The sequence below is a fragment of the Canis lupus genome, chromosome 1, assembly GCF_048164855.1.
Source record: "Canis lupus baileyi chromosome 1, mCanLup2.hap1, whole genome shotgun sequence".
NCBI lineage: Eukaryota > Metazoa > Chordata > Mammalia > Carnivora > Canidae > Canis > Canis lupus.
This window is the reverse complement of record NC_132838.1, coordinates 85,184,207-85,256,295: the sequence shown is the minus strand read 5'-3', so window position 1 is coordinate 85,256,295 and position 72,089 is coordinate 85,184,207. Positions and strand designations below refer to the sequence as shown.

The 72,089-nt window shown below is 35.5% G+C and overlaps 1 long non-coding RNA gene and 1 pseudogene across 2 annotated transcripts; both read left to right on the top strand.

Annotated features, from left to right (window-relative positions):
• Positions 1 to 24,076: 24,076 nt before the first annotated feature.
• LOC140609097 (U4 spliceosomal RNA) lies at positions 24,077 to 24,143 on the top strand (annotated as a pseudogene).
• Positions 24,144 to 24,631: 488 nt separating this feature from the next.
• LOC140621055 (uncharacterized) lies at positions 24,632 to 41,861 on the top strand. Of its 2 annotated transcripts, none has more exons than XR_012020780.1 (4): positions 24,632 to 24,823; positions 27,004 to 27,136; positions 38,078 to 38,188; positions 41,618 to 41,861. It is a non-coding gene; the product is annotated as an uncharacterized lncRNA (long non-coding RNA). The 2 variants fall into 2 exon arrangements; XR_012020796.1 differs by having other exon boundaries at positions 27,004 to 27,157.
• Positions 41,862 to 72,089: the final 30,228 nt, after the last annotated feature.

Below are 72,089 nucleotides of genomic sequence, written 5' to 3'. Positions count from 1 at the left end.
TGGATAGAGAGTGTTATAGTTCTCTGAGTCAGGGAACATTATATGTAAAAAAGTATAAAATAAAATAAACTCCTCACTTATCTGCCAGACTCATTTTCTCTCATTCTTTTAAATGGCAAATGGCAAATCGGATCACACCTGGCTTTGAAAACATTAAACTCAATATTAATCTAATTTCATTCTTCTAATTGTTCTTATAAGAAATTAAATCAATCTACTGGAAAACAGTGGAAAGCATTTAGTACATCACATTCACATGAAAGGGTAGCAGGCAAGGAGTCTCTCATGGGTCCACGTGTGAGCAAGCCCACAGCCCCATCAGCGGCTTACTGGTTTGATGTGATCTAAATGTAAAATATCCAGAAGATGATACCAGAGTTTCGTTGTTAAGTACAGGATTCTTAGTCAGAACTGACCACTTAGAGACAGACTTACGTCTTGAGCTCTGCATGCCAGGAGTGAAAAGCAAGAGGCAAGGTTTAAGTTAAGATGTCAGCCTTGTGGGGATCCCTGGGTGGCACAGCGGCTTGGTGCCTGCCTTTGGCCCAGGGCGCGATCCTGGAGACCCGGGATCGAATCCCACGTAGGGCTCTCGGTGCATGGAGCCTGCTTCTCCCTCTGCCTGTGTCTCTGCCTCTCTCTCTCTCTGTGTGTGACTATCATAAATAATTAAAAATTATTAAAAAAAAAGATGTCAGGCTTGTTAAGGCAGTTCAAACCTCTCAGATGATTGTGGTTTTCAAAGATGTCTTTTGCATCTAGGGAACCCGTACCTGTGTTCACCACAAAATGAATTACCCAAGTGATCCATCCCCACTCTGCCATTTTTAAAACTCTGAAACTAAAAAAAATAAAAAAATAAAAAAATAAAACTCTGAAACTAGTTTGGAGAACAGATTTTATTACCAAATTCAAAGGCAAGGGCATCTTTTAAAATTAACTATCAATGTTAAAGATTTGGTAAAAGGGCACTATATTTTTGTAATTGAAAAATAGCTGCAATTTTGATATCAAATCACTTTTATTGTAAAGAACATGATTATAATAATTATTTGAAGTTGCTTTCTGATTTCCAAAGAAAAATGGATAATATGAACAAAAGTGAGAGAAAAGAACTAGATGGTGATGACTATGTTGATAATGACAATGAACCCTAAAAAAGAGTCTACTAAGTGCCACCATAACACTGCACATGGATTAGCTCATTAATCTTCCTAAGAATCCTTTTTTTTTTTTTTTTTTTTTTTTAAAGATGCCCGATATTTTTTTTTTTATTTATGATAATCACAGAGAGAGAGAGAGAGAGAGGCAGAGACACAGGCAGAGGGAGAAGCAGGCTCCATGCACCGGGAGCCGGACGTGGGATTCGATCCCGGGTCTCCAGAATCGCGCCCTGGGCCAAAGGCAGGCGCCAAACCGCTGCGCCACCCAGGGATCCCTTTCCTAAGAATCCTTAAGGACAGATGCTATTTTTGTCATTGTACATGTGATGGGGAAACTGAGGCACCGAAACATTCAGCAGTTTATGCAGGTGAGCAAAATCTTAAGCCTTAATAGTCTTAGATCAGAATCTGTCACGTGCTCCCACTATCATCCTTTTTACTGGTAACTTTATTTTAGAATCAAAACTCCTCCAGTGTTATTACATGTTAGAAATTTTGCATGGAAATGAGGAGAGGGACAAAACATTCTCTTCCCTGATGTATCCTACTGTGAAAACCCTAGAACAAAGTAAATAGGAAACACTATACTAATACAAGTTTCAGGTGGATTTTCTCCCCTCTAGTAAAAAGCTCCTCTATAATTCACAACGCGGCAGGGATTCTAGTGGAATTCAGAACAGATATATTTAAATACAATAATTGAAAATATAGAGTTGACTTTTTATTTCTGTGGTGCACTATACACTTGACCTGAAATGCAAAAGCATGCTGGGAGGAAGAATTTGCAAATGACTTTTCCTCGGGGGGGGGGGGGGGGGGGGGGGAGAAAAAAAAGAAAAGAAAAGAAAAGAGAAAAGAAAAGAGAAAAGAAAAAAGAAAGAAAAGAAGAAAAGAAAAGAAAAAAGAAAAGAAAAGAAAAGAAAAGAAAAGAAAAGAAAAAAAAAGAAAAGAAAAAAGAAAAAGAGAAAGAGGAAGGAAGGAGAGGAAAGAAAGGAAAGGAAAGGGAAGGGAAGGGAAGGGAAGGGAAGGGAAGGGAAGGGAAGGGAAGGGAAGGGAATGCAAATTGTTGTGGGATCCTAAATCTAACATACAATTCCTAATGGTGGCTTTGGGCTGTTCTCTCTCTTTTTTTTTTTTTTTTTTTTTAAATGGGCTGTTCTTTACACTGCTCACCTGAGCTCATTAATTAGCATTTCAGTATTGTTTGTTTGTTTGTTTGTTCTTGTTCCTGGGGAAAAAAAGATGCAATGTTGTGTAGCGGGGAAGCCTTGCTTCTTAGTGTAAGACAGGATGGGTAATTCAATTCCATCACTTAGCAGCAGTGTGACTTGAATTCAAGTTATAGTAACTTTTCCATTGTTTACTGGTCTTGTATGTAAAATGGGGATTTAAATTGTGACTACATTTAAGCTGTTTTGAAGATTAAATTATATTTGAGAGTATAACTTATTAGTTATTATATATAGAATATTATACTGTATAATATAATCAAAATATCATATAAAATACATAATATAAATATTAAATATATACATACATATATATTACATATATGTATGTATGTATGTATGTATGTATGTATCAAGCTCTTAAAACAGAGCCTGACACAGGATAATGTTCAGGAGATCCTCACGATTACTATTGTCACTTGACCTGAATGTAATATTTTGGTATGGTCCTCAAATAAGAATCCAGGATGCTATTTATTCACCAATAAATGGTAACTTTGGGAGATAGTAAACACGTACCCTTCAGATTCCTAGACTTTTAAAAACCACATTTTCAGCATAATAAAAACAATGGAGAGTAACTTAAATTTAAATATTTCATTTTCTAATTAAAAATTGCTCGCGGGTTATATTGACTGCAAACAGGGTAAAGAGAGACGGTTTTCCAGACAGCAGCCTGCAGGCTATGACTGAGTGGGTGCCTGTGATCCCAGGCTGTGCAGTAGAGCTCTGACTGCTTTGTGTCAAAGCAAAAGAGTAATTGACATGCTAGGAAACACAGGCTGAAAAATGACCTTGATTCTCACTTTGTCCCTGACTCAGCAGGATAGTTGATTCTGCTATCCTTTACCTGGCTGAATGAAGACCATAAAACACTACTTTAAAACAAATCAATAACATCCTCATGGGAATATGCTGAGCAAATATCTCATATATGTATATTACTCTTTTTTAGTGTTTTTATTTCATGATTGATATGAACACATATAAACGTAATTGTTCAGTAGTCATTTGCATCATTCTAAATAAAATGATATATATACATATATTTTTTTAAACCCCATAAACTCAAAAGTTGGGGCACCTGGGTGGCTCAGTTAGTTAAGTATCTTCCTTTGGCTCAGATCGTGATCCCAGGGTCCTGGGATCAAGCCTCACATTGTGCTCTCTTCTCATTGGGGAGCCTGATTTTCCCCTCTGCCTGCCACTCTACCTACTTGTGCTCCTCTCTCTCTGTCAAATAAATAAATAAAATCTTAAAAAAATAATGCTGCGAAACATACATATTTTAAAAAACCTCAAAAGTCATTGTTTTTTTTTTTTTTTAAAGATTTTATTTATTTATTCATGATAGTCACACAGAGAGAGAGAGAGGCAGAGACACAGGCAGAGGGAGAAGCAGGCTCCATGCACCGGGAGCCCGATGTGGGATTCGATCCCGGGTCTCCAGGATCAGCCCCGGGCCAAAGGCAGGCGCCAAACCGCTGCGCCACCCAGGGATCCCTCAAAAGTCATTGTTAATATGCCCTATTCCATCTAAACAAAGATATGATCTTGTTTTAGATGGTTTTAGTTTGCATACATAATTTAATAATGTGTGTGTGTGTGTGTGTGGTTTTTAATTTCTTTTTCTCACCAAAATCTAGTATTTCATGACATTTTTCTCATTGCATTATATGCCATGGAACAGAATTCTTAGAGGTAACATTATAATGGAGTTTTTCTACAGTGAGATTTACAGACCTGGAAACTCATTATCTTAAGGCTTTTCTTCACAATAGCACATTAGCCAACCAAATTTGGCATACCTCTTTATATATTCTGACCTTGTTGGCATCATCTTATATTTTCGTGGTCACCGGGTGCTGCTGCTGAAGTCTGCAGCTGATAAATTATGGTTGGAGTTACTGCTTGGGCAGGATCTTTGTTAACATATAAAATGGAGGTAGAAAGCTTATTTTAGCATTAGTAGATACCTTGTCAGGTGGTATGAAACACTATCATTGTCAATGCGTATCAGGCAAACTAAAATAAGCTGAAAATAATCATACTCTAAAGGTAATCAGTAAATTTGAGAGTCAAAGCAGTTTAAATTTTTCAGTTAAATTTTTGTCATGAAAAATAAATGAATAGATTTTTGTCATGGCACCGATTACCTCCTTAACTCTAGTAAGTTTTTATTTTTGCATGCATAGCCAAAAAGCATGGGGCATTAAAATAATAAATGTAATATTTTTCATGAATCTTAGCAGCTAACCCTTAAAAGAGCACTCGCATGGGTAGTGAGTAGGCATAGATTGCTAGCATTCATGGACACTTCACACATCATTTTGACCATGAGAAACACATTTAAGAGGGAGAGGGCTCAGATCTAAGTGGCACATCAGCGTGAGATAAGCCCTACTACATGGAAAAGTAGGGGGCTGTGGCAAACAGGAGAGTTCATGCCTTTCTCAAGGGGCAACATCTAGCTAGTTAATTGTCACCGTACAGAAATGCCAGCTCAGTATGGTCAACACATTCAATTTCTGATAAAAGGAAATTAGATTCTGTGTGAAATGACTTATATCTTAAAAATTAGCAGTTAATTAAAAAGCGAAACATTGTGAGTGCTGAACAAAGCAAACAAGATGAAGTTATTTACAGCCATGATAAAGCTTATAGGTTGCCAGTTATGCAGCCTGTTTAGAATAACATGTTACCATTACAAATGAGGTGACTGACGCCCCGAAAAATTCAGTAACTTGCCCAAAGTAATGAAATCACATCATGATAACGCAGGCTATCCCAAATTACTATCTTCTGCTCATGTGACTTAATTATATTTAACTTATCATTCCACGATAAATTCGTAACAAGATTATAGTCAATGTGAAGTAATTCTGTGTGTGCGTGTGTCACATACCAGTGTGTCAGTGAAGTATCCTCATATACATTGTGCTGCGTTCTTACACATTATCTCATTTAATTCTTCCCATGAGCATCTCTGTACTAGGAAGGGAACCTGGAAACCAAGTTCTTGCATATTGTGAAACAAAAATAAATAAAAGTATGGAGTGTGTAGAATTTGAAAAGTTTAAAGCCTAAGTAAGATTTGTTCTTTTTTTAAAAATATTTTTAGTCATTTATTTGAGAGAGAGAGATACTGAGAGTGCACAAGCAGAGGGAGAGGCAGAAGGAGAAGGAGAAGCAGAGTCCCCACTAAGCAGGGAGCCCAACACAGGGTTGGATACAGGGCTCCATCCTGAGACCCCAGGATTATGACGTGAGTCAAAGGCAGATGCTTAGCTGACTGAGCCACCCAGGTGCCCCTAAGGTTTGTTCTAATACGCTGTTTAAATGAAAGGTTGATATTTTCTTTCTTATTTGAAAGCAGAACTTAGTAATGACTAACCTACAGAAAGTTTCTGCTATTTTTCAAACTATTTTTATGCCTGTTATCTAATTTGCTTTGATGACAAAGGGATAACCAAGCTGAGGCAGTTACGAGTGTTTTGAAACTCCATTCATATACTCTTTTTTTATTGGCTTCTCTACTTGTCTCAATCATTTGTGTGCTCTTCTAGTAAATACTTTATACTTATTTTTTCATCACTGAGACAACTCCTCTAGATTTCAGTTAATTTTCTATCCTATATTTTCTTAACTCATAAAATCTTCACTCCACTCTTTCTCTATCAAATTATTTTAAAACTAAAGAGAGGGGGCAAAATAGTGAAAGAAATGTTCTCCAAAATAAAACAACAGTACAGAATGGTTGATAGGATGAAGGCATTAGGCAATATAAAATTATACTGCACTGTTGTCAAAATTACGGAAATGTTGGGATATGTTCATTCTAATCAATCCTGCTATATAATTGCCCTTTGTTTCCTAGAGTATGAATCAAATGTGCACAGAAATACTAGCTTTGCAGTCACAACCTCAGAGCATAGAAGTATATCTCATAATCTACTTTAAAAATCACAAAATTTGCTCTATGGCATCCAGTATACAGATACTATTGATAAACACTCATAGTATTATAACAGAATTAGCCCAAATAATGTTTAGGGTCTTCTCATTATAAAATCATTTGCTATTCATTCTATGTTCAGCCATGTCACATGGTCTTCCGTAAGTGTTCATGTATGTGTAAAGTAAATCACTCTTTTCCTTTCTTTGATATTAACTGAATGCAAAATGCATCTGCCCTAACAATATCCACCAATCCATCTTGTATATTGGCACAAATACCATCCTGTAGCATCTGGAATATTAAGGTAAAGAGTAATTTTACTACCTGAAACCATAGTCTGGTGATTTGGGTGATAGAAAGCCTATGGAAACCCGTATCCCCTTATAATTATGAATCATTTCAATTAGCATGATCTACCCATAAAGATTATTTAAAATTTTCAATCATAAGAACACAGAAGCACAGAATTGAATTATTTTAAGTTAGGGTTCCAGAAACAGGCAGCTAAAGTCAAGGGATTAATAGTCTTTAAATCTCCTTTGGATCTCATGGAAAAACCACCATCACCATTGTTGTGCTACATTCCCTAAAATGCCAAGCTGTAAATAGGCACCTTTGAGCTATTTTTTTTATTATTTTTAAAAATCTCAGCTGGCACTTTGTTAAAGAGCACATTTCTTATACTATTCCTGTCCCAGGAAACTGGTATACCTGTTTTTGCATCTGTTAGAGACTAAGTAAGGACTTCTCATATAAAATCAAAGTGTAGGATACACAGTTGCATGGCTCTCGTTTGCTTTTGCCTGTTCAGGATAATTTCATCCTCCACCTACACTAAATGTTTTTTTTTTTTTTTAAACCTCCCTGAATTTATTTATTTATATATGCATCTCTCTTCTCTTTTTGACAATAAGTTTCATTAAGGTCAGTGACCACATCCTAGCAATAGTTCTACTGCCTACTCAGATTCTGGCATAATAATTGTCTGCAATGCATCCTCAGTGGTTTGAAGACCAAATAGGGTAAAAATATTCTAAAATTTTAAATAATAAGAATAATTAGCAGACTGAGGCTCAGTGTAATTTTAATATTTTAACTAAGATCTAAAGCCTAATGATTTCTGAAATGGATAAACACGGAAGCTTACTTTTTCTCAATGTTACAGGCTTTGTGCATGTTTAGAAGCATTAATTTGTTCTTAGATTTCCAATCTCTATTTTGAAATAAGCTGAAGAGTCTTATACACTTAACCTTGAAACGTAGTTATGTGTATTGCTTTCCAAAGTCAAAGTATAAGGACGTACCATCATTGTTAGAAATAAAGTCAAAAAATTATGCATGACCTTGTGAATGGAACAAGGAAAGTTAGTGAAGATTCAAGAAGATTCCTATTATTTCTGAAGTACATGCTACTATCCACAGGAATCTTTGGGTGACATTTTAGCTAAATTCAGTAAAATAGAAATCTAAGTTTTATATATTACAAAGAAGTATAATTCAAATTTATTTGCAGCAAATTTTCAAAGACAATGAAATAATATCATGGAGTTCGTAGCTCTCTGAATAACTTACTAATTCTATTTCAGAACTTATATTATTAAGAAATCCTCACACATGTGAACAAGGAGATCTGTATCATTGAAGGATAGTACCAGGAATATAATCTTTAATAATAAACAAATTAAATCCTCATCATTAGATAAATGCATAAATAAAATTTAGTACATGTAATATGGAATAGTATACAGCACATACAAGCAGTCAATTCAATCCATGTTAGACATTTCAAGTTGTAACATTGAGTTAAACAATATGTGGAATGATAGTTGAAGGTTGAAGCTATTCATGTAACATAAATATGCAAACACATACAAAAACAATAACATTACTTTGAGTATGCACACATAAATATACATGTAAAATATGCATGTTTATAGTACTTAGAATGGATTGGAAGGGTTTAAATTATGCTTACGGTAAGAATTCTTTGGAAAGAAGGGAGGGGATTTGGATTTAGGGTGGCAATAAAAGGAGATTTAGATATACTCCATCTGTCTATTTTTCTATTTAAAAAGACTAGAAAAGTATACAAATATGACTGTTAATTCATATCACAGGGATATATGTTTCCAATATTTTCCTTTTGTATCTTAATAATTCTGAAAAAAAGTTTTCAGAAATTTTAGTGTTACTATTTCTGTGTAAAGCATTAATATTTTTCTCAGTTACAATTTAGAAAAGGATCATTAACAGTAAAAGAAGCAACCACAGGTTGGTTACATCTTGAGTCTAGAGTCATGAAAACATCTTTGTACCAACCTATGTCCAGACCAACCTTGCTAATGTAATGTTTTGGCTTTATTTAGTAGAGGTGATAGACTTAGATATGGTAATACTTTAATAATTTTCCTACAACTCAATAAATCATTACATATTTATAAAAGATACATTTTGGTGTCAAGAATATTTTTTCTGAATCTCATAACAGACAAGAGACTTGAACTCTTGTTCTAACTATGCTTTTAATCCCTACTCTGGAAAATGGGACCAGTCACGAATAATTTGTAATCAGACCTTTCAACTTGTATGATTCTGCTTTGCTGTAAGACACAATAATGTCCTCAGTAGATCTTATTCCACTCATGTCCATGTCCAGGTTCCCCATACATTTCCCTAGAATTTAGTGGGAAGTGAAAGAATTGAGAACTAATAAATTCTAAGTAAGTATTGTGGACCTAATATTTCATATTCGGTTCTTAAAACATTCCTAAGTGGCAGATACCGTTTTCTCCATTACTGCAATAAAGGACTGGGGTTCATGTAGGTCAAATCATGATTAGAATATAGACACTGTCTAACTCCCAAACCTATTTATTATACAAGAAAACTCATTCAGAACTCACATTAAAATATCCGGTCACTAGAATTCACAGAGTGATTTAAATGTTGTGGTACAGTTGTTATCATCTTATCCCTCACAACATAGCTGCCTAAGAAACAAGGGTGACAAGCTTAAGGATAAGTAGATGTCTGCTAAAGGGGACTTTGAGTTTGTATTAAAAAAAAAAAAGGAGATCTTTATTCAAGTGATTTTGATAGATCCACCTTCACATCTACTCTGTTGAGAATCTGATGTAGAGAAAAAGGTTAGAGGCATGGCTCTTTAAATACATTATCATCTAGTTACTCTGGAAATAGGTAAATGACAAGATGACTGAGCAAATGCTAGGCCTCCCAGTTCACTGAAAGCTGATAGCTATTTTGCATACTTTTGCCCACCATTTGCCCAAGCCAAGGGAGCAATTGATGTCGTAAGTATTGTTTGCTTGGGTACCAAACCACACACATACCTATTCCTCCTGTTGAGTGTAATTGAACCTCATTTGATGGGCAAAGTGGGGAAACAGTTCAGTAAGCCTTCTGGGACTCATCTGTACAATTACCTTCAAAGACAACTTTACATGGAGAAAGGTAGAATTATGGCAAGAGAATTAGGTCAGTTTAAGTAGTTGGGTTTTGGAGCAGGTATTTAAGAAAGCAAAATAAATTAATAATTTAACCATATTAAATTATGGTTTGGGACCGTTTGGGAAGTTTTTAATTTGACATCTACATAAATTTCTTACAAGCATATTGTAAAACCTTTGATGTGATCATTTTAGATCACAGTATAAAAGAGATACCTACGGTTTTCTTTTTAACAATTTGTGTGTTTACCTAAATAAAAAACATTTAATAGATTTAATAGATCTGTTTTCTAATGCTGTTCCCTTGTTAAAACATGTTATGAGTTTTCCAATTCTAAAATGATTTAAGGGTTCTTTTTTAAATTTTATTTTTTCTTGAAAAAAATGGGGTTATTAAAAGTAGCTACTTGCCAGTGACTAACCCAGCATGCAGAACATATTTGTCTTGGCCGGTTCCCAATCCAATTATGTCAGAATTCCTAGGGGTCGAACCCAGGCAATTGGGCTTTACAAATCATACCAGGCACACCCAGTTCTAATGTGCAGCCAATATAGAGAACCATTGATATATTCATCATTTTACTGACCATCTGAAGCTTGCCACCTTGCTAGAGCTTACAATACTGCTATTCTCTCCACGAGTATTTCCAAACAACTGAATATATTATATTGCAAAATAAGGAGAAGATCAACTAAAACTGAGAACATTTAACCATGTCTGTTTCATTGAAGTAAACTTAAGGAAAGGTAAATGGATCTCAAAAAGAGATCCTATTTATTTTTTCTCTCTCTTAATAGATTATTTTAGTAATGAAATATTTTTAACACGTTATTTAGGGAGCTACCATTTTACAGTTGCAATCAAGCAGTGTTTTGTTTTTACTTAAGAAGATATTGCCATGTCCCATTATTTCATATTTGGTTATTAGTAGATGCATTAAACCTACCTTCCAAATGCATGTTTTAAATGACCTATCAGTAGTACAAATGTAGTATCTATTGATCTATTATTTTTCCAAAATGAGTCTCTTCTTATTCTGTAAGAAATAAAGCCAAATAAAATATACTATTACATCTGAACTATTCTTAGTTTATCATTTCCTATTTGTGCAGCATTATCCTATGTACCTTTGACAACTTAAATATTTTTTATAGTATTACAATTATAAAGTTTGTAAACAATTCTTCAAAAGATGGATAAACAACTACTAATCCCAGATGCACATATGTTGTAGGTACATACAAATAATACATATTAGTTCCATTTAGTGGAAATGAAAGAAACAATTGTTGAGGGGTAGACATAGTAGAGTCACAATCCTGAGACAGAGAAAGCATGAGTAGAACATCATCATTATAATACACCAAAACATTATTAGCAAGGCGAAAAGATCCAAATAATTTTTTTGCACACATATTGTTTCTCTGTGATTTCTATTGTTTCTATGATCTTAATTTTTGTATGGTTAAGAATTTTAATTAAGTTTCTTAACCACTATCAAGAATTACACAGATGTCGTTCTGTGTTATATTTGTCTCTTTTCCTTGCTAATGACAGGATTGAAATGTTGTTTTGGTTAAGTCAAATTAAATTGTAAGTTATTTAAAACAGATGACCAAAACTCAGTGTAATGCTTCCCTGTTCTTCTGAGATCTGCCTTAGATGATGCCAAATGTCTAGAGACTTACCAAATGTGTATTATTACTAGTAGTAGTATTATAATATATACACTCATGTTAGCAATATTATAAGAAGCTTCATGCTTTTGTCTACAGAATAAATGATACAATAGAGACCCTGAAATTATTTGTAATTTTCTGAATTCTTTAAATAAAAATGTCTGGCTAAATGCATGAGTTTCATTTAAAAGCTCTTTTTGCTCAAGTACTTTCAATTATGATTTGAGTTTGCTGTACACTCACTGGCAATACATTCAGAGACTGAGATAAGAGATTTGTTAAATTTTGAGAATTATGCTTTATTTTTGCTATCAGATTTCAGTATAGATTTAGATTGCTAAATTTCAGATATATGGGATCTTATGAATGACAAAAGCCATAATTGCCTCTACTTTGTTCAAGGTTTTCTACAATTAGGTGTGTTACCATGTTACAATCATTTTTTCTAACTCTTTTTCAAATTCAAAAAAGTTTCAGGTCACTTCCTAAATATCTGCTTTTGATTTATTTTTCAGAGTTCCTTACCAGCATATTGTTGGAAAACCTTTTTAATCCACAAATGCCTTTTCAATATATCTACATATTATTATTTTAATTGCAGCAAAGCCAATCCACTTTTGAAAGTACATTCTACATAGAGCCACATCCCCATTGGGGATGGATTATGTTAGAGAATCATTTGTGGAATGTAACAAATACGGTTACTGTTGCTTGGCATCCAAGGTCTACAGAACTGACATTGATCCCACAATGATCCCCAATACCATTTTTAGAGACACCTCTTCACCTGCCAATGAATTAAAAAATAAAATTTATCAAGAGACAAAGGCAATATAATTCAGATTCCAAACTCACTAAAGGAGTTGGCCTCTTGCTTTGAAATGCAAGCAAATGTATTAAGTACAATGTGGGTACATCTTTGATGACAACAGTCTAAATGAGGTAGAAGTATATCAGATAATCTATCAATTCCATTTTCTTTCTTAGAGTCTTTTTACTTTATGCTTTAAATTAGATGTTAGCTCTCTAAGCTTGGAAATTTCTTTAAACTCTTTCTGGTGTTAGGTGCCCTCTTGGCTTGGTCCAAGTTCTTACTCCCATTTGCTTTAATGAATAATTTAACAACAACAACAACAACAACAACAACAACAGCAACAAATCAAGACGGTTATGCATGGACCAACAATGAAGTGAGGGATAAACCAATACTTACAGTTAATCCATCTGTTTACCTGAGGTACACAATTACAAAGTATAAGCAAAATAGGAAATAATAGCATCTTCTCATAGGTATATAAAACTGTGATTTATTTGTCTCTGTCTCTACATGAAACTAGTTTGCCTGTTACTGGATCCCATCCTCTCCTGCATGCTCTGGAAGTTTGATACTACAAATACTCCCTCTTGGATTAAATATCATCCCCCTTTGGTTAGATTATGACCCAAATGCCTGGAAGTACTCTATATTTTCTCTCACTAGAAAAAACACACACACACTCTTCCGTGATTCCACATCTTGCTAACCACCAGCTGCTTCTACATTTTGCTGAGCCCCTTTGTAGCAAATCTCCATTTTTAAATTTCTTCCTTTTTTTTTTTTTTTTTTTAAGATTTTACTTATTTATTCTTGAGAGAGGGAGAGGCAGAAACACAGGCAGAGGGAGGAGCAGGCTCCATGCAGGGAGCTCGACGTGGGACTCGATTCAGGGACTCCAGGATCACGCCCTGGGCTGAAGGCAGGCGCTAAACAGCTGAGCTACCCAGGGGTCCTATTTCTTCCTCTTTTGAACTAGCTCCAGCTAGTCACACCAGTATATTAAAGCAACTCTTATTTGACATCCATATTGCTGACTCTAAAGGCTATTTACCTATCCACAATTTACACAAACTCTTAACACAATTGAAAACTCCTTCCTCCTTGACAGATTTTATTTTTCCCTACTTGGATCCTGGGATGCTTTTGTTTTCTTCCTGCCTCCTATATCTTCCTTGAAGTTGACATTGCAGCTTCCTCCACCACTTCTGAACAAAAATGAATGCCAAAGTGTCCCAGCTGAATGAAGTCTTTGCTCTCCAAGTAAATCCTTCCTTTGTAAATTTATGGGTTCTTTGGTTTCCCCTATTATCAGTATGATAATGACTTCCAACCCTGTATCTCTACCCCTAGCCAAACACTCTATTTCCCACAAAAAATAAATTTCTCTAGTCTCTACCTTTTTAGTAAAATATGATTCTATCCGATTAGATGTTCAGGCTATAAACCTACAGTACACATTCTTGATTCTTCTCTTTCCTTCTTGCCCTAAATCCATGAGTAAATCCTGACAGCTCTACCTTGAAAGATTAAGAGAATTCTAAACTTTTCTCAATACCTCTTTGGACTTTGGATTTCAGTCCAAACCTTTGGGCTTCAGTCCAAATCTCAGTTAGATCTTGACCGGATTACTACAAAATTCTCTTCTATCCCTACTTTTCCTACATTTGCCCTATTGTAGTAGCCACAATTATTCTTCAAAAGAAAGCAGATCATTTCACAACCTGCTCACACCCTTTAGTAGTTCTCTACACATTTAGACTGTCAAATTCTTTATGAGTTGGGGATCCCTGGGTGGCGCAGCGGTTTAGTGCCTGCCTTTGGCCCAGGGCGCGATCCTGGAGACCCGGGATCGAATCCCACGTTGGGCTCCCGGTGCATGGAGCCTGCTTCTCCCTCTGCCTGTGTCTCTGCCTCTCTCTCTCTCTCTCTGTGACTATCATAAAAAAAAAAAAAAAAAAAAAAAAAGAAGGCATCCCTTGCTTACCCACTGGCCAGTCTTAGCATTCTCTCTCTTGCTCTTTCATCCCTTAAAGTCATCATTCTTATTTCTACTTCAGGGATTCTAAACTGGCTGTTCCTTCTTTCTGAAGTTTTCTTTGTTCAAATAGTCACACAATGCTCTCCTTTACACTCTATCTTTGCTCAAATGTCCCTTCCACAGGGCAGCCTTTCTGATGATCCTATCTAAAAAATTATTCAATTTGGCCTTCTTTATCCTTTGGTCTTGTTTTATTTTCTCTCTTGAACATACTACCTGAAAGCATGATATTTGTTTGCTTGTTTATTTTTCTGTCTCCTCCAACAGAGTACAAGTTCCATAAAAACAGGATTGTGACCTGTTCATCCATGAATCACCATGGAAACTGATACATAGGTCGAGTTCAGGACAATTTTCTAAATAAATAAATGAATCAATGATAGCATGAATTGTGTGATAATTCATTCACTATTTTTATTGATTAAAAAAATATCAGGATGAAAGAAGAACTATCTTTTTATGCAGACTAGTTTTCAATTCTTTCTGGAAATGCATAGCAAGACTACATATGTCACATTCTTGATCTAGGTGTGGCCCTGTGATTATAAGGGGACACTAGCTATGATATGTACCACTTCCCATCTAACTTCACAGAATGTCCTAATGTACTCTCTATAGTTTTTGCCCTTATGTCAAGATGCCAGGGACCACAGCAAACTTGGAAGCCACATGTTGGAGATGTCAGAATGCATCAGTTTGTGTTTTGGGTTTACTGTGTAGAACAAAGCATACCAGTGACTCTGGACTCCTCTGAACTATTTGCATAAGGGAGAAACAACTTCTATTGTTTTTGACTAATTATTTTTCAATCTAGGTTTACAACAGTTTGACTAACGAAATCAGTATTGTAACTGTCCAACTTCTGCCTGAAGAGATAAATTCCAGACACAGTATTCCTAGATGTCGGATGAAGAAGGTAACTATGGTTGCAACATAGAGTGTGAATATTATTATGTATCCCTGTGTTTGCAAATCTGAGCCTTCTGCTAAGCCTCATATGTTCAAAGCTAGAGCTGTTTCAACTGAGTCATTTGCTCCAGGCATAGGAGAAGGACTCTCATCCTCAGGTTGGAATTTAGGGAGTAACCCCCCGGTTGAGTGCAAGTGGTTAAGCACAAGTGGGAAGAGGACCTCGAAATCCAACCACTCTAGATTCAAACTTTTAATCAATTCTCACACTTTTATCTTTTTGTATCACACATTCTTTCTGAGGTAATTTTAATCTTTTTGGTGTTTTGATGATAAATTAGTCATATTTCTTTGAGAACTTAAGTGATGGTTTCCTCTGATCTGCTCAGTGATCACTCCCTCTCCTTCTGGCTTAAAAAATAAAAATCTATTTAAATTGCTCATCTGTTCATGTCTACTCTTCTTTTTCCTTTGTCATTCTTAGTATGTATCTCTTTTGACCCTTTATTATCACTGTAATTTTGGCAAGGCTTCAGGAGAGTAAAGAGATAATTACATACAGTTAACCTTCCACGGATAATGAGAAGTTACTTAGCCAACTTTAAAATGCCTAAGCATCTTCCATCCTAGAGCAAAACAAAACAACTTGAAAAAACAACACTTCACAGGACATTACACCCTTCTTGTGATATTGCTCAATTTCTCTTCTTTCCTTACAGCATTGGTTCTCAACTAGGGGCAATTTTGTTCCCAAAGGGATATTTAGCAATGTCTAGAGACATTTTTAGTTGTCATGACAGAAAATGCCACTGGCACTTGGTGAGTAGAAACCAGGCATGCTGCTAAATATCCTAGAATGCATAGAACAGGCTCTCCACAACACACTATTATCTGGCCCAAGATGTCACCAGTGCCGAGACTGAAAAACACCGTGCTTTAGAGCCAACCTTCTCAAAGACTACGATTCATTTCACCTTCCATTCAGATCTCAAGCCAGACTAATCTGGAATTTTTCCTTCCTTCTCTCCCCTGCCCTTCTTCAATTGGGTTGGTCTTGCTAATTGTTCAGGAGGTTGGAACACGCAGAGTATCTGTGCTCATCTGCTACAAAGACAAAACAAAAACCAGCCTAAACCTAATAAAAAAAATCAGCCTGATTGAATCTCCCCTGACCCCCCAATATCACAGTCATAAGACACCCCCAATCTTATTAGGAGCCTACAGTTCAAAAGGCAACAAGGCAAAACATGTAGGGCTGGCTTTCTTGCTTTATGAGAATCTCCTTCTCTAATTAGGAGGCACTTAAGTTGTGAAAGTTCATTTTCATATAATCTCATCTGGAGAAATCACAAAGGTCAGCTCTCTAGGAGGAGAAATAGATAATCTGACATGATCTATTTTCATGGGGTTAGGGATGAGATGGGGTTAGGGATGAAATGGAGGCACACTGGCTAATCCTTCAAGTCTAGGAACTGAGGTCTTATCTCAATATTAGTTGGATGAAATAACTCTTCCTTAATGGTGACTGGAAATAGTTAACTATTGTTAGTCCAGTTGTTCATCTTATAGGGCCCCCAAGATTGGATCCCTGTTACAGACTAAATTATGTCACCCCTCACAATTCATCTGTAGAAGCCCTAATCCCCATTGCTTGTGCATTTAGGAATAGAGCCTATAAAAGGGTATCAAGGTTAAATGAAAACATAAGAGTGGGACCCTAACCCAGTAGGACTGGTTTCCTTATGAACACAAGAAGAACAAAGAACATCAGGGATCACTCATATAGATAAAATACCACGTGAGGCCACAGAGAGAAGATGGCTATCTGCAAGCCAAGAAGACAGGCTTTAGGAGAATCCAAACTTTCTGACACTTTGCTCTTGTATTCGAAACTTTAGAACTTTCAGAAATAAATTTCTGTGATTTAAACCTCCCAGTCTTTAGTATTATGTTATGGCAAACTAAGACAACCTCCCCTAGATTCATGGTGGCTTGGGAAAGATATGCTGTTTATATACTGTAGTATCCTCTATTAAAAAATAATGAAAATCCTGTGTCTTTGTATTATTTATATCCATTTTTAAAAAACTGCTTGATAGGGAACCCTGGGTGGCACAGCGGTTTAGTGCCTGCCTTTGGCCCAGGGCGCGATCCTGGAGACCCGGGATCGAGTCCCACGTCGGGCTCCCGGTGCATGGAGCCTGCTTCTCCCTCTGCCTGTGTCTCTGCCTCTCTCTCTCTCTCTGTTTGACTATCATAAATAAATAAAAATTAAAAAAAAAAAAACTGCTTGATAGGTCACAAACAATAGGAAAAAAAATAGAATCAAATATTTGACAGAATTTTAATAAGTTTATTTTATTGGGAGAAAATGGGAGAATTTAAAATAATAACAATAAATAATAATAAAATTTAAATAGGTACTTATTAAAAAATGAAATTTTACACAGTAACACAGCCAGAGTTTTTAAACAATATGGAGAGATTTATTCCCAATGAGACCAAATGCATAATATAAGCATGTGAGTTTTTTTCCTACTATATTTTTGTGGGGTGATTTTGAGGGTATTTCCTATTTCTGTCATTCTCCTCTCAGATGGTTTCCATTTGGTTTATTTACTGAAGTTTCTTAATCCATAGTTTCAAATATAAGTAATTTTCAGTGAAGCCACTTCGGAGCTTTGTTTTTGGAGCATTGGACTGTTTGTCATTATTTAAACCAGTATTGTTCTTTAAGATTTTCTAATCATTCTCAGACATTCTCAAATTCCTAATAGCACTGCACAAACATACATGGATTGCTTTTTACCCATTCGTTTGTTCCTAATAATTCTGGCCAACATATTCTATTAGAGTCCAAAATTAATGGCAAAGTGAAGTCACTTTGCCAAAATGTTTCACTGATTGTCGAGGTATTTACCATTTATTTTCTGTTGTTTCACAGATACTCAGTGTTTTTTCATTAAACTCAGATGAAAAGTGTTCATGCTTGAGTTAACATTTCATATTCTGATCTGTCAGCTCTTTCCAAATGCATCTGGCAATTTTGGTTTGTATCAGGCTTTATAATCCACTGTAATTCTTGCAAAGCTTCTGGCAGTGCTTGACTTTTCCTCTATAAAAACAATTTTAGAGGAGCATTGCCATTGCTTAGTCCTTACCAAGACAGTAGTTCAGGGTAGAGTCCATTTCAGATATGTCTCTAACATGATCAAAATAATCTGCCTTGTTAGAAGTCAATTACAGAGCCCAAGAGATACTCTTATCCTTGTGAGGACAACGTGGGGCCCAAATAATGAAATTTTTATGTTTAGTCTGTTCTCATGACTGGTTATGTAACCCACTATAAATTAATTGGACTAAGTCCCTAAATCTGAGTCTGCTCTGTCTCTTTTGTGGCCTTTCAGAGAAGAAAAGTAAAACATGTTTGGTAACTTTAATCCAATTTCCTCTGCCTACTGTGGGATATTGCTCTATCAATACTCTCTCTTTAAAACTAACATTTCTCCCAGTATTGTTCTTTTTTTATATGAATATGTACAAGTTTTCCACACTATTTTAAAACAATTCTACATCCGTCTTGTCTCTCGTCTCTAGACATTTCTCTTTATCCTTCTCAAATAGGTAAGCTTCTGTATTATCATTTTCCATGTGAACTCTCCCCTTCCACTTTGGTTTCTTCATCCCTTTGATTAAAGAATAATTTACATACAATCAAATGTTAAGTATACAACTGCATGATTTTCACAAATGCATATACTTGTATAACCCACATTCCTACCAAAATATCGAACAATTACATCCTTAGAAAATGCAGCAGTATCTCTTCCCAGTCAATCCCTCACGCTCTCACACACCAACACTGTACTTATTTCTATGACCAACATTTAGGTGAGTTTGTATTAAACTTCACCTATGTGAAATCACACAATAGCTGCTCTTTTGTGTCTGGCTATTTTCACTTCATGTAATGTTTTTGAGATTCAGTCATGCTGTTGCCTGTCTCAGTACCCCTATCAATGACTGAGTATTATCACTCTGTTGTATAAATATACCACAGTTTATCCACTCTCCAGTTGACAGACACGGGGGCTGCTCTCAGTTTTAGCTATTACGAATAAAGCTACTATGAATGTGTGCGACCACGTTTTTGTTGTTGTTGTTGTTGTGTGTGAAAGCATGTTTTTATGTTACTTGGATAAATTGTTAGGAGCGAAATTACTGGATGATTGGGTAAAGGTTTATGTCAAACTTTATTTATTTATTTGAGAGAGAGAGCACAAGTGGGAGCAGCAGCAGGCAGAGGGAGAGGAGGAAGCAGACTCCCCACTGAGCAGGGAGCCTGATGCGGGACTGGATCCCAGGACCCTGGGATCATGACCTGAGCAAAGGCAGATGTGTAAACAACTGAGCCACCCGGTGCCTCTACATCAGATTTTATAAGGGATTTCCTAACTTACTTTGCATAAACTTTTATGATTTTATAATCCACGTAACTCATTTCCACAGCAACGTATTAGATGAGAGAGTTTGGAAATGCAAAGACTGCTCTCAAAGATATCTTCAAAAGGCTTTCCCTACACAAGTCATCTTTGGACTAGTAAGGTCTCCAGTTGGCATGTTTGGTGGATCATTTAAAGAACTCATCTTCTTTTAGCTCCATGTGTTATCATGCATCACTTGTCCACTGAAATTCTCTCCTTCTTAGTTTTTTGGGATACCTGTTTTCCTTTCCATCTTTAATCACCTTAAAATTATCCTCATCCCTTTATAATAATATTCTTTTAAAGCTTGAAACACACGGGCTCACCCCTAGTGGGCTTCTCTCTTTTTTGTATGGTTATCTCCTTGGGAAATCCCAAGCACCACCCCAGTTTTCATTGCCATCACTATGGGCACAATTCCTAGATTGAAGGCAGACCCTTTGATGCTTTGGGGCTCTCAACTTCTCTTTTTTATTATCAACTCATTATTTTCATGTGGATATAATACACATTTTTTCCATGAAGGACTTCATTCTCATCTAAGTATTTCCTCCATAGTCATAAATGGCTTTTTGCCTCTACTATGCAGAATGCAGTCAATAAGAGAGAACCAAAGAATGGTTTTTTGATGATAAAATAAGATGTGGATATGTTGTCAGTGACTCTGATGATTCAAAAGACTGCTTTCTTTAACTCTGATTTAGAGTTTCTATGTAACTGAAAGGATGTCACTCAATTTCTCAACATGTATTCACTGGTCAGTGAAAACTTTCAGCTCAATTTAACCTCAAAATGAGAAAGGTAGGCAAAGGTTGGAGGTAAAAGCAGCCATTGAATAAACTGGTAATTTAGGTGGAACAATTCATCTGTGTGCCAAAGCAATTCTGAGACAAATTCCTAGTATCTTTTGGAATAGGATAGGGTCATTCTTTTAATAAAGAGGGATTGATTAATTAAAGAATCAAATAAAGTTTTTTTAGAAAGAAAGATGCCATACTTGTGTGTGAGATTGTGTGTGTGCACGTGTGTATGTGTGTGTGTGTGTATGTGTGTTTGGATGTGCATGTGTGGGCTTTAAAATAGATCTTATTTCAGTGATAATCCTGTCCATACACTGGCTCAAGTTATTTTTTTAACTCATCCTCCCTGTGTCATCTAGTTGATCAGTTCTGTTTGCCACTTCTAAGCTTTTCATATCCAGTGAGCAAATTTTAACTATAAAACACTGTTGAATCTCTCTTGTACACTTCGTTCCCATTCCTAAATCCTTATACAACATATTTATCATTCTTGTCTGAAATATTCAAATAGATTCATTACTCTATGTCATGAATCCTGGTGTCTTCTTCTGCAGTGTCTAATATACATATTGCTCATGGAGTATACTTGTTTTAACACAATTTGTATTATGTTACTACTCCATAAACCCATTTGGCCAACCATTACCAGCAAGCTTTAAAGACAGTGTTTTGTATCCTCAGCAAAACATGCTAGGATTATTTTAATAGCAGCTATACCTCTGGACCCTCTGTTTCCTCACTGAACATTCACCCATCACTCTTCCGTTACCATTTACATTAGTCATTATTGAAGTACTTTCTCTTCCAGACACAACATACCCTTTCACATCATGATGCCTGTGCACATGCTCCTACTACCTGCCTTTGTTTCTTTAAAAAAATATTTTATTTATTTATTCATGAGAGACAGAGAGAGAGAGAGAGAGAGAAAGGCAGAGACACAGGCAGAGGGAGAAGCAGGCTCCATGCTGGGAACCCGACATGGGACTCAATCCCAGGTCTCCAGGATCACACCCCAGGCCAAAGACAGGCGCTAAACTGCTGAGGCACTAAGGCTGCCCTACTACGTGCCTTACATCACTTTCTCTTCCCTGTCTTCTTTGCATCCATGTATTCAGCTTTCATAATTCAAATCTAACATGAGTAATTACGTTCACCCTTTATTCTGACTGGTACTACAATTCTGAAAAGTATGATATAAAAACAAAGGTCCTGTTAGTCCTGGTATCTCTTTACAGAGAGTATAATTACATTTAGATAAAGCTTAAAAAACTTTAAAGCATATTCTTCATAATCATTGCTACTGAGGTAAGCAAAATGAATTACATTTATGAGGCAACTTACTTGAGTATGTATAAATAGAAGAATTAAAGAAATTTGCTCCTCTTTCCCCGCAAATATGAAGAGGATTTCTACAAGAGAGTGGACTTATCTAAGACTCAAATCAAGTTTAAAAGAAGTCATTTCAAAACTGCAGCTTTCTTGTAGTTTTAGGGTATAACAATTAAAAGGAGTCTCCCTTAGTTTTTATTTTTTAAAGATTTTATTTATTTATTTATTCATAAGAGACACACACACACACACACACACAGAGGTAGAGACATAGGCAGAGGGAGAAGCAGGCTCCATGCAGGGTCCTGCAGGTGCGGGACTTGATTGATCCAGGGTCTCCAGAATCAGACCCTGGGCTGAAGGCGGTGCTAAACTGCTGAGCCACCCGGGCTGCCCAGGAGTCTCCCTTAGTAAAGGCACTATTATCGCTTGGTCTAGGCATAGATGGACAGGGAAAAGAAAGAGAGAACCTAATTACGGAATGATGCAAAGGATTAATTTCACCGTGGAAAAGTCAATATACCAATTATGGTGCAGATAAGAAGATTTTATTTTCCTTATAGATTAAGACCTGACTGCAAACATATGTTCTAAGTACCTCGAAGTTAAAAGAGACAAGTTGCTGGTTGGAATGCCATACATGTACATCATGTGAATGGTAGAAAAGGTGTAAAATGGAGAGCTTAAGTTCAGTCAAGAGAGTACACCACTGCTCAGATCCATTGATTTGATCCCTCTCACATGGGGGATGTCAAGGTATTCCTTCTATGGTGAAGAATAGGTTGTTGCATCTGACCCCCCTGACAATAAAAAAGAGGTACCATACTTACTGGCACTCTGGATTTTGAAGGCAACTAGTCCTTATTTGAATGTTATTCTGGATCAATTACCAGTGATGTGAAAAGCAACTGCTTTTGAGTGATGCTCAGAAAAGGAGAAGGCTCTGAAACATATACAAACTGCTGTGAAAGCTGCTTCTGCCACTTGGGCCATATGATCGACATATGATCCGGATCCAATGGTGCTTGAAGTTTTAGTGGCGATAGGGATGCTTTTTGAAGCCTTAGGTAAACCCCTACAGGTGACTCATAACACAGACCATCAGTGTTTTAGAGCAAGCCCTACCATCCTACACAAATATTTTCCAATTGAGAAACAGCTATTGGCCAGCTACTGGGCTTCAATAGAGACAGAATGCTTGAACAAAAAGCCACTAAGTTACCATGTGACTTAAGCTTCCTGTTATGTAGTGGGTACTGCTACCTGTCCCTCCAAGCCATCCAGTAGGGTGTGCACAACAAAACTGCATCATCAAATGGGAGTGATACATATAGGATTCAACACAAGTAGGTTCTGAAGGTGCAAGTAAGTTACATGAAATGCCCCAAATGCCCATAGATACCATCTTGCTACACTGCCTCTTCTCTTCTGGCCTGTACCTATGCTGTGATGGGGTGTTTCCTATGACCAGTTGACAGAGGAAGAGAAGATTCAGGTCTGGTTTACAAATGACATTACAGGATAGGTAGACACCACTTTATAATGTTGGACGACTGCAGTGAGCGCTATAGCTTTCTGGGACAACAATGAATGACAGGAGCAAAAGGTAATTCTCTCAGTGGGCAGAACTTGGAGTGGTACACTTGGTTGTGGACTACTGGGAAGGAGACATGACGAGATAGGTGATTATAGACTAATTTATAGGCCATGGGAAATGGTTTGGCTGAAAGGTCAGGGGCCTAGAAGGAACATGCCTGGAAAACCAGTGACAAGAAAATCTGAGGAAGAGGTATGTAGACAGACCTTGCTGCATTGGCAAGAAAATGTGAAGATATTTGTGTCCTTTGTGAATGGTCAAATGGTGATCTTAGCTGAGATAAATTTCAATAAGTAGACAAAATAGGTCATTTTGTCTGCCACTCCTATCATTGCCCAGTGATCTCAAGTTGGCCATGATGGCATAGATGGAAGTTTATGCATGGGCTCAACAACCTGAATTTCAACTTAATAAGGCCAACCTGGCTGCAGCCTCTGCTGAGTGCCCAAACTGCCAGGACAGAGACCAACCAACACTGAGTCTCCAATATGACACCATTCTCCAGAGTGGTCATTCTCCTATCTGGTGGCAGGCTGATTACATTAGACTGCTTCCATTACAGAATGGGAGAATTTTGGTCTTAGTAAAATAGACACTTTTTAAGCTTTGCACGGTGGCAGTATCATAGCCAATGAGGTTTATCCGAGGCGTGATTACTGCTAATTAAGATAGACACTTTTACTCTGGATTTGGATTTTCCTTCCCTACATGCAGTGCTTCTGCTAAAACTACTATCCATGGACTTACAGAATGCTTCTGTCATGGTACTCCACACAGCATTGCTTCTGATCAAAGAACTTACATCATAGTAAAAGAAGTCTGGCTTTGGCTCATGCTCATGAAATTCATTTATTTTATCAACCTGAAACAGCTGGCTTAATAGAAGTTTGGAATGACCTTTTGAAGACTCAGTTACAGCCCCAGCTACATGGGAATACTTTGTAGGCTACAGCAATTTTCTTCAGAAAGCTGCATATGAGAGTCTCTGAATGAGAGTCCAATACATGCTGTTGTTTATCCCATAGCCAGGATTCATGGGTCCAGGAATCAAGGAGTGGAAATGCGAGTGTCATCACTTACTATCATCACTCCTAGTGACCCGCTAACAAAATGTTTACTTCCTGTTCCCACGACCTTTGCTCTGTTGGCCTAGAGGACAGAGTTCCAAATAGAAGGCTACTTCCACCAGGAGAAAAAACAGTTAGTCTGTTGAACTGGAAATTAAGACTGCTGTCTGTCCACTTTAGGTTGCTCAGGCCTCTGACTAAACAAGCAAAGAGAGAAGTCAAGTGCAGGATGGGGTAATCCAGAGCACCCTGGGGAAACTGGACTGCCACTCCACAATGAAAGTAAGGAATATAGGAGCCCCCCTTAGGGTGTCTCTTAATATTACCATGCCCACTGATTGAGGTAAAAAAGGTATAAAAAAAAAAAACAAGGAAAAAACAAACAAACAAACAAACAAAAACCAAAATAACGACTCAGGCCAGGCAGGACTATCACTGGCACAAATCCTTCAAAAATGAAGGTTTAGGTCACTTTGCTTGGTAAAGAACCAAGGAGCAGCTAAAGGGCTTCCTGAAAGCAAAGAAGATGCAGAATGGGTAGTAGAAGAAGTCATTATAAATACCAGATACAATTACGTGCCCAGTTATGGAAATTCGTACAGTAATTGTCAAATTCTTGTCCTTATTTTGTTATGAATGTTTTCCTATATATTTTAATATATATGATTTATATTAATCATGCATTAATATAACCAACAATATAATATGTTAATATTGTATAATACATAGGGGCATATCTTATTAGTATATACTGTAGTGACATATATTAAGCAGGTATCTTTGTTTTTCCTCCCTGTTTTATTCCCTTATCATATAACATAAGATGCACTGACTTATTTTCATAATTAATAATTTAATGATATTATGTGCTGACTTAAAATATTTACGTATTATACATTTTATATCATAGTATTTAAGTTTGGGGATGTTATAACATTTAAGTTAAGGAGAATAAATTTACTTGAGGACTTTATCCCCTCTTCTGGGAATGGGGTTAGTGTGTTTTTCTTTGGACAAAACATAGCTGTATCAAGTGAGGTGGAATTATGACCTTATCATTGTCTTTACTGGAAATTAAGAGTGGTTTAAAGATATGTGTATGAGTGTCAAGTTAACAAGATGTGGACTTGGGGTGGTTAATTTAATATGTTAGCTTGGGGCCACTGGTTGCCCAGATATTGGTCAAACATTATTCTGCCTGTGGATCAAGAGTGTTTCTGGATACAATTAATCTTTGAATTGGTACACTAAATAAAACAGGTTGTCCTCCCCAATGTGAATGGGCCTCATATGTTCTACTGGAGATCTGAATAGAACAAAAAAGAGGTAATGGAAAATTTGCTTTCTCTATCTGACTGGTTTCAAGCTGAGACATCAATCTTCTCCACTTGGACTGGAACTTACACCATCATTTCTGGTTCTCATACCTTAGGCCTTGGATTAAAACTATACTACAGGCTCTCCTGGGTCTCCAGATTGCAAATGGGAGATTATATATATATATAATATATATAATATATGCAATTATGGAGGCCTACATGATTGCATGGGCCATTTATATATATACACATGCACACACACACATACACATACATATATGTGTATATAAGTATATATTTGTACATGTTATTAATTCTGTTTCTCTGGAGAACTCTAACACAATTACAAACACGTATTTTAGGATCCTGGAAGGTAAAAAAGTGACAAGTGGCTGGCTGTAAGGGCATATACATACATTGTGTGTGTGATAGAGAGAATGTCAAGATGGAGAGCTTATGCTCAATCGAAAGGGTGCACCACTAATCAGATTCATCCTACTGTTGCCATTTCGGGATGCCATCCCAATGTAGCAAGATAGTATAAACTTTAATAATTGTCAGTATCCTGAACTTTATGTGGAATTTCCTGATTTGTAAACTTTTATTTATTAAGAAATTATATGAAGTTAAAGAAAACATCTTTACAGTTCACAAATAGCTTGGTCCTTTGCATATTTATTTATTTATTTATTTATTTTTAAAGATTTTATTTATTTATTTATGAGAGACACAGGGTGGGGGGAGAGAGAGAGAGACAGAGACAGAGAGGCAGAGACACAGGCAGAGGGAGAAGCAGGCTCCCCTCAGGGAGCCCGATGCAAGACTTGATCCCAGGACCCCAGGACCATGACCTGAGCCAAAGGCAGACACTCAACCACTGAGACACCCGGGCTGCCTTGCACTATGATTTAAAGTGTCTCTGAGAACTTGTTTTTATCCATGAGATTTATGTATTTGTGTGTATGTATGTGTGTGTTATATGTATAAATGTGATTTATACAGTGTGATTTAAACCAACTATATACTTAGAAAACAAATGATACCCAATGACAAACAGGGGGTAAAAAAAAAGTATATTCACTATTCATATTTCTGAGAAAAATAGAAAGATGACCAGAATTACTATATCTTTATTCTTCCTAGACTATTGTGAAAACCTTTCAACATCTAATATCCTGTGGAGTCCTGTAGGATTTTTATTCTAGACTAAAAAAACACCTATTTGGTTAATGTACTCTGAAGGATGGATTTGGAGATGAACGAATTATGTGAATAGGTGTGTATGTTTTCCTGCAAGGTAGGCATATGAGGAATATTAAGAAAAATAATATTTCTATTAAAGAAAAATCTCTTTCTATGGAGAGCAGCCCAAGTATGTCAAGCCATGTTCTTGATCTGTGATGAGACTGGTGGCCCATGGCAAAGAAGCAAGCATGCTCAACTCAGGAGCAAATGCAGAGGCAATGTAGTGTACTTCCAATTCCCATTTTGTAAAATCTGTTTGGGCAAACTGTCTCCTACAGGAGAAAAGGGGAAACTAACCTTTGGTCTGTGGATTTCTACTGTTTTGCGGATTACACACACACACACACACACACACACACACACACACACACACATAATATATGGAATACTTTTATATTATACGTAATTTTATGTTATCTTAGGTCATAAGAAGGGTTAGATAATAAAACAGAAAAGAACCATGAACCTGACCCATTCTGATATCTTGGAAATTACAATAAAGAGATACATGATGCATCACATTAATACAAATTTCATAATCCTAACACTTTAAAAATATTACAGTAATCTGATAACCAATTCAAACTTAACCATACACTCAAATGTAGGCCATTTCATTTTACAATCCCAAAATAAGTCACCATTCTTCCAAACCTTGGAAATATTTACAATGTAACTCATTTTGTGACCTTTCTTAGAAAAAAATACTAATTAAGAATGTAAAAAAAAAAAGTTAATAAATTAGATATGTTTTCTGTACCAAAAGAATAGTCCTGGCTTTCAGTAAATTTACTTTAGATTTTTGGAAAACCAGTTTTAGAAGAAGAAGTAGCTAGAGTGAACTAGCTGTAAGTGCTATGGAGTGCAATGTATTTTCCTTTATCTACAATTCTTTTACACCTCAGGGAAACTTTTTTTTTTTTTTTTCCAAATAAAGCAGAATGTATTCTCTCATTCTAGGAGTGAAAATGAAGTATTCATATCAAAAAGATGAAAGTGGTGTCTTCCTCTTTTTTACTGCTTAGTAGTGGAATGAAAACATTTTGGCATTCTCTCCTCTTTGCCTGTTTATTTGTCATCCTGCCAATTTGTTACTACATAAAGATTAATGGAAAGTAAATTGGTAAAATGCAACCTAGAAGATCTATGTAAAGGTAGAAATTGGTACCAGTAGAGGCTTTTTAGTACATGCAGAGAAAGCGGGGGTGGGGGTGGGGGTGGGGGTGGGGGGGCCTGGATTTAGGAAGAAAACAGTTGTCCTGCTACCTTTTTTCACGTAAATTAGTAATGCTTAGACTTCCAAACAGAAATTTAGAGGAAAATTAAATTTTAAATTAAATGGTATTGTTTTGCAAATCTATTTGTTTTTTACTGAATCGCCCAGGAACATACAGCACTAGGTACTAATGAAATTAGCCACTCAGTTTCTATCACCCATCCGTCCACACTACAAGTTTTATTTTCATTTTCAGTTTAAAGCTTAACTGAAATCTGAGAGACCGTTTAGAATTTAAATAATTGTTTAAAGGAATGTATGTCAAGAAACCAATGTTGTGACCATATTTTCACTATGCAACTTTAGGCAGGATCCTGTCTCTTGAGCGAGATTCCATTGACATCTCAAAAAGTATTAAAATATACTGAGCATAATAATAAGCTCTGATATTTTAAATGAGGCTTGCTAAAGTTTACTGAGCATAGTCAAATTTCTAATTAGATATCAAGTTTATTTTACAGAGAAAGAAAATGTCAATGATAGGTGTAATTTCGAGAATAAATTTATGAATGAATGATTGAGATCTAAAAGTAAGTTCGTTATCCAAATCTCTTTTTTTGATTTAATGATCACTCAATTTTCAACATGAAGTTGTGCTGGCATTTGCTTTCTTTGTGCAACCTCCTACAAGTGATGCTTCTTAAAGCAACCATTGCTGTAATATTTAGGAAGTGACATTTTGTAGCTGTCCATTTGACAACTACTTGACAGACCATATTGAAAAAAAAATGTGGGTTTCTTTTTTGGTTATTTGTTTATTTTAATAAGATTTTTGGAGTTGAAAGGGATCTTGTGACTGATTTGGTTCCCACACAAGTTTTACAGATGATCAAAAGTCAGCCTCCAAACAAGCATTTAATTCTACAGATCACTGAGAATTTTACAGCAGAACCAAGGCCATACAGCACTTTAAAAAAATAATCTATCACACTCAGTTTTCTGTAGAAAATTTAATCCTCTTCAAAGAAAAATAAGGCAGAAGTTTAATGTTGTTGGGTTCCCCCCCCCCTTTAATCCTCTTTATTCTGTTTTGTGGACATGTTTACGATTAATTTGCCTGTTAATTTGTTTTGTTCATTTGATTGTTTATTTTTTCTTGGGAGGTTTGGTTTGATTTTCTACTCGAGTCTTTATAAAAAAGGCACGGCGAGGAAACTATGAAGAATTTTTGTCAAAATTGAATTCAGTTGGAAAAATGAGAAAATAAGTTAATGGAAAAATCACCCAACTGGTGGGTTAGGAACCAACTCTCAGGTTCACATCGTCACAGCCAACCATGCAACTTGTGCTTGTGGCTTTCCCAACGAAATGAAAATACTGTAAGAGTATCTACATGTTTCCTTCCAAGTCACATCTTCCTGATTCTATGAAAAAAGATGAGTAACTGTCCTTAAAAACACAACATTTTATAAAACAAGACTTAGCATGCCTCGAATGAATAATCTAGGTTTTTCCTAATTATGAAAATATAGAAGAATAAAGTCAAAAAATGGTTAATATTAATAAAAGTTTGGAGTAGGGAAGACATACTTTTTCTTTAATCTATTCATTTAGGCCCAAGTTTGTAACACTCATTGAGATTTGTCAAGCACTAGAGGTGCCTGGGTGCTTCAGGCAGTTAGCATCTGCCTTAGACTTCAGATCAAGAGCCCAGAGTCTTGGGATTGAGCCGGGCTTCAGGCTCCTTGCTCAGTGGGGAGTTGACTTCTCCCTCTGACCTTTCCCCTTCTCATGCTCTCTCTCACTCACTCTCTCTCAAATAAATAAAATCTTTAAAAAAAAAAAAGATTTGTCAAGCATTAGAATAAATTTTCTTATTATGTTTTAAATTCACAATTAAAAGTAAAGAGCCCATTTAAACAGATAAATTCTGCTATTTTATTTCATCAAGCTAGGCACAAAATCCAGAAATTCCAATAAAAAATGTGAATAAATTTTCTGCAGAAACTTTGGAAATGGGAAGAATGAAAAATAAAATCTGGTTTGAAATATGAGTACTAAGTACCTGGGTAATTGTGATTATTTTTAGTGCTATTCAAACCCAATTTCAAGATCATTTAACCATCATTTATGGAGGGAAAAAGAGAGAGAAAGAGAGAGAAAAGAAAATTATGTAGAAGGAGAAGAAGTGCTTAGAATTTGCAATTTGGCTTTTGGTCATTATTAGTCATGTATTCTATTCATGCTTTCAAGGTGGAAAATGTACATATAATCTCATAAAAAATATTGCAATGATTTAAAATACTAATAAATAATTATATGTGTGCACATAAACACATACACAGGAAAAAACTACATTGCTTTTTATAAGTTGGCCGCAGAAGTTAAACTCCATTATTTCTATTCTACTTTGTGGAAAAACTATACACCTTCCTATAATGAAAAGGAGAGGCTGCAGACCAAGGTATCCACATTTTTATCCTACAGGGCTCTATCAACTCAAGATTTCACAAGCACATGGAGAAAAAAAAAAAAAAGAGTTCAGCATATGCATTATATGTGTTATTCTTCTTTTGGATTGTCAAAATTGATGTTTACATATTAATCCCTCTATGAAGGCCCTGAGCATGAAAATTATTTTTTTAAATTACTAATTTCTTATATATATTTTAAACAAAATCCATGAAATATTTTAGGAACTGTAGAGTACCTCATTGCATTTGAGAAAATTAGGCTTTCATCATATCTACACCAAAACACAAAATGCTTTGTTAAAATGTTTCAAATATTATCTAACAGAACATTTTGATATTTTAGCCTTTTTGGTTTATTTTTGCACTTTTTTTTTCTGTTAAATGAGAGCAGATAGGGTTTAGCTCATTCTTGACCACCCAAGGTTATAAAATCATCATAGATAGTTATGTAAATTCTTACAAAAAAGAAAGATAACTATCTGTTCTGAACTGTTCAACCCAAGAGAAATTATCTCTCAAGTATTTTCCAGCTTCATTATCTTTGTGTTAGGAAATTTTAGGAAAATTACATGCTGACATTTAAGTTCAAAATATTATAAATTGGCAAATGTACCTTCAATACAATATTTCCTTATTGTTGGGCAGAATAGAATGATGGAAATGTAGGAATGATTGTATTAGCCTTCCTTTATTTTCTCTATCTAGAGGAAAATCACTGTGCGTATATTCTTTTATATCTCTTTTTCAAAAAGATGGGAGCAATAGAAATGTATTTATTTTAGACTATCTTCTATTCTTTTGTATTACTATGGCTTTCATGTATGGAAAGCCATACATTGGGTGGGGGTGGGGGTAGAAAATTATATCTCATAAATTCCCATTTTGCCTTGGTTGCTAAATTTAATGCCTGATTTTAGTCATTCCAAATATTTGACAGCATCTACCTTCACCGACTCATTTTTAAACTTATTAATGTCCTATTCTTTTTTTTTTAAGACTTTATTTATTTGAAAAAGAGCATGAGTGAAGGGGAGGGGCAGAGTGAGAGAGAGAAGCAGAATCACCACAGAGCAGGGAGTCTGAAAGGGGGCTGGATTCCAGGACCCTGAGACTGATTGAGCCACCCATACGCTCCTAAATGTCCTACTCTTACTGTATTTTATTTTATTTTTATTTTTAAAGATTTTATTTATTTATTCATGAGAGACTCAGAGAGAGAGGTAGAGAGAGCAGCAGGCTCCCTGTGAGGAGCCTGATGCGGGACTCAGTCCCAGGACCCCTGGATCACGACCTGAGCCAAAGACAGATGCTCAACCACGGAGCCACCCAGTCGTCCCTCTTACTGTATTTTAATTTCTAAGTGCTTTTAGTAGATGTAATGGTGGAGTAGAGTTATTACATAAATATAATAATGATGAAAATGACTATTTTTTGAAGTTCCATATAAATGAAGATGAGGGATACATTTATTAGAAGGAATTATCCCTGGGTATTGAATTTTTGATCCAGAGCATGACAAGTAATCCTTTGGTGTGTATTGAAGAAGAGTCTTTTGCATGAAAAAAAAGTTGAAAGGCATATCCTAAGGGCAGATTAAAGGATAAGACCAAATGATTTTATCATTCATTACTAGCTAAGGGGTGAAAGACGCACATCAACACTGCATCATGTGGTGGAAGTCAAAGAGGAGAAGTTATCATGTTCTGGAGTCAAAGGTAATCAGCAGCAAAGAGCAACTCAGCTTGCGTGTAATAGTAAGGTCGCCCATCACCTTTCCCATGGGGAGAGTTGTGGTGAGCTCAGAGATGAGCTTAAATAGATACAAAGTCAATCACCCCCATTCCAAATCCAAAGTGGTTCTTGTACTACTATCTATGGCTCTTTAACTCATGGCACTGGCTGCCTTAATCCCATATATAGTCTCTAACATAAATGTTTCTATGAATGTGACACATAAGTCTGAATAAGTTTTTTGAGATACCTTTACTCTGAGACAGAAGGCTAAATTAATTTAGGCATATGAGAAATTAAGTATTTGTTAGAGGTTGGAGCAGAGGTTAGAGGGAAGAGAAAAGGAGGACAGGGAAGAAAAGAAAGGTAATGATGAAGAAAATGCAGCAATTTGAGAAGAGCATTAGCATTTTCCTTCTGGAAGATGTTAATGCTGTGAACTAAATCACTTAAGCCTTGCCTTCCTATGCTACAATTTACTTCATCATCATGTATTGTTTTTACCACCAAAGATCTTAGTAATTATGTTCATCAATGAGACTGACTCCAGTTTTCTTTTATTATATTATTCTTGTCCAGTTTGACCATCAAACTTATTTTAGAGTTTATCATATGAGTTTGGGAGCCTTATATTTCAAAGAAGACTTTCTACAGAACATAGTTGATCTGTTCCTTTAAGTTTTGATTTAATTTGCCTGTACAATTGTCTGGATCTGAAGGGACTAAAGACAAAATTTTTCAATTTCACCACTTATGGGAAACTTGTTCTCAATATGAACTGTTTATAGAGATGTTCATTCCACCATATCAATCCAGAGTCAGCAGAAAAATCTGCAAATATGAAAAAGGATAACAACACCTTCAGAATTTTAGTGACATTAATGATTAAATGAAATCATCATGTAAATTGGTCACTCTTCTGTTTTCTACTATGCAAATCTAAATGATTTAACCAAATATATAAACACTGAATCTAGATATTTCTCCTCTTGTCTTGAAATATGACCTTTAGCAACTCCGTTCTTACTGACCTTGTGATTTGGAAGTTTGCTGAGAGTTTACCACTTGCATCTTTAATCTAAAGCATTAAAATGCAGCAAATGTTTTAAGTCAAACTTTCTGTTTTGGGAATTTCTTTATTCATTACCGTCATTGAACTTGATACGCTTTTAACTTTCACATGGTATGACTGTAGTCATATTTACTAAATAGGTTTTTCTTTTTTTTAAATAAAACATTTCTTTTATAGAGAGGGAAGAAATGAAAGATCTTTACTAAAGTCATGTTAGAAATTATGATAAGAAGGTTTGTGGGGGAAAAAAAACAACAAAGTAGAGTGTTAAGATTTCTTGTATTTGGTTGATTAAAAATCTCTTAATGAAAACAAACTTTTTGACATTATCCAAGGAAACATAAATTTTGTCTACAGAACACCAAGTGTTCTGAATGACAAAAGGGAAACCTTGAAAAAGCATCATGGTTTTCTTTTTTAATTTGTGTCTTTTTAAATAAACACGCTCAATCACCACAAAATTCTAGAAGTTATCTTTATATATGTTTGGAAGCACTTGCTCATTGTATGCCAGATTGTAACTAAAGTTTTTGACATTGTATAATTTCAGAATTAGCACAAATGTGCAGCTTTATAACCTGAGTTACTCTCTGAATAGCATTTTAGACTTTACAAGTATTTTCACATGTCTGTTTTATTTTTTTCCTCTCCCATGTATTTGGAGTGGCTATAGCTGACTATAGGTTACCTCAGGTACTGCTAATGCCATTTAACACATGAAAAGTGAGATTGAGAAAACTGAGACCACATATTAAGTGGCAGAGTTAAAATTGGTATTGACACATCTCTTCAAATTCAAGGAGTCCAGTAACAGGAAAGGAATGGCAATAAACTGTAATGGCATGCAGAACCAGGAAGGAAACATGACAGTAATAATAGGGATAGACATTAATAGAGTTTGTGTTCTGTGTTTTACAAATCATATCTCATTTCATGCTAATAACAATTTTGTGAAGGAGAAAAACTTATCATCAATGATCAGATGGCAACTATAAAATGTTAATTAATTTGTCAAGGTCGTAAAGCTAATCATTTTGCTTGTGTGATATATTTTCATTCTGAAACAATCGAAATAAGACCCCTTAAAATTCAATAGCGATACTGTTAAAAGCTACAAGTTTTAAAATCGAATGTGTCAATTTATCTGAGATTTGAAGGCCATTTATTTAAAATAGATATTTGAAGTTACAAATACATTTCCATATCCTCAATAGCTGCGATTTTTGACAGTCCAGGAAATGAAGATAAAAGGTATGAATAACATTCCAGAATTTTAGAAAAGCAAAGCAACAAGAGGAGCTTGTTCTCAGTTCTTTCTTAGCCAATTCATATTTAAGTTATTCTATTTTCCTTGTTAGAAGTTACCACTAAACTCTTCCTGACCTGCCAACCACTCACATCTATTACTTTGTCCTACAAAATTAGAAAACAGAACAAAAAGAAAGGAGAAAGTTAATATATCCTGTGATATGGGATATTGTTGCTTTGAACATTTTAAGACAGAATTTATGTGGAACCAGATTAATTTTAAGGAACTCCCTGTGGGTTCTGTTTGTTGTTTTGAATTGCTTTAATAGTAAACTTGCATTATTTATGTTTATTAATATTTAGAATGCACTCTGCAAGGATGATTTTCATCTGAGTTATAATTAGTCTCAGCTGATGAATGCAATAAAATGATTATAAACAACTTTGTGAGATCATTATCAGTGTCGTGGGAGAAAATGTTAAAACACTGCTCCAACATTTTACCTTCAAAGATCCATTGAAATGAGCTTCAACCCATTTAAAAATCTTACACAGATCATATTGAATTTATTTTCTTGCTCATAAAGTTACTGAACTTCACATATTGGTTTGCTCTTCCAAAATCAACTCACCTTTCTTCTGTCTAAAATCTTTAATATAATTGTGTTTATTTCTGAATTTAGATATATGTTCTTTATATACAGTGATAAAAAGCATTACACAAATATCATGTATAAACTTATGCAGAGAAAACAATTACTGGCTTTAATTAGGACTTACAATGATTTGCATGTTGGTATGGTATACATATGGTATATTCCCTTTACATAGTTAATATTTTATGTATACAATCCTATGAATTATTTTCACTTAACTAAATAATACTATAAAATTTAATTATGTGTTTATTAGTTTATTTTTTTTAATTTTTTTTAATTTTTATTTATTTATGATAGTCACAGAGAGAGAGAGAGAGAGAGGCAGAGACACAGGCAGAGGGAGAAGCAGGCTCCATGCACCGGGAGCCTGACGTGGGATTTGATCCCGGGTCTCCAGGATTGCGCCCTGGGCCAAAGGCAGGCGCTAAACCACTGTGCCACCCAGGGATCCCTATAGTTTATTTTTTAAATAGTTTTTTATAACATTGCTTTCACTAACTAAATAATGCAGATATACCATAGTGCAATTAACCACTTCATCATGATATCTTTATGTGGTGTTTTTGATTTGCAAGTATGATGAATAATAGTATAATAATAATATAATAATAATAGGCTTGTTTGAATATTTCCCCTACCTACATAAACACTTTATATTTTTATCATATAATACTCAGTCTTTCATATATATTGTAAATTTGTAGTCCAGTAAACTCTTATCTATTTACATGACTACCAGTATTTGAGAGTAACTGCCTTAAGATTACTAAATATTGGGATCCCTGGGTGACGCAGCGGTTTGGCGCCTGCCTTTGGCCCAGGGCGTGATCCTGTAGACCGAGGATCGAGTCCCACATCGGGCTCCCAGTGCATGGAGCCTGCTTCTCCCTCTGCCTGTGTCTCTGCCTCTCTCTCTCTCTCTCTCTGTGTGACTATCATAAATAAATAAAAATTTTTTAAAAAGATTACTAAATATTATCAGTAACAGTATTTGCATATTTAGTAAATGTAAGAGTTTTCCATTTTATATTTAATCTATTTTCTTTAGCTATTTATAAGGATTTTCTTCATATTTCAAATAAACATTTATAATTTTTCCAAATATTAAAAAATACATTAGTTATTATAAATGTTTTCCATTTTCTAAGAATAGATTTTCCAGAATTTTATCTAATGTATTTTTGTTGCTGATATTAAAAAAAAGCTACATAATGGGGCTGCTTTTTGAGATATTTTGTAGCATTACTAAATATATTTTTCTATTTCTGCTTCCTTGTTTTTTTTTATAATTTGTTATTTTATAAAAGGACAGTCTACATTTTCCTTTCTTCTATTCATAAATAATATGTGTATCTTTAGGTACACCATTTGTGGAAGTCTTTGAGTTTTGGTAAACTGTATTTTTACTTTTTTTTTTTTTTTTGCTTCTTAAAAAGTGGATAATTTTAGTCAACCAACAGGGCTTATTTGAGATTCCTTATGTTTTTTGGCAATTTGATTATTTTTTTGTTGATACGTTTCTGTGGCTAAGGAATAATTATGATCAAAGTGAATGGCATGCACAATTAGCTCTAAGGAGATTTTTTATACAAAATTATATCTTTTCTCTAAACATTTTCTGAATACTGTGAACCAAGAACTGTGCAACTTTATTTTCCTGATTTTTCTACTATGTACTGATTTTCTTCTTGATACACTCACTGTAACATTCTCTTCTGGTTTCCCATTTTTAGCCAAATCTCTTTATATTTACTTCATAGTAAATCCAGTAGTAGTAAGGATTCAAATAAAATCACTATGCATATGATTCCCTTACATTTATAACTTTAGTTTAATGTCTCCATTTAGCTTCTCAAATACAGAAACTGTAGTTTGTTGGATATATATATTCATATGTATTATATATTATAATATATATATTGTATGTGTATTAGATACATGATATATATATATATTTTAACTATTGTTAGAAAGAAAGCCACAGGCTCAAATGGCATCATTTAGGCGGTCACCAAACCAGGACTTAGTGCCTAATCTAACTGCAGTTTGGATCTCCCCAGAAATATAAATTTTAACTGGTCAGTCAGGAATTTTCTCATGAAGTACCACTAAGGTAATCTATTACAGGGGTACTCTCCATTCCCCAAAGGAAGAGGAGGTAATCTGCATGATAAAACCTTCTGTTCTCCCCCACTAAGGGAGAGTGAACTTGCTTGGAAGAATCCTAGTGTCTGTGTGTGTGTGTGTGTGTGTGCGCGCGCGCACGCGTGCACGCACGCAGGCACGCATACGCAAATAATTTTCTTCCACACTTTCCTGCTTATAAAAACCTTCCATTTTGTACAACTCTTTGGAGACTCCTCTTTACTTGCTAGATAGGATGATGCCTAATTCATGAACCATTTAATAAAGCCAATTAGATATAAAAATTTACTCAGTTGAATTTTAACACTATATAATGTGTGCATGTGCGTGTATGTGTGTTTGTGTGATTCCCTCTCCCCTTCCCTTATCCTTCTATCTTTTGTGTTTACCCTTCTGGTCTAATGTTTTGTTTTCTTTTTGTTTTCAGTACCTATAACTGCCACCTCCTCTCTGGCCACTTCTCAGAATGATTTTGCAGATCAGCACTTACACCAAGGAGATCTTGAAGATCAACAATTTGGTCAGCAAGTCACTTCCTGTATGTAGGGTTATGTCTTCATCCATTAGCTTTTGGCTTCTCGGGTCCAAAGCTTTCTGCCAAATTGTAGCATTGACTAGCAGGGAAATGGGTTGTTTAGCTTATTTCCTTGAGTGGGAAAGCCCTATTGTAGTTCCAAAGGTTGACTCCATCTCCTGCTGCTGCAGAATACCTGACCTATGTCACAGTGAAGATGCAAATCCCGTTCTTTACCTGCTGCCTCCAGATCAGCAGTCCAGCCAGCTTGTACCTTCAATCACGTGCAAGGAGGTACATGCCAAAGCCTTGGTGACTGTGTTCACCAGACCATGGACACGTGCATACTGTTTTTGATCCCAGTGTGTTTTGTGATTCACTTTTTAAAATCCCCTTTAATCATCAATAACAAACTTAAGTCAAAATTAAGCTGACTTCATCTTTACTTCATTTTACCAACTGACACCTCAGTTGGTAAAGTATCTGACTCCTGATATCAGCTCAGGTCATGATCTCAGGGCTGTGGGATCAAGCCCGGTGTCTGGCTCTGCACTGGATAGAGTCTGCTCAAGATTCTCTCTCTCCTTCTGCCTGCCGCTGCACCTCTTCCTCTCCCTCCCTCTCTTAGAAAATAAATAAATAAATAAATAAATAAATAAATAAATAAATAAAGATAGTGATAAGGTCCGAGAAGATTTTGCTGGCTAAAGCACCATAGAATAAAACAAACTATGTGAATTTCAAAATACTAAATACAAAAGCACAATTCCACATCAAAGGTTTATACTTGAAATATTAGCTTCTCTTTATTTCAATACCTAATTTACATAAACTTAGTCTTGTTAAAAGTGACTCTGCAGTTTTAAAAAAGACCTCATTTACTTTTAAGCTTCGCTTGTGATCACTGAGGATTTTGTGCTCTGAAGATATATGTATCACCTTGCATGACCAAAAGAAAAGTTATACTGACCTCACCCTATGAATTTAAAAGAATTGATTTTCAGTTCCATACACTATATTCCACACACTGTGTAAATGTGCTATGACTCCTATGCAATCTCTTGTCTATTTATTACCAGATAGTCACATGTAACTTGACATTTAACATACTGAAATTACTAAAGTATGTCAGTATGTATATGCCTAAGAAAAAAAAAGTTTTTACTTTCCTGATTACGCAAGATCAAGCCATTTTGACAAATAAGGTATGCTGATATGATCTGCCTAGACCAAATGCATCACTGCAGAAAAAGATATATCTCTGCTTTTCCAGGATCTAACAATAAAAAGATCTTATTTAGCTTCTTAATATATAATGGTTACATACTTACTATGATTCAGCATGCAATTAACCATGTATAATTGACAATGTAGACTTAATGTGACACCAGAAGTACTCTAAACAAGGTGCTTGTGTTTTAATTGTAAGAGTATGAGATTTTAATAGGGCTAGAAATAACACTGTGGAGGCAAGATGTCAGCACAGAATCAAAACTGAGTTATTCCCTTTGAAAAAGTCATTCTGGCTCTTCTACCTGTGATCAGCATTATATCAAAATAATTGAAAGAGAAAAAACATGTATTTAGGATTATGGAAGACACCTATGACCTGGTTATAGATTGCATAGAATAATAAGTAAAGCATCTTCATCCTTCTGCAATGGGTTCAGGAAGAAATAAACCAACTCATATTCAGCCAGTGTGACCAAGGTAAAAACAAGTGAAAGCAAAAGAAATCTGGTGGAGTTAGGGACTGGTTCATCAGTTTCATTTTTCACCTAATCATTTATTGTAATAGCCTCTTTTCTGTTAATTAGGCATCATAATAAAACTCTGTGCTGATAATGCTTGTTAGATACTATGCGCTAGGTGCCTTGTACCTGATTCAGTGAAATAATGTGTTTTATGGGGATCGGAACCTAGGCCCTTCATTGCAGCAACAGTCAGCATGGAAGTTGCACATTCAGTTCATCCTGAGCTTCATAACTTCTAGATCACTGTATACTTGCAAAAGATTTGGAATATAAATTAGCTTCAAAAAATAAACATGATTTCAAGTATTGTACCTGAAGAATGGTTATATCTAAAGTGCTTTAAAGAAAATTTTTTTTCTGCTTTCAAAAGACCGCATACATGAAAAATTATTTAAATTCTACCAACATTCCAATAAATATATCAAGATAAACTTTTTGTCTGTGAATGCATCAATGCAAAGACTTAAAATAGTCTTCCTTTCTCTGGATCCTTCTGCATTCTTCTTGTTTATCATAGGTTTTACTAAGTTGGTATTTATCTGGTACTGTATTATATTAGTAGTTATCCTGGATCTTACCTTCTGTTCGGCTTAATTATAAGCTTCATTTTGACAGAGAATATGGTTTATTTCAACTTATGGCTCTAACCCACAAGGTAGTATATTCATATGACCAGTATGCAATATTTCACTAATATTTTATTACATCCAATATTCTCTAAACATGATGGCTTGATAACTAAAAAATATTTCCTCTCTTTATCCAGATAATGTGTGAAATAAAAATTAAAAGATATACAGAGCCTGATAAATATGCATTGTCACTTAAATAGGGTTGTTTCATTTATTTGAAAATGGTAAGGTTTCCAATCCACAAAGACACACTTGAACTCAGTTTCATATTGAGATAGTATTTACGTAAACCTCAATTTAAAATCCAAAATTTTCTGTCTTTAACTTACACTCATTTTGAAATATAAGGAATGAAATATTGCTTTGTTCTAACTCAAAGTATTGGTTAACTACATTGAAAATATCCAATGTAGATCAGTTAACTAAAAAAGCTAGAAGCCCTCTTCCATACTCTTTAACAAACTGATCTCTAATTCAATTAGCTTCCTAGATCATCTCCTTTCTTGCAGATATTCACCTCAGTCCTTTGGCGGAGGTAAGATGTCGTAGTAATGACAGGGAAATATATTCTCTCTAAAAAAAACCCTCATACCTTCAAAAATTCATCAAGTTTTGAGGAAAGAAGATAAGCTCCAGAAGATAAATATCTCGGGGGAGTTTGCTATCACAGTTAGGGTCCTTCACTCACCTACAATCACTCTTGAATCTAAATTGCCACAAATATGCTATAGTCATCCAGTCCTCCCATCCCCTTTAGTTTTCTTTTTTTTTTTTTTAATTTCTCACTGACATATTCACAAAAACCCATTTCCCTGATTTTCATGAGCATCTATCAAACAGGCTGACTCTTCAAAGATTTTATGAAATATTAGCTATAAATGTAAATAATCAGAAAAGACAGCATTTCTCAGCTCTCCCTAAACTTGCTTTAAGCACATGATTAACTTCTGGCCAGTGGGATAAAAATAAAGGTGTGCTATATGTCTTATGGAAAGCATTCCTAAAGATGAGGGAGGAGGTGGAGAGTTGTCCTTCCCTCATATTTTCCTTTCCTTCCCTTCCTTCAGCTGGCCAACATACTGTCTTCATGGGTAAAGCTCTTCAGCCAAGGGTCTGAGAAGCAGAGCAGCAAGACAGAAGAAGCTGAGATTTTTACATGTGATGATAGAAGGAAACATCTATCTTAAGTTATTGCAATATTTGGTTTTCTGAAATCCATACACGAACTTGACCTGAGTAATACACTTCTGTTTTCCCAATGCCAAAACATACTGATTCTTCAATAAATATCTGCCAAATAAGATTACAATATTTCATTGGGTTAACTAATTGTGTTTCAGTGCCCTTTGTAGGAAGCTGTTAACTGAAAATTCTTAATTATAATTTCATTTCCTTTTTCCACTTTCTTTTTTTTTGAGGGGGAGAGTGTACTCGTGCACAAGTGGGGTGTGGGTTTGGTAGATGGGTGGGAGGGGCAGAGGGAAAGAGACAGAATCTTAAGCCAGCTCCATGCTCAGTGCTGAGCTGGACCTGGGGCTCCATCTTGCAGCCCAGAGATCATAACCTGAAACAAAATCAAGAGTCAGACACTTACCCTACTGACTACCCAGGCACTCCTCCACTTTCTTACTATCTAGGAAAACAGACTGTATCTTGTAGGTCTGGAGAAGACATCCTACTCCCAAGAGAACACTAAGAAAATATATAGGGTTCATTACCCTTTCCTGATTACAAACCCTCAGTTTTTACCTGGAACTGGTTATCATAAAAGGAAAAAATGCCCAGGCATAAAGAAAGCATTCTTGCCACAACAGCACAGTTAGAGATTAGGACTAACATATTTATAGTTCATGTCCTTATTCCTACAATTTATCATTAGAACTATCCTCAAGACTTCTCATATTCTTAAGGGACTTAAACTAGCTATAAAACTAGCCGTGTGTGTGTAGCTTTGAGATATATATACATATATATATATATATATACACACACACATATATTATCTAATTTTATAATTATATAATTATATAGAATTTCCAGAATGTATATACATATATATTTATATAATTCAGTTATTCTTGGTTGGGAGTAGGTATACGCTAAGTCATTTTGACGGAATTATCTCATGAATGTCAGGGACAGCATCCACTTTCCCAAGGTGTTTATACAAATCCAGAAGACACTAACAAACCCCTCCAGTGATGGCAATCTATGATCTGTCCCTAATAAAAACGTTTTCTGCATTGCGGCTGGGAAGTTGAGAATCATGTCTGCTTAGCCCCTAAAAGTATCAATTTAAGAAGGAAAGGCATACTAAATACTTTATGCATTGTGAAAGCAAGAAAAGTAAACCTTATAGATCCCCTGACTCATAAACTACAGTGACAGCATTTGATATATAACAAATAGATGAGTTTTGATTAATTTAACTATCCAAGGAAAGTTTATAGGGGCACAACATGAAAAGCCATTACCAACACAAAAATATGTTAGATTTTTGTTTCTATTAAGACATAGTTGTTTATTTTAAAAAGAGATAAAATGAGCATCATAAACTAAAAACAAACATAGTGTCCTGAACAACCAGACCAAAATAAAATAAAATAAAATAATAAAATAAAATAAAATAAAATCGAATAACATGACCTCAGCAATGTAAGACAATTTACCAATACTAAAATAAAAGTCCTCCCATGCTTTGGCCTCTGGTGAATGGAATGTTCTTGGCTGTTTTGAGAAAGGATTTGGCCACTTTGTTTCTGTTTCTTCTCTGCTTCCCCAGGCAAGTCAAAGCCACATAAGCTCCTTAAGCATCTGGCAAGCAGGTTGCCTGAACTGCTTTATCTGGATTTCATATCACTTCCCGAACCAGTCGAACTAGATGGGATCCACACACAACTCCAAAGTTCCATCAGAATAGCCCAACATTTCCTTGAAAATGTCAAGAGAACTGCTCTTGGCATTATTTTGCCTTTAGGAACCCCAATTTACCTCCCTAGAGATTAGGGGAGAGGGGAAAGGCTTAAATGAATCCACTCAAGAACAGAGATTCTATAAACAAATTATAAACTAAAACCTAAGAACTCAAGCCAAGTACTTTCACTAATTATCCCATACTTTGGGAAGAGGCTAATATTTAGACATGTTTCCTTGATTTGTAAAAGCTATATTTTATTTGAACTTACAAGATTTATGAAATGAAATTAATATTAAATAAAAACACAAAAATATCCAAAAAATAAGAGTTAATTTTGACATTTTTTTTTCATGATAGAACTGTAGGAGTAGCTGCTTTTAGAAAAATAATCACTCAAAGCAAAGAATTTTTTTTTAGAGGTTAAAAATGTCCCCCTTTCTTCTCCTAGCTCCTTTTCCCTTTAGTTATCATCAGAATGAAGGCTCCAAACCTTATAAAGGGAGTCTTCCTGGCTTCTAAGTTGAGCCAAATTCTCAGCCTTATTTATTTTTTTTCTTTATGCAGTGGGTCCCCTTGGTTCTGACCATTCAGACCGTGGCTTTGTTTTCAATGCTATGGTTTTTGTTTGTTTTAAATTTCTGCTTCTATTAAGCCCTTTGCTCACTCATTCAACAGGCTCACCACAAACTCAAATACTCTCTTATGGGTTCCTTTTTAGTAATATCTAGCACTATGCCTAGTATAAAACAGGCATTAGAAGGAGAGAGAGAGAGAGAGAGAGAGAGAGAGATGGAATTGGTTCACACAATTAGGGAGGCTGACCTGAGAAGTCCCAAGTTTCACAGTTGGAAAACTGGAAACCTAGGAGAGCTGGTGTTATAAGTTCCAGATTGAGGGCAGGAAAAGACTTAAGTCTCAGCTCAAATAGTGAGGCAAGCAAAGTTTCCTCTCATCCTTTTTTTTTTTTTTTTTAAGATTTTATTTATTTGAGAGATAGAAACTGAGACTGAGAGAGCACAAGTAGGGAGAGGGGCAGACAGAGAGGGAGAAGCAGACTCCCCAGTAAGCAAGAAGCCCAACATGAGGCTTCAATGTAGTATCCTGGGATCATGACCTGAAAAAGGCAGATGCCTAACCAAGTGAGCCACCCAGGTGCCCCTTGTTTTATTTGGATCTTCATTTGATTAGATGCCCACCCACATTAGGGAGGGCAATCTGCTTTATTCAGTCTAGGATTCCCCTGTTAATCACATCTAGAAACACACTCACAGACACTCACATTCAGAATAATATTTGACCAAATATCTCAACATTCTATGGTCCAGTCAAGTTGATACATAAAATTAACCATCACCTGTGGCCTGATTTTATACATATGCTGAGAATACAGTTAACTCAGTTACATAATGGATTTAAATGAGAATTTAAGGTTAGTAAAAAAGACATCATTATCCAAAATTGTCATCTTAGTTAGCCAAAGTGACTAAAATTTCATCATTATGTCTTTTTTCCCCATTATATTAAACATCATCTATGGTTTAAGAAATCTAAATGCCCCTGGATCATAGACATCTGCCTGAGAAATAGATTTTACTCTCTGAACCACTCTCCCTATTACCAGTTGCAAGTAGTAATAAAAATAGTATTTGTTGGATGGTAGACACTATGTTGTTTTCATGCATCAACTCATCAAACGCTCATTATAATCCAGTGCTATAAGGTAGGCATTATCACCATCACCATTTTACAGACAAGGAAACTTGAATTTAACAATATTAAATAATTTATCCAAGTTTATAGGGCAAGTAGGTGATAGAGCTGAGATTTAAACTCAGGATTATTTGATCCCATAGCCCTACTTCTTAATCTCTGAATTGTACTAACCCTTTGCTAGATTAGATGTGAAAAAGGCATGTAACTTGCTCCACACCAGTCAGTAAGGTTGTGAACTGAGAGACATTGCCAGGTAGTAACAGTTGTAAATGCTGTGAAATGCTACCTGGGAATGGAGTATAATTGAGAAGTATAATTGTAAAGAAAGAACCATTAGATCAAAAAATGTTTCTTGGCTGTGTGTCTTTGAGAAATTCAGCAAACTTCAATAATCGTCATTTGTTTTATATGTAAAATGGATAAACATCTCTTTATTTAAAATACACTTTCCTAGAAGCTAATGATGTGATATATTAAAACTAGTTATTATGGATGCTTTTACTAAAATAAAAATTATAGAGCAAGGTAACATAATGATTTGTTTAGAAGAATACAAAAGTGATTTACATAATTCTGTTCTGTGTTGGAAACTGGGGTGAAATAGGTCAGAAGGAAACAGAAATGGTGGAAACACCTATAGAGCTTTGGCAAACAATGCTTAGGGGATGTGAGAGAATTAGCCTTCCTGGAGGTAGAAAGGTTTTCATTAGAGAAGTGAAAGGTAACGTGGGAAAAGTGAGTAAGGGGCATGTTTTGGAATGCTGTAACTGCTGAGTTAAGGCATCTGGTTTCTTCCCATAGTTTAAATTATAGGATTCCTCAAAACTTTCTCAACAGGGTATGGGACATAAAACTGAGGATTTTCATGTCACAATGATGTGAAGATTGATTATATTTTTAGAAATGAAAGTATAGTATGAGGTTCAGATGTGAAGTGAGAAATCAGAGTAAGAATGGTAGTTCTGAGATCAGAAAGTAAGAAATTAGTAAAGTAAAAAACAGAAAAAACAGAATAGAATGGGAGAAGGATGAACCGAGGGTGAGTGATCAGATGTGGAAAAAATTGTTCAAACTTTTCAGTCTTAGATAACCAGTGACTAATGATCATTATCAGTAGAAATTATGAGAAATTATGAGAAACAGCATGTGATGGTTTGATGGAGAAAGATATTAAATCCTGGATTTGAAGCAGTGGTGGGGACATTCACTGGAAATGCCCAAAATGGAGGTGAAAAGTTGGAAGTGGGAATTGGAGGAGAAATTACATTATGTCTGTTAAACATATAGACATGACCCTTGAAGTCAAGAAAATTAATCTGTTGAGAAAAGACAAGAGAGAGCAAAAAACAAAAATATAGACATAGGTAAAGCATGGTTCTCCTTTGTGTTGCAATGAGTTATACTTTTTGACATGTAGGCCAAATGTTCTTCCTAGATGAAGAGCGTCTATCAATTTAAAACCTCTTCTGCAACTACAGGTTAGTCCTTCCAAATGCATGCAATGCATTTATTTCAATGCATTACAAAGAAAGTTGACCTTTCCAAAATGTCACTATCAAGGTATTTGTTTCAAAGGATTGTTCCTTTTACCTTAAAGGTAATATTATTTTTTTCAAATACAATATAGGGCATCATTAAAATGTTGAAAATTAAATATTTCATAACAATTTCACACAAAAAGTCATATTTTTATGTTTTAAAATATGGGGGTAGTTTTAATGTTAGCATATTCTCCCCTATAAGGACTTTCATCCTGTTTTAAACTATTCAAAGAACTAGTCAAATAACTAATCCCTAAAAACATACTGTAAAATCACTATGTTTACTTATTTTTAAATTTATTTTTTCCAAAATACTCTTTTCTCTGCTTATATCTCACAGTAACCCAACATGACTAGCCAATATTTGCAAGGCAAGGAAACAAATATTTCCAGGATGACTTTGTAAATGACAAAATAAAACAATTTTGAAGCTTAGAAGCACAGTTCATATTACATTATTGGGGATTATGAGTTTAGGAGTATATTTTTAACTTTTGGATGGAAAAAAGAAAAACAAAACAAGACACTGTTCTTCAAAATGACGATAACCATGGAATCAGGAAATCCTGAAAGTCTCCTTATTCTCAAACAGAAACCAGGAACAAAATAGGCACAAAGAAATATTTATTCTTTTCCTACACATTGTTTAAAGTGGTTAACCATGATTCTGCCCCAACATAACAGCAACCAAAGAACACTCTAGATCTGGACAAAAGAAGGAGCAGTTCACTTTTTAGTCTGCACAAAAATCAGAGTTTGCCAAAGTTAGGCTAAGTCTCCATGGTATTCGAGATTCTACATGTTTGAGGGGTTCTGACAATTTGACAAACATGGATTGGCTATATATTTATGCAAAGCTCTATCTAAGTTGGAGAGTAAGAAGATAATGCAGACAGGCCTCTTGAGGTATGACAGGGGAAAGAAGATTAGTGTGGCTAAGAACACTACACACCCAGTGACTTTCCAGATCCTTCTCAACCCACTTTGCATTAGTACAATCTTTAGTTAGAACTGAGTAGGATAGGGGAAGTATTTACCAGAGTCCAAGCAAGTTCTCCTCACACAATAAAGCAGTCAGAATAGAAAATTGACCACATTCCCCAAGGCACACTTGATGCAGTGGGTAGAACCATATGTCAGGATCTGAGGCCTTGAAAATTGTTAGGTAGTGTATGAATAATATATGGGATGAGGAAATGGTGTGAAGTGAGAGTTTTAACAATATAAGTAACATCATGACAACAAGAGGTGTGTGTGTGTGTGTGTATTGGGGTAAACAATTATAGCAGATACTATAAATGTAGGAACGTGGAAGTATTGTCTATGAGTCTTGTTTCTTTGTTTTTAATTAAGACTTCATTTTTTTAAAAAGGCATTTTAGGTTCATAGCAAAATTGAAAGAAAAGTACAGGGATTTCCCATATACTCCCTGTTCCCATGAATGCATAGATTCCCCCATTATCAACACCCCCTATCAGAGGGTACATATGTTACAACTGATGAATGCAGACTGATATATTGTAATTCGATAGTTTACATTAGGGTTCATTCTTCACATTGTGTGTTCTATGGGTTGAAACAAAATGTATAAATGTCACGTGTCTACCATTATGGTATCATACAGATTATCTTAACAGCTCTAAAGATCATCTGTGCTCTGCCTATTCATCCCCAATCAAATTCCTAAAAATTATTTATCTTTTTACTGTGTCCATAGTTTTGTCTTTTCCAGAATGTTATATTGCTAGATTCATGTAATATGTAGCCTTTTCAAATTGGCATTTGCACTTAGAAATATGAATTTAAGATTTGTCCATGTCTTTTCATAGCTTGACAGCTCATTTCTTTTCAGTGCTAAACAGTATTTCATCATCTGGATGTACCACAGTTTATTTATCCATTAACCTACTGAAGAACATCTTGGTTGTTCCAGGTTTTGGCAAAGATGAATAAAGCTGCTATGAACATCTATGTTCAGGTTTTTGTGTGGACATAAGTTTTCACCTCCTTTGGGTAAATACCAAGGAGTGCAATTGTCGGATCACTTGGCCAGAACACATTTAGTTTCATAAGAAACCACCAGACTCTCTCCCTCAGTAAGTACTTGCACAAGAATCCCCTTCTCAGAATCTCAGCCATGTCTAAAATATAGTCTCCAATCTATTCATGAGAAAACTTAAAAAAAAAAATAACAAATAATAAAATTCAAGGACTTAGGCAAAGTATCAGACTTGTGTTTCTTCCAAATAAGGCACCTTGCTAAAACTTGCCTTAAGACAATCTATTTTTTAATATTTTATTTATTTATTCATGAGAGAGAGAGAGAGGCAGAGACATAAGCAGAGGGAGAAGCAGGCCCCCTGCAAGGAGCCCAATGTGGGATCAGGACTTGAGCCAAAGGCAGATGCTCAACCGCTGAGCCATCTAGGCGTCACAACAATTTACTTTTTACTCAAAGGCAAAACTGTTACTCTATCTTAGTAATCAGTCGTGGCAATCCATAATTTTTGTGAATCAAAAAAATATTACCAAAGTGGCCCTCATTTCTGCCACTGACCAAAAAAACTGCTATCCATTTAATGGACTCAATCCATCATTTTTATACCCAAAGTGACATTCTTTATTTTCTCAACAGACACATCAAATGAGGAAAAATAGCATAGTAAGTGTAAAAAACAATTAGTAAAATAGTGTTAATTTGTCAACTTAACACAAAAACATATTTCCTAGAATTCCATTTTCCTAGTTAGTGTTGGCTACAAAAGACACTTTAGAAACACAGAAGCTGAAGCCACATTTCTTCAGCTTTGGTTGATAAAAGATCCCAGGCACTATGACAGCTGGGGCACATATGACACACATGTTGTCACTGATTTGTTAGCTCTCATTTAGTGTGAGGCAGCTTCTAGAACCACACCTTCTGCAGTTCTCACCACCTTTCCTTCACCTTCTCCATGTCCTGAGCCAGTATATTCAGCTCTGGTGAAGCACACCAGCTTCTCCTGAAAGTCACTCACTTACCAGGTAATTTCACTTACCAGGTGATGTTAGTTGCAGCTACTGTGGAATTGCCAAACTTCCAACAGGGGAGATCCACAATGAGTGTCTGACAGGGAACCATTCTCCAAGGGGTCAGGCAGAATCTGGTGGTAAGTTGATTTTATCAGACCACTTATATCATAGGAAGGTCAACACTTTATTCTCTCTGTAATAGACACCCTTCTGGATAAATACTTGTCTTCCTTGCCCAGATTTTTTTCTTGCAAAACCACTATCCTTAGACTTACAGACTGTCTTAGTCACTATCATGTATTTCACGCAGGAGTACTTCTGATGAAAAAATTTGTTTTCTGACCAAGGAATTTTACATATAAAAGGAAGCACAGCAATACCCACAGGATTAACTGATACTGCTATGTTGTCCATCACTATAAGGTAGATGAGCTAAGAGAAGTGTGGAATGAGCTTTTAAAGATTCAGTGACAGTACCATCTGGGAGTCAATTCCTTGTAAGCTGGGATGGTGTTCTTTTTTTAAAAAAAAAAAGATTTTATTTATTTATTCATGAAAGACACAGAGGAGAGAGAGGGAGGCAGACACACTGGCAGAGAGAGAAGCAAGCTCCATGCAGGGAGCCCGATGTGGGACTCGATCCCAGGTCTCCAGGATCACACCCTGGGCTGAAGGCAGGTGCCAAACTGCTGAGCAACCCAGGGATTCCCTGGGATGGTGTTCTTTAGGATGTTAATATCCACTAAATTAATGACCAGTATGTGGTCATCATACCAGGCAAGAAATCACATACGACGTAGGTGCTTGCTGAGAGCAAAAGGAATGTGGGACAGTGTGAAAAAAAAAAAAAAAAAGTTGTAAATAATGACCATGACCATATGACCAGTTGCAGAAAAAAGGGCCACAATGGGTCATCTTATCCACCTGACATTTAAGAATGTCATCTAATTAGATGACTCCATGTTGAGAATTCAACAATATTGTTCTCATATCTTGAACCCATTGCTTATTTACTTAATTTTTTTATTGCTTTGTATAGGTGGGTAAATTTAAAGAGTTGGTGGCTCCAATTTCAGCTGTCCTTCCACATGTAGCTTCCTGAGTAAATCAACACATTCCTCTAATATCTGATATATCGATATAGAACCAAGCTGGTGAATTTCTGCTTTTGAATCAGATGCTGTGGTATTTCACTTGGTAAGACCAGCAGTACATCTCCAGAGTCCTACTTCAGAGCTATAACAGCAAACCAGCCCTGTCATACTTTGATTTCCAAGGTTATCAGTTGCCTGCTGTCCACAGGATACCACACTGGTCCATTCATGGATGATAAGCTCTTATATGGACTTGGTGAAGACTAGATAGCAGGACTTTAGAAACCTGATTTTATCCTCGGTAAGACAAATGAGTGCCAGAGGGTAAGAAAAAAAAAATCCCACAAAGTTTCAATAACTTGCCAACTGGTGAAAGGCCCATGTGTCTATTGGTGTAGGGCCTGGATTTGTTTTCTATTGATGTCATGACACATTTCCACAAACTTGGTGGCTTAAATAAACATGAGCTGATTATCTTCCTGTTCTCCAGGTCAAAAATCTGATCTAGCTCCCACCAGACTAAAATGAATATCAGCAGTCTACATTCCTTTCTCAATGCTTTTGGAGGGAAACCTGTGATATGGTGGCATTCTTAAAAAGATTTGAAGGAAGTCAAGAGCTGAAACATGGATACATTGGTAAGAGCATTTAGGCAAGAGGAGTGGCAAGGCCATGAAGTAAGAGCATATTTATCAGGTGTGAGGAGGCCAGTGAGCATAGACAAGATGGGCAGGAAATGAGTAGGGAGCACATAGGGTAGGGAATGAGTAGAGAAGTATGTGCTGGCAGGGAATGTAACACCTCGTTTATATGGGAGCTTATTTTTAATGACATGAGAGGGGAGGGGCATTAGAAGGATTTCCATAAAAGAATGACATGATCAAATGTAAGGAAAAATAACATAAGAATGCTTTAGAAAATATATAAAATGAAGTATTGTTACGTGAGAACAATCTAAGAAATTGCACATTTATGTATCAGTAGCCCTGGATTAGACATCAGAAGACTAGTTTTCTTGTGACTTTTGTAACTATTTATTTGCATGAAACTGGATTTAATCTTTTCTTTAAGATTTTATTTATTTGAGAGAGTGAAAGAGAGCAAGAACTGAGGGGTGGAGAGGGGCAACATGAGAAGGAGAAGCAGACTCCCCACTGAGCAAGGAGCCCCATGCAGGACTGGAACCCAGGACCCTGGGATCATGACCTGAGCCGAAGGCAGATCCTTAACCATCTGAGCCACCCAGGCGCTCTGACATTGGATTGAATCTATGCAGTGAATAGGATGTGTGTGTGCAGTGAAAAAAAAAATTTTATTAAAGGAAATCAGTTTCTTTCTCACCTCACCCTAGCCAGGTGTTGCGGTTTCTGACATTTCTTTATATCTTTCCCAGCTTATTTTAAAATTAAATCAAATGTATCTGTAATTTTACTTTGGTGATTCATTTCCAACAGTCCTAGACAGGAGGAAGCAGGTAGTAGCTTTCTCAAATGAACACAATGATTTCCACAGCACTGTCTCTATTCCCTTGGCTTGACTTCCTTTCCCCCTGAACTAACTTTATCAACAGCAAGCTAGAGTAACTATCTGACCATACCATTTCAAAACTAGAAACACTGAGATAACAAAAGAGCTGAGATTCATTTATAAATAGTGAGCAAATACTTTTAGAAAGCACATAAATGCTATTTTTTATAGGGAGAAAATTCCTTGTGACAGTGTTCCTCATCCGGGAATCTCTTGTAGCATGTTTTTGCCATAACTATGATAAAGCTAATAGTATTGGGGGTTTTGCATAAACAACCTTTTATTGACAATAAGTCTTTTGAGTTGGCATGTACTTTGAACTCCATTAAAAAGAAATATGGAGGGAAAAGACACTTTATAGTACTATTCATTTTATATCATTATTGCAAAGGGTAGCCCTGGACAGTGATGCTGATGGCTAAAATATAAAAGGATGATTACAACTTTAATTAAATGCCAATATCTTAGATTCAATGCTTTTCTGTCTTCAATATTTTAGTAGATTTGAGCACTATCCAAAAATGTTGCTTAGTAATATACCAGTATAATAAAATCATCTCCTATGAGATTTCAGATATTTTTAATTGTTGTAATCAATTGTTTATGAAAGAGTAAAGTCCAAATGTAATATCACACAAAAATAATATTGTAGAATTATTTCTATTTTAACTAAAACTTGTTAGTAGTTTTTACTGTTTACAAATAAAGCTACTATGAGCATTCATAGTGCTGAGATTTTTTAGTGTGTGAACAGAAGTTTTCATTACTTTACAGTAAATAGCCAAGAGCAGCAATGCTAAATTATATAATAAATGTATGTTTAGTTTCATGAGAATCTACCTAGCTTTTTTCCAACGTGGTTATATAACCAAAAGGGTCTGTACTTCAAGACTCCCCTGTTTTTAGTCTTCTAGCCAGAGAGACTAGGAATTTTCTTGTTGTTATTGTTGTTTTGTTTGCTTTGTGTTTGCTCACTGAAATTTCTGAATCGTGGGATGCTTTAGCACCCAAGGACATGTATTTTCCCTCTGGAACTCTTCACTGGACATCCCTAGCCAGTCTACTTTTTACTATTTACCTGTTAGAGACTCCTGAGAATTGTTTTACATGTTTTGTTCTGACGAAATCTTAGTTGTAGCTAGTGGGAGGGGTGTGGTGGAAAGTGCTTACTCCATCTTGACTAGAGCTAAAGTCATTGGTCAAAATCATTTATATTAAATTCCCATGCATCAAGAGAAAAATCATTTATTTTAGAAAGTCAGTTCTGTCGTGTTGAAGCAAATTGTTTTAGCTATTCTATACCTCGGTCTGAGAGGGAAACATGTTTCTTTGTGAACATGTGTCCCAACATCTCACATTATAGGAAGATTCTACATTAGCAGCTCTGAGTACTGCATGAGTATATCAAGGGCAGAACAGGATCTACTTTAAGAATGAAAACAAACTTCCACATAGCTGCCTTTTTTCAGCTCTGTGCAAATTCACAATTTAAAATTCCATTTAATTGAACTGAGAAAGTGCCAGCCTCTCCACCCACATGCCAAAAGCCATTCTGCTCACACTTTCTTGTTTGGAGCACTGTACTTTTATCCCCTGCCTTGAAAGAACTCACAGGACATCTGTCAAATAACCCCACAGAAGCTTTACACCAGGGTATCAAAAATATTCTTTAAAAAACTTTCATTCCAAAGCACAGCACTAGAAAATCAGCACAAGTAACTCACAATGCATTGTCATTAATGCCTATGAGTAGAGTTCAATTTGTCAAATTTTCACATTGCTCCTAATGACTATATATTATTTAGAAACTAGTAATTCATGCATAATGGATGTACAATACTCTAATTTCTTTTAAAAGTGTAATTAATCAACTGTTTTTAATAAGGTACTTATTTGATATAACAACTAATATACATAATATATACATATACATTTATTAAATATATGTGTGTATATATATAATACATACACATTTATTATACTTATTACTTGAGTAATGAAAAAAATTTGCTTGGGGTTCTTAAAAAAATTCATATGATTTGTTAAGTAAATCTCTTTAAATAAAATGCAATGTTTTATCCAGATAAAATATAAATTGAAATCACTTCATACATCTAGATGTGTGTTTGTGTTCATCTTTATCTTACAACTCATACATCATCATTCAGATGCTAAAACAAAGTGAAGGATGAGAGATGGTTTGGCTCTTTAAGAGCTGGGAAAAGTATAGTAATGGGAACAAGAGAGAATAGCATTGGTCGAGGATATACCAGCTGGTTATAGGATATATTTTTCCTAGTGTTTCGTCCCCTACAGTATTATGGCTTATAGGAGTTATAAAAAATAAATTAAAAATAACATGAGGGGTGCCTAGGTGGATCAACTGGTTGAGCATCCGACTCTTGATTTTGGCTCAGGTCATGATCTCAGTGTCATGAGGTAGAGCCCTCCTTCGGGCTCTGCACTTGGCAGGGAGTCTGCTGGAGATTCCCTCTCCTTCTCCATTGGCCCCTCTGCCTGCTCACATGCTCTCTCTCTAAAATAAATAATAAATAAATAAATAAATAAATAAATAAATAAATAAATATTTAAATTATATATATATGTATAATAAAAAGCACATGAAACCCTATTCTAAAGACATCAATTTATTAACATGTAGTTTGCATGTTGGCTCGTTTGAAGCCATAATGAAGCCAACTTGTATTCAAAACTAACATTCTATAGAAGATCATGTTTTAGTTTTTATTTTATGAGACAATTACATATGTTGAATTTATTTTCCAGTTAGGTGTCTTCCATAGGTAGAGCCCTCTGACATAGCAAAGCAAAAGAGTGAAGATCTGGTCCAGTGGAAAAGGAACTCATCTGTGATATCCCAACTAATTTTGATGGATATTTAGCAAGAGAATCTCTGTACATGACCTTGAAAAAATTTTTTTTTTCTTTCTCTAAAAGGACAACTATTAATAAATACTATGGAGCTGGAAGCAGAGACTATAGAAGCTCATCCATCACTTTGACATTTTTCTTTTTGGAATGAGAGGATGCATGCATGTGGGTACACATGCACTTATTTACACACATACTGTAGGCAAATTTTCACTCATAAAAGCAACAATAATTTATAGCAAATGATTCACTTCTTAATTAACAAAGCACACAATTAGCAATGATCTTTTCACTGTATTTTAAACATTGAGTTAAAATGAGTATCAGCTAGAGCCTAGCCATTGGTGACCTTGAGTCAACAATAGAGCAAATCATCTTTTGGAGAAGTTCAAATTTAACAATAATGATGTGGTAGTGATAAAGCTACTCACTATTTATTTTGGTTCTCTGCCTTCATGGTACTTAGAAGTATTATACATTCCAGATCCTTATAAGTCAAGCATAGCTATATGCATTGCTTGACTAATGGAATTAGATTGGAAGTGGCATATGTTGCTTCTAGGCAGAAACATTTAATTGATGGTGTTGGACTTTCCTTTCTCTACCTCAGTAATCCTAAAGGCATATGTTTATAGGAAAGGGCAATAATAAATTATAACATAGACAATAGCTGGCTTAGAGAGTCACATAAACCTGTGGATGATTTTGAATGAGGTAGAAACAAACCTTTATTATTTTTAAGCCACTAAGATTTTTGAGGTTTCTTGTTACTGAAGCATAACCTATCCTATCCTGACTAAGCCCATTGGCAGTGTGGAAATAAGATAATTAACATTTATTGATTGAGCCTAGTAAGAGGCTTTTGAAAGATTAGTCAACTACTCTCTATAATAATCCATATAGCTGTTGGTATTACTATCACTGTTTCACAAATGGATTGTCAATACAGCTTTGACACATTAATTGCTGTGGTACATTCCTCAACTCCATTTCTGATGAGTTCCATCAATGGACTGAATGATATAGTTTCATACTTTCTAATACAAAAGGATTTCCTATATCACCAAAGACCAACCTTGTTCCCATGAGTCTCTATCTGGCTGCTCTAAATTTGCAAGAGAGTTATCCCAAGAGAAAAATGTAAGAGATGTTTATACCTCCATCTTTAATTTTTTTTGTTTTTATATGGATTTGTTTCCTACTTAATATGAGTAAACAAAAAATATAAATGATTTACAACAACAAATATATCTATGTAAATCACACTTCTTGGATCTGCCCAGCAAGTTCACATGTTTAACTCATATTTATGAGAAGGGAGGGATGTTAAATTGGTTAGGTTCTGGCCTATGGGCTCAGAACAACTGTTATTAATCCAGACTTCCACTTACCAGTTTTATGATTTCAGGTAAGCCTTGCAGCTACTCTATGCTCTAATTTCTTCATACGAATGCTGATATTACATACAATTTGTGGGAGGATTAAATAGGATAATCAATATGAAAAGTTTAAAACATAGTTTGATGTATAAGAAATATAGTCAAGAAATAGCCAATATTGGATATTATATACTACATAAGTAGGAAAAAACCCAGCTTAATACTATAGTTACTTTTGAACACTTTACACTATGTTAACACTGTACCAGGTACTATTCCTAAATTGAACCATTACATCTTCATAGTAACACAGACATCTCATTGCTTTTATGCTCATTCTACAGATGAAGCAATTCACATTTTTGAAATGGTAAGTGGGCTTTAGCTTGCTTGTTCTCATTTCAGAGTCTACTTTTTACCTAACAGCACTTTCAGGATTAGTGACCACCATGCATAGAAGACCAGTGAGATCAAGGTCCAAAGTCTCAAGAATATTAACCTGGTTATTTCTAAGATGAGAAGACAAAACATTAAAAGCCATGATGGGCTATAATATATGCAAAAATGAAACATGTGAAAGTTCTGAGGAATGAGCTTGCCTTGAACTGGGCAGATGGTTATACAGAGAGGAAATTTGGAATTGTAGCAAGCAAAGAAAGATAGTTGGAATTTTGAAAACTGCAAAAGCATCCCTGGAGAATGGAATAGCAGGATTAAAGATCTCACAAAAAAAAAAAAACAAAAAAAAAAACTGTTAGGTATATTAAAAATAAAGCTAAGTGACTTGAATTTATGAAAGTATTTTCAAAGCAACTGTGACTATAATTATTTTCAGTAAATGATGCTGTAATTCCTATTAGCAATTGTATTTATCTATTGTGGAGTCATCCAGAAATTAGCACCTTAAAAGAACAAATGTTTATTATTTCACTTTCTCTGCAGCTCAGGAATTTTGGAGTGGCTTAGTTGGGTGGTTTGAGCCCAGAGTCTCTCAGGAGGTTGCAATCAAGTTGTTGGCTAATGCAGCACTCATCTGAAAGTTTTACTGGGGCTGAAGAATGCACTTCCAAATTAGTTCATTCACCTACTTGCTATCAGGATGCCCCAATCTCTTGCCATGTGGACCTCTGCATTGGGCTACTTGAGTGTTGATACCACATGGCAGCTAGCTTCCCTCAGAGTGAGTCATTCAAGAGGAAGCAGGATGGAAGCCTCAATATTTTCTCATTACCTAGCTTTCGAAGTCACACTTCAAAATCATTTCCTCAAAATCCTGATGGTTACACAGGCCATCTCTATTTATTGGAGAAGGGGAGTTTACCAAGGTGTGGATGCCAGGAGGTGGAATATCATCGGGGCTGTCTCAGAAAGCTATCTACCATACCCACTCTTCAAGTTTAAAATAATATCAGGGATGCCTCGGTGGTTCAGCGGTTAAGTGTCTGCCTTTGGCTTTGGGTGTGCTCCTGGAGTCCCTGGATGAGTCCCACATTGGGCTCCCTGCATGGAGCCTGCTTCTCCCTCTGCCTATGTCTCTGCCTCTTTCTGTGTCTCTCATGAATAAACAAATAAAATCTTAAAATAATAAAATAATGAAATTAAATCATATGTCCTACCTAGGAACACATTATTATAAGAAAACAAGAAACCAAGCCAGGAATCATACTAAGAGAGCTATCCAACAAGCATGTCTCTTTTCATAAACTCACTCAATAGCATGTCAGGAGGGCCTGAGTGGCTCAGTCCGTTAAGCATCCAACTCTTGATTTCAGCTCAGGTCATGATCTCAGGGTCATGAGATCCAGCCCCAGGTGAGGCTCCCTCAGCAGGGAGTCTGCTTGAGATTTTCTCTCTCCCTCTCCTCCTTCCCCTCATGGATGTACTTTCTCTCTCTCTCTCTCTCTCTCTCTTTTTCTAAAATATAAATAAATAAATAAATAAATAAATAAATAAATAAATAAATAAATATTTTTTAAAAAGAAATATCAAATGTCTTCTTCTCTTATATATCTTCTTTCCATATTTCCTTTTCATCAAAATTTTAAGTACTGTAGGTCTTCTGAACTATCATAAAGCAGTTGTGGTATGAGATGCTATATGTCTTAGTCTCATCACTTTCTCAAATCCAATTTATTTATTCATATTTTTTTCAATAAAATGCACATCTGAAAGTCAGGAGCTCACCATGACTATTAGAGATCAAAATGAACATGAAAAGTTGGCAGAGGATTTATCTTGGGGCAATTTGTCAAGACCAATGCTTGAAAGAAAGGAAGAAAAGACCGTGACGATTCTTGGAGCCACCGTGTTCTGCAAAGTGTTGTGTTAAAATGGTTAAAGGTGTTAAAGGTGATGAAGATGAGCCAAAGTTAAACCTTCCTACCTTCCTACCATCTAACAATTTTGAAAATAAAGCAATCTGGGAGCTGTCACTTTATAGATTATTTTTTATCACTACCAGTTTTAGTTATGTTCCCAAGCCACAGCTATTTCCTCTTGCTTTATCTGGTCTCTTGCTTTTATTGGTCCCAAGTTCAATCAGATGAACTGCTGAAAGTGAAACTCTTGAACTAGCTCATCTGCTGAACAATGAACTCAAAACAAGCCTAGGGCAGCAAACGGGATTTTAATTGCTTACTTCTATTTCTCCTGGGCCTAGCTCTCTAGGTGATTGTGTGACAAGAGGTCTCACTGAATTCAAAATTGCGGGACAAAATACCCAAGCACAAATGGTAACCATTCATGACCTTGATCTTCCTGTTTGCATGTCTTTCCTTAGTCCAGGTAATGCTACTTAACACAGTCACCTGGAGATATTAAGAGATTATAGACTGCCCTCACTTCAGAGAGCTCTTGAAAGGGCAGAGGGGGAAAAACTAATCACATTATCCTTGCCATTATTAAGCACTTATTGAAAGCCACCAGAGGGCTAGACATTACACTGAGAGTATCCATTTTGCACACATTAGGAAATGCACACCCCTTTTACTTTAGAAACATATTAACACCATTGCTCTTTCTGTCACTTTTACTTTCATTTCCTATAGAATCTTTTGGGACATCTTAGGTAGCAAGAACTCATTTGGATTGTTTCTCTAGAATGACCTTTCATCCTCCTTGTCAGTTTATCTCAACTGGGAAATATGTCTATTCCCAGAAATGATCTTCCTCCTCAGCCATTTCTATATTGTCAAAAGGGCAAGGATTCAATTCATCCCCATACAGTTTAATGGAAAGAGTGAAAAGTGACAGAGAAGGATAACTGTTTGCAGCATTTGCTTATGCTGGGCCACTTAAGTTCTTAATATTTCAAGGGAGCCATTATGGATTCTGCAGTATACCAGACACTTTTGCATTAAGTACTTATTTAATATACACAATGACCAGTAGGACAATGGGAAAATGTCCCTATGTTGCAGATGTTGAACAGAGAAGCAAAGAAATTTATAAATTCTCTTAAGGCTATACCAACAGTAAATAGTGGAGGTAGATTTGAACCTCATTCTGTCTACAGCATAAAGTGTAGGTGATTTCCAGTTTGCCAACAATGACAGAAATACAGAAAAAGGAAAAAAATCAGCATCTGATTAACGAGTTTTCCACTTATAATTTTAGTATTAAAAACCATGAACCAGGACTCTTGAGTGGCTCAGTTGGTTAAGCATCCAACTCTTGATTTAGGCTCAGGTCATGATCTCAGGGTTACAAGATACAGCCCCACCTGGGGCTCCACACGGGGTGTGGAGCAGCCTGCTTAAGATTCTGTCTCTCCTTCCCCCACTGCACACTGCCTCTCCCCCTCAAAACCCCGCAAAACAACAACAACAACAACAACAAACCATGAACAAGTAACAATGGATATGATTCTGAGTTTGTAAGAGTTGTGTTTGTGTTTCTTTCTTTAAGGATATTGTAGTCTTAGGGAACAAGCCAAACATCCTGACATATAGAAAAGAAAAATGCTTATGGTTATCTTCACTATTAGAAGTAGAGTCCTTCTTTTTTTTTTTAGAGGTAGAGTTCTTATTACATCAGAATTCACATATACAAAAAGCTTAGTCACTTCTGAAGCTTATAAATAAATCATAAATATTTCAAATATTATTAAAATATTAAACTTTTGTACATTCTAATTAACAATAGAATAGTCCAAGACATGGAAGTATAACCAATTCTCTACTGTGGACATTTATAAACTAACACTTTTTCACCATTTTAAAAGTATGATCAAAAAAGAGATAGATTTGGGTAGGGAGCGGGGAGGAGGGGGACTTGGATGAAGGTGGTCAAATGGTACAAACTTACAGTTATAAGATAAGCGAGTAGTATGGATATAAGGTATAACAGGATGACTTACAGCTGACACTGCTAATATGATACCTAAAAAAGTTAAGTGCATACTCACCACATAATATTCTAAAAGCATAAAGGACTTAGGGCTATTTCTAGAAATAAAATTGTTTCTTCAGAATATATGTATATTTTTAAGATATATAAAATTCTGCATCTTTAAAAATCTCACATTATTTACTCTTGATGAAAAGGTGTTTCTTTAAAATCTTGCTCTGCTATTCAAATTACCCATCTTGTTTACCTTTCTCCAATATTTTTGTTCACACTGAAAAAAAAATTCTTAAAGTGACGTCTGGGTGGCTCAGTGTTTGAGCTGTCTGCCTTTGGCTAGGGGCGTGATCCTAGTCTGGGGATCAAGTCCCACACCGGGCTCCCTGTGAGAAGCCTGCTTCTCCCTCTATGTCTCTGCTTCTCTCTGTGTCTCTCAGGAATTAATAAATAAAATCTTTAAAAAATTCTTTAAAAATCTTATTTTAAATAACTTTCCTGTAATTAGTAGAGCTGGATTTTATTTCTGACCAAATTTGATATCCTACTCTTTTAGTACAATAAACTCATTTTTGTATTCTTACAATGAATATGCTTAGTTTTATTTTATCTTCATAGTTTACTTGTTATCCTATTTTGTATTTTTACATTTTGGGGGCTTCACTTTGCCCCCATGTTTTCTATGACATGCAAAATAAACTGGTTTCTTGTCCTTTAGCTAGTCATTTTAAAGACATGCAGCCTGCTTTAAATTCTAGATGTAAAGATCTGTAATTTTAAAGAAAATCCCTGGGCTAAAATTTCTCTATTGCCCACAATATAAATGATAAGAAAACTCCTTTCAACTCTAACCTATGTTAAGTTAGGTAATTTAAACCCAGGCTTGAAGTTTTTATTGACATATCCCATAGCTTTATCTTCATTTTTATCTTTACATTATTATTTAATTATGTATCTTAATTTCCAGAAATTGTTAACATTCTTTATTGTTTTGTAACCCATATGCATGAGTCATTTAGATTTTATTCCATATTTACATAGTTGTGTCTATTTCTTTCATTATTTTTTCATAGCTTTCATGTAATTTCTTCATTTGTGTTTTTATTTGTATTCATTTCTCACTTGAAGTATATTTTTAATTATACAGGTGACATCCTGTGTATATTTAGGAGCCAAATGTGAATAATTGACTTTCATGAGTAAAATTTTAGAAATTACCCTCTGTTTTGTTCAAATTCTACAAACTGTGTTTCATTATTTTCTGTAGATACAAAATTGTTTTTCCTTTTTTTTTTTTCTTTCAATATTTACCCCATATTTCCTCTGGATGTTTGAAGATTTTTAAAACTTATCTGTTAAATTCAAATATGTCACTAAGTTGTATCTTAACATTTACCACTTCTCTATCTCTTCTCTGTTCACCATGAACCTAATTTATGTGGAGTTCTATCATTCCACAAGTTTCCCTCTATTGTAGCTAACCATGAACCCATCTCTATTTGTTCTAGTAACTTCATTAGGAATAATATTAGATGTATTGAGTTTTTTTGTTGTTGTTGCTGGTGGCTGCTGTCGGGCCTTATTTTCTCTGACAGCTTTTGTTTGTCTTTCGCTTTTATGTTTTGGAAGAATTTCTGTGTGTTCTATACTTTCTGATTCAGTCTTCTTCAATGCAAACTCTTGAGTCCAAGAGATGCTATCTTAATTCTACTATGCTACATCCATTTTTCTAGTACCTTTCTTCTTTCTTTCTGATAGCCCCTTTTAGTTTTATTCTGTAATTTTTATATTTTCTTTGATTTAACTAAGTAAACAAAGGAGATAATATAAACTGAACATGATTTATATTTAACAAACCCTATTTAAAAGTTTATTTTTCCTTATGTTTTGAGTGTTATATAAATTTACATCTTTTGTATTGCACCTCCTCCATAGACTTCATTATTTTATATTAATGTCATTCATCCTGAAGGGAGATGAAATATCTTGTGGTATTTAATTTGCACCAAAAAAAAAAAAAGGAGTCAATCTTTTTTGCAGGTCATGTCACTGATCAACTATGTGATACTAGAATTCTCATCTCAAATATAAAGCTCAATAACCGGATGATAAGCTTTCATATTACTTTCAAATGATTCAGTAGCATAAAGGAGAACAGAAATATTCAATTAAGATATTCTTTTGAGTATTATCCAAATTCTATACCACAGCCAATTTCTGCAACTGATTTTTCATCCTGACTTTCACTCAAGTGGATACATCCCGGTTCCTTATTTATTCTTTTATTGATGAAATAGAAAAGCACATCCCATGTCAAGAATTGACTTCATAAAATTCTCTGAAATGTGCACTACAGTCAAAACAAAGCAATGACTGACTTTGTATTCATTTTGGCTGTGTCTGCACTTAGAATTACACCTGCAACCAGCTGCCTTTAAAAGTGGTAGCAAATGGGGTGCCTGGGTCGGTCAGTTGGCTAAGCATCTAATTCTGGATTTTGGCTCAGGTCCTGATCTCAGGGTCCTGCAATTGGGTTGTCTGCTTGTATCCCTCTTCTGCCTCTCCCCCAGCTTATGATCTCTCTCTTTCTCTCTCAAATAAATAAACAAATCTTCAAAAAATAAATAAATAAAAGTGGTAGCAAATGATGTCAAACTAGACAGGTTAATATTTATACAAACCTTCTTTTGATTTTCCAATTATTTTTCATTTCACTATTTTTAAGGAATTAGAGATAAGCTTCTTCACTTACATTACCATCTTTCCATAACAAGTGTTGGGCTGATGAGGCGAAAATAACAAAAAAGAAATTTCTTCCATTTGTGATGACCCACATTGATCAAACTCAATTATAAGACATGGAATATCCATGCAAAGTGATACTTGAAAGAAGGGTTAAAACAAAATAAACAGACAACCAAAGGAAGAAAAATACAGTATTTTATAAGGGTGTTTGCTCACTCAGAGTACCAGAATCTGACAGCAATAAGCACATAAGTTTTACTGAATCTATCTATAACAAGTACTGAAAAGTTCTATGAAGAAAACTAACAAATTTTTGACAATTTCCCAGCCAACGTTTATGAAGTTTTAATGATAGGTTCTCATGTACATTTCCAATTCTTACTAGCATCAGAACCAATCTTGTTTTACCAAAGTTAAAACGAATAAACCCCCATACCATAGAAACCCTGTCGAGTATTCATTTATAGTCATTTCTCAGGATCTAGCTCTATTCCATTTCTGAACTACTGACACTTTATTTCTGTTAACAAGTGTGCTGCCCTTCCAAAACGGTAAGGGAAATGCTGGTCGACTCCTTTGTGCTGAGTTATGGGCATGACTGTGACAGTAAAGAATCTTCTTTAGCTCCACTCTGAATCCTTTCTGTGTTCTAGGCAATTCATTTTCCCCATTGTGTTCTTCCTGGGGAGTAAGGGCTATATTTAACAAGACAATTAATTTTTGTTGTTTTTTAGAGCATAACAGATCTTCCTTTAGTTCCACTTTTACATCAATTCCCCTAGCTGCACATGCAAAGATAACCAAGCACATATATGAATGCATAGCAAACCTATATAACAGTTGGATAACTAACCCCATTTAATAAAGAACTGACTTTGAAGTCATGATGTTTCATACATCCTACTTTTCTAAGAATTACCCCGATTTATTCCTAGAATCTTCCTGGATCTGAATGGATTCGGAAAAACAAAACAAAACAAAACAAAAACAAAACAAAACAAAAAAAAACAACAAAAAAAAAAACAAAAAAAAAAAACTAAAAAGAAAAAACCTCTTCTTTTACTCCTGTTCTTCCCTTAAGAGAGAATTTTCCCACAGAAGAGATAGATATGAGGGATAGCTCAGATCTGTCATTTACTAAACTGTATACATTTTGGAAAGTACTTAATCTCACTAAGCCTCAGTGCCTTTACCTATCAAATAATAAAAAAGATCTGTTTTATAGATTTTTAAATAATTGATTGGCATAACATACGTAAACAAGTTTAGCACAATTTCTGAAACTTATTCTACATTTAATAAGGTCAGTTTCCTGAAGAAGTAGATGTGAACCAGAACCAAAAGTAGGCCTTGAATTAAAACTATGCATACTTGCAGTAATGACATACTATATTTGGAATTCTAAATGCTAGAGATTTATCTTAAAATTGTGAAGCTTTTACTATTTTTGTTGATGAAGTTTGGTGTGAATTATATCTAAACTTTCCTTATATTAAAAACTATCAGTTGATGGTAGAATGAGTTGTTAGGCCAAATATTTTGGCCTTTTTCAATTACTGGCTTATTTATAAATTGGAGATCTTTATTTATTCACTGACAGTGCATATCAATAGTTGATGAGTGAATGAGTATCCATTGTATACTTGGAGAATTTGAATTATTTTCAAAAGTTAATTTGCTAACTTTTGACCTTAATTCTAAAATCTTGATTTTCTAGAGTGAACTCAGGCCTCAGAAATCTACACTATTCTAAAATACACTGTCTGGTTAATAAAAGACAACAGTAGATACCAGTGGCTTCTACCATGTGCCAGAAACAATTATGAGATTAATGCATTTAAGCATCACAATGAATTTATGTGGTAGATTCTATTTTAATCCCTGATTTTTTAGATGATGACACTGAGAAATGAGAAATGGGAAGTAACTTGCCTCGAGTCACACAGTTAGTGATGGAATTAGGATACTGTACTTTACATCAAAACATACATCCAAATTTCAGAAGAGAAAGTTTGCTTTTGAGTAATTGTGTGAGATCTGCTACTTAGGACATGAGAAACTTGAGTCTTTATACTAATTCCTGAATCATGGAAAGGACTGGAAATTGATACACAGTCCAATGAATAAATGAATGCCTGAATGCAAAATAATCAACTCAGTTCATCAGCACTTAATGTGAAGCTCCGCTGTTGCCTCTGCAAGATGGGCCATCACAAGGTATGTTCCCTCTATCTGGAATACATCAAGAACTTTGCCTGGTTACATAAATAAATGGAATAATTGAGCCCATGCCTCTTGTGGAAACTCATGTTCTTAGCAATTACTCCCTTTTAGGGAGGTAAGTTTATTTATCAATGTCAACTTGCTACACAGTTCAAATAAATCTTTTTCTAAGTGAAGAATGTGACTTGCAGTCCCCGACTATCTGAAAAACATGACCAATCAACCCAATCTGCGATTTACACCTTAGTTCAAAACATGCTCAAGTACAACACACAGTCTCAGGTCCTGGCTGACAAAATGTTGATCCTTTATTTGACATTAAAATTGATTATTGCGAAAAGGAGGAGCAATCACCCTATTAAGGAAATTGCTGCTGATTTCATAGTCTGTCACATCAAAGTCAACCAGAGATTAGTATTCTCTTATTTTATTGTTAAAACATTTTAATTTCTTTTAAGTGTGCATTTCAGGTTGTGAATCCTTGATGAGAACCCAGCTCAGTAGGTTCTATTTGCATATTAAAGCTACACTCCTGTGACACCCACCTGTCAGCAGGTACTTTACCTCTTGAAAGGTGTTCACCTGCCAAAAGGTCTTTAATGTTGGGAACTAACGGAGGAATTAAGGAAATAAAAAGTGTATATATATATAAATAATATGCCTAATGCTTATTTAAAACCTCTTCCAGATTTTCTGATTTTCTTATTATAGAAAAGGAAAAAAAAAAGATATTTTTCACTTTCTGGAGTGACTAAAGAAAGCATTCAACTTTGTTGGGCCTAAATTTGTGGATAACGGTTGGACCCTCCCATATGGGATATTTAAATGCTCTCTGAGCCTGTTGTATTCTTCTCTTTTTATTTTAAGAAAAAGGAATCTCCAGCCAAAAACGGATTCTGTGCCCTAGCAGAGATTGCACTGGATATACTGGGCAGAATAAAATAAAAAAGAACCAAAAATTCCATTAAAATCTATCTTTCTGTGTCCCCCTCTTCTCTGAATTCTTCAAGTTGAAGTATTATAGAGAAAAAACACCGTAGCTTAAAAATTAAGAGGATTGATTCAAAGTTTATTCAAGAGACTACACCCAAAGAAAATAACTTCTCTCAGGTTATACTGTCATGCTTTATCTACTGAAAGACTCTTTTGACAAACATGTATTTGTGAGCCTAAAGCCCCAGGAGGTTAGGTCTGCCTCTGCATTTCTTTCTTTCCTTCCCTTCCATCTGGGATAACTGTGGGAATTACTCACACTTGTTGTTTTCCTCCCTCTGATGTTCTTTGGACTTATCCAATGAGAAGATGACAGAGCTTTGGGGCCAATAGATTTTTATACAAACATATTTTTATATTCATACATGCATTCATCCATTTATTCTCTCAACAAACTTCTACTGTGGTGGTAAAGGATACAGTAATAAATACTGGGGTCAGACATATATGATTGTGATAATTTATTTGCTATGTAAGCACAGGCATATTGCCTAACCAAGTGAATACTATGTTATAAAGAGTAAGGGAGACTGCCTATAGTACAGTGACTGCCTTTACCACAGTCCATGCTCTTCAAATAGTAACTTTAAAAATAAAAGGAAGACTTCTAGAGAGAAAATGAACAAGTTTTGGTCAAAGATATTATTCAGTTTCTATTTTTGCCATTAGCCATGTGAATTTGGTTAAACAATCTCAGGTTTATTTTTTAAATGGCCTTAGCCATAATAATGACCTCAAAAATTATTGTGATATTTAAGTGAGATAAAGAGATAAATCTCCTAACACAAAGTACATAATTTTTGGATGACTGTTAGTTTGAACAGAATGTGATGGTAACAGACGAAGTAAACAGAGAGTGTGTTGTGAGGTCCTGAAGAGAGATATGGGACAGCCCAAGAGCTGTGACAGCACCTCACCCTGTGGGGAGACATCTGCAAATGTCCACGCTGAGTGAGAGATTGAGCAGAACGGAGTAACTTTAAGTCATCGAGCCCACAGAGAAAGCAAGACTCCCAAAAGAGATCCCCAAGCTGGAGAAGACAGAGATTGTAAAATTCGGTTCAAATTTTTTTTTTTTAAAGATTCTATTTATTTATTTATTCACACACAGAGACAGACACAGAGAGAGAAAGAGGCAGAGACACAGGCAGAGGGAGAAGCAGGCTCTATGCAAGGAGCCTGATGTGGGACTTGATCCTGGGACTCCAGGATCACACCCTGGGCCAAAGGCAGGCACTAAACCACTAGCCACCCAGGGATTCCCAATTCAGTTCAACTTAATCAATGCTTACTTTCTGTGTGACCCAGCCACTGTGCTAGATGCTGTGAATATAAAGATGGAAGCAACTAATCTTCCTAAAATATGCTGGAGTGTTCAATTTGAGGTATGCATCCTAGAACACTGATTAGAGAGATCCATTCTTAAGAAGTGAGAGGAGAATAAACATAGCAGAGAACATGGCATTTGGGGAATCCCAAAGAAACATGCATTCACAAATTGGACAAGGAAAGAAAGGATGTTGTATGTCGGGAGAGAAAAAAAAAATGGAAACAGAAACATTGGAGATTCCATGGTATATTCAGGTAATAGTTAAGAATGTATACCCTACAAAGATTTTGGACTCTATTTTCCATGTAACGGGGTCTTTATACATAGAAATCCCATGTTTAGAAGTTGTGTGTGTGTGTGTGTGTGTTTTAGAAAGAGAGAGAGAGCAGGTGGGAGGGGCAGAGGAACAGAGGAACAGGGAGAGAGAGAATCTTAAGCAGGCTCCATACCCAGCTCAGAGCCCACGCGGGGCTCAATTTCATGACCCTGAGATCACAACCGGAGCCGAAATCAAGAGTCAAGATGCTTAACCAACTGAGTCACCGAAATGCTCTTAGAATTATATTTTCAAAAGATGATTCTGAGGGTAGTAACTCAGACAGGGAAGCTTAGGAGAAGGGAGACCCAGAGAAGATGTCATTTGTTTTGTTTTTTAACATATTATTTATTTACTTGAGTGAGAGAGAGAGCAAGTGAGTGGGAGAGTCTAAGCAAGGGGAGAACAGAAGGCGAAGGAGGGGGGAAAATCTCAAGCAGACTGAAGCTTGAAGCAGGGCTTGATTACAGGACTCTGTGACTTATATGCTCAGAGGAAGTAAAGGGTCCATGCAAAAAAAAATCATAATCAAATTTAAAGTCAATGCCTCATTAATTACGGACAATTTTAGCATTTCATTATTTGCATTAACACATTGGTATTATTTAAAAGATTATACAGCAAAAAGTTTGTGTCTACTCCTGCTACCCAACACTCATCCTCCAGAGGTGGAGGTAAAGGAGGGAAGTGTTCACAGTTCCTCCACTGTCCTTTCACAACATCTTATGCATGTAGGGGCAACACAATAGAGATTGTTTTACTTTTATAAACTACATATAGGATTATTTATCACCTTGCTTTTTTTCACATACTAATGTATCTTGAAGAGTGTCTTCTTTTTTTTTTACAGCTGCATAATGTTCTCTTTTATGTGTGCATCATAATATAACAGTAAAGTTATATATAAGCACTGCAGTTGGAAAACAAATATGAAAGTTTTATCTATTGATAAAACCCTTTTGGGTCCTAAACTGAAAGGAGTTATTTGAGATGATAACTCAAAAATGAGAAAAGCTTTATCTTTTCCTGAACACTACTAACTGGACATGTGATTCTGTGTTTGTGTAGTGAGAGGTTGGAGTATATCAGGTCCAACATACTCAAAAAAGTAGGTGTTAAAATACCAATAAATGTGCCTATGGCTTTATGAAAAGATATCCCCCTTTCCCCCAGAACTGATCACCAAAGGCTGTTTCTCTTTATAACACAAAGCACAAATGGTTGAAAACAGAAAGTTATGGAATTTAATTTATATCTGGCTCTTTGCCTGGTAAACTCATCAGGAATATCTCCTCAATACACAATGTGTTTCCACTAGTGTGTATACTTAAGGTTTGTGCACCTGTCTTTCTGCTTAAAAGGCTACAATGTGAGGTACAATGATTACTAGAACTAAAATTAGTCTGTATTACACACGGAACAAAACTTAACTAGATAGTTTCACAAACATTATTTAGTTTTAACATATGTACTTTCTTTTATTCTTAATTCTTATAACATTGTTTTTCAAGATTACTATTATGCTAGATATATTAAGACTTAAGGAAATCCCCAAACCTACAAACTCCAAATAGTTTTAACACTGCTAAATATAATACCCATTTTATAGCTCCTAATTTCCTGGGTCTCACTACAGGATAGTATTTTCATTAATTCCTTGCCTCCAGCTTATCTTCAACCATAACTCTGTTTTACTTAACTATATTTAAAAGAGTCCCTTTAGCACTAGGGAAAACTTCACACAAATCAAATAATTTTCAGAGTGGCTTACTTTTAAAAAAAAGAAAAAGGTTCACCTGGCTTATAATGTTCATATTAAATGACTTTAAATAAGAAACTATTTGAATAAATAAAAATTTATTTCTTTCTTGCCAATAGTCACAAGTAGATGTTTCTTGTATCTATGCCAAATTGATTTAATTGTGGGTTGGGTAGGGCTAATTCATTTAGTTGAGCCATTACACAAGTGATCATCAATAAACCATGTTAACATAATTTTCCTAGGTAATTTGGGGAAAATATTAATTTTACTTAATCTCCTCACTCCTTAATCATCAATATCTCTTACCACCACTCCCACTCAGTAACCAAACTTATGTGTATATACACATGCATGCGTGTGCACACACATAAACACACACACACACGCAATCCACTGTGCCTCAGTCAAGTTTTACTAAAGAGTTGTGAATAGAGAAGAAGAGCAAAGACAAGGCATTTTCAGAGAAGTTATAGTTGAAAACAAAATCTATAAACTTGATAGCCCTTTTCCTTGTCTTGTAAACATTCTGTTCCAGTACACGCACGGAAACAAGTGATATGGGAAGTAATTCTAGATTATTTGAATAATAGACTAAAAACCATGGAAAGTCATCACAAGCAAACCAGAACAGTAAAAAGGTTGATATGTTCTGCATTTACATAGGAAGAATTTCAAGGACTTAGTTTATGGGGGGAACAAATAGGTTATGGGATTGTTTCCCTCATTTTCCAAATACAGAAATTAACTCCAGCAAGTTTGAACAGTCTGGTGACAGAGTACAAACTAGACCCAAGAGTCCAAGAAGGGGTTTAAACATGGGTATTAGCATTCAAATGTCATCTGAATCTGACAATTTGATGTTTGTGTTTTGTTTTGTTTTGACCAGTAAGAGTTGGAACAAAACAAAGGTTCTCAAACTGGTAGGAGAGCTCTACTGAGCAGTGAGGTTTGAGATTTCCCACCTCCACAGCAATAACTACCTCAAAATCTTTTTTTTAAAATCCCTTTAACATATTTACCAATAAAAAATCTAATCCAATAATTTGAAAATCACTAGACTAGAAAAAGCCTCTTTCACTCAAGGACCGAAGTGTCCTGTAGTTCTCTAATCAAGTAAACTCACAAAATGTACATAGTGACATTTTTATTTGCGATTTGGAAATATTTAAGAGCGAACTACTGAGTGAAGCTGAGGCCAAGGAACTTGGGAACGTCAGCCACATTTTTGACACCACTTTATTCTCCACTTTGTAATCCTAATGGGTTTGGAAAGAGTAAATCTTTATAAAATGTAAACCAAATCCCCCTTTAAAATTCAGAGAATTACTGATTACTCTTGGGTAAAATGTATACTCCACTGCCCAGATAAAGGACATTCTGTGGCCTGGGTCCTGAGGTCTGCTTCTAGCCTTAATATCCATCATACCTTACAAAGGCCCCACTCACTGACCTTGACCTCTTCAAGCTACTGCACTTACAGTTCTTGGAACTCACCAAGCTTTGTACTTCTCTTCACACATTTACACAAGCTCATACGTGCTCATGCTCCTTCGTAAGCCCCCACTTCCCTGATTCCTCCTTTTTTTTTTTTTTTAATCAGTGAAGTTTTTACTTTGACCCAAGGAATTTTATTGCTTTCAGGAGTCATCCTGACCCTCCTCTCCACAGGCTGGATCAGATGTCTCTCAAAGGGGTGCTCATAAAACCTAAATTTACCTCTGGTCATGTGCTTATCCTTCTGAGTTGTGATTTTG